This window comes from Colletotrichum abscissum (assembly GCF_030869225.1).
Source record: "Colletotrichum abscissum strain IMI 504890 chromosome Unknown Scaffold_49.1, whole genome shotgun sequence".
In the NCBI taxonomy this organism is placed as follows: Eukaryota; Fungi; Ascomycota; class Sordariomycetes; order Glomerellales; family Glomerellaceae; genus Colletotrichum; species Colletotrichum abscissum.
In genome coordinates, this window is record NW_026850420.1 from 271730 (window position 1) to 333773 (window position 62044).

The 62044-nt window shown below is 44.5% G+C and overlaps 17 protein-coding genes across 17 annotated transcripts; 7 read left to right on the forward strand and 10 right to left on the reverse strand.

The window, feature by feature from the left end:
• Positions 1-9483: 9483 nt before the first annotated feature.
• CABS01_13972 (uncharacterized protein) lies at positions 9484-9666 on the forward strand (the record flags this gene model as incomplete). Its single annotated transcript, XM_060547313.1, has 1 exon — positions 9484-9666. A coding segment is annotated over one exon (183 nt), but the record flags the coding sequence as incomplete, so codon positions are not given.
• A 6415-nt stretch (positions 9667-16081) lies between these two features.
• Positions 16082-17351, reverse strand: CABS01_13973 (VerA protein; the record flags this gene model as incomplete). The annotated part of the gene is made up of 3 exons (XM_060547314.1): positions 16082-16510; positions 16587-16719; positions 16825-17351. 3 exons carry the CDS (start codon positions 17349-17351, stop codon positions 16082-16084), a joined length of 1089 nt encoding a protein of 362 aa, XP_060394427.1.
• Positions 17352-18401: 1050 nt separating this feature from the next.
• Positions 18402-20022, reverse strand: CABS01_13974 (uncharacterized protein; the record flags this gene model as incomplete). The annotated part of the gene is made up of 6 exons (XM_060547315.1): positions 18402-18553; positions 18617-19148; positions 19203-19346; positions 19499-19517; positions 19637-19814; positions 20001-20022. 6 exons carry the CDS (start codon positions 20020-20022, stop codon positions 18402-18404), a joined length of 1047 nt encoding a protein of 348 aa, XP_060394428.1.
• A 656-nt stretch (positions 20023-20678) lies between these two features.
• Positions 20679-21644, forward strand: CABS01_13975 (methyltransferase domain-containing protein; the record flags this gene model as incomplete). The annotated part of the gene is made up of 1 exon (XM_060547316.1): positions 20679-21644. One exon carries the CDS (start codon positions 20679-20681, stop codon positions 21642-21644), a length of 966 nt encoding a protein of 321 aa, XP_060394429.1.
• Positions 21645-22144: 500 nt separating this feature from the next.
• On the forward strand, positions 22145-23322 carry CABS01_13976 (uncharacterized protein; the record flags this gene model as incomplete). The annotated part of the gene is made up of 2 exons (XM_060547317.1): positions 22145-22481; positions 22535-23322. The coding sequence occupies 2 exons, from the start codon at positions 22145-22147 to the stop codon at positions 23320-23322; spliced, it is 1125 nt and encodes a 374-aa protein (XP_060394430.1).
• A 352-nt stretch (positions 23323-23674) lies between these two features.
• CABS01_13977 (cytochrome P450) lies at positions 23675-25363 on the reverse strand (the record flags this gene model as incomplete). Its single annotated transcript, XM_060547318.1, has 4 exons — positions 23675-23837; positions 23893-24059; positions 24163-24477; positions 24533-25363. The coding sequence occupies 4 exons, from the start codon at positions 25361-25363 to the stop codon at positions 23675-23677; spliced, it is 1476 nt and encodes a 491-aa protein (XP_060394431.1).
• Positions 25364-27087: 1724 nt separating this feature from the next.
• On the reverse strand, positions 27088-28683 carry CABS01_13978 (uncharacterized protein; the record flags this gene model as incomplete). The annotated part of the gene is made up of 1 exon (XM_060547319.1): positions 27088-28683. One exon carries the CDS (start codon positions 28681-28683, stop codon positions 27088-27090), a length of 1596 nt encoding a protein of 531 aa, XP_060394432.1.
• A 969-nt stretch (positions 28684-29652) lies between these two features.
• CABS01_13979 (calcineurin-like phosphoesterase) lies at positions 29653-31829 on the reverse strand (the record flags this gene model as incomplete). Its single annotated transcript, XM_060547320.1, has 2 exons — positions 29653-31398; positions 31455-31829. 2 exons carry the CDS (start codon positions 31827-31829, stop codon positions 29653-29655), a joined length of 2121 nt encoding a protein of 706 aa, XP_060394433.1.
• Positions 31830-34390: 2561 nt separating this feature from the next.
• CABS01_13980 (glycosyl hydrolase family 3 N terminal domain-containing protein) lies at positions 34391-37349 on the reverse strand (the record flags this gene model as incomplete). The annotated part of the gene is made up of 7 exons (XM_060547321.1): positions 34391-34439; positions 34492-34982; positions 35032-36334; positions 36393-36612; positions 36662-36920; positions 36972-37097; positions 37152-37349. The coding sequence occupies 7 exons, from the start codon at positions 37347-37349 to the stop codon at positions 34391-34393; spliced, it is 2646 nt and encodes an 881-aa protein (XP_060394434.1).
• Positions 37350-41690: 4341 nt separating this feature from the next.
• CABS01_13981 (uncharacterized protein) lies at positions 41691-42281 on the forward strand (the record flags this gene model as incomplete). Its single annotated transcript, XM_060547322.1, has 2 exons — positions 41691-41970; positions 42037-42281. 2 exons carry the CDS (start codon positions 41691-41693, stop codon positions 42279-42281), a joined length of 525 nt encoding a protein of 174 aa, XP_060394435.1.
• Positions 42282-42634: 353 nt separating this feature from the next.
• CABS01_13982 (uncharacterized protein) lies at positions 42635-43098 on the forward strand (the record flags this gene model as incomplete). Its single annotated transcript, XM_060547323.1, has 2 exons — positions 42635-42958; positions 43036-43098. 2 exons carry the CDS (start codon positions 42635-42637, stop codon positions 43096-43098), a joined length of 387 nt encoding a protein of 128 aa, XP_060394436.1.
• Positions 43099-45853: 2755 nt separating this feature from the next.
• On the reverse strand, positions 45854-46978 carry CABS01_13984 (uncharacterized protein; the record flags this gene model as incomplete). The annotated part of the gene is made up of 4 exons (XM_060547324.1): positions 45854-45958; positions 46014-46045; positions 46122-46515; positions 46604-46978. The coding sequence occupies 4 exons, from the start codon at positions 46976-46978 to the stop codon at positions 45854-45856; spliced, it is 906 nt and encodes a 301-aa protein (XP_060394437.1).
• A 125-nt stretch (positions 46979-47103) lies between these two features.
• CABS01_13985 (uncharacterized protein) lies at positions 47104-47591 on the forward strand (the record flags this gene model as incomplete). Its single annotated transcript, XM_060547325.1, has 2 exons — positions 47104-47343; positions 47487-47591. 2 exons carry the CDS (start codon positions 47104-47106, stop codon positions 47589-47591), a joined length of 345 nt encoding a protein of 114 aa, XP_060394438.1.
• Positions 47592-49951: 2360 nt separating this feature from the next.
• Positions 49952-51808, forward strand: CABS01_13986 (cation diffusion facilitator; the record flags this gene model as incomplete). The annotated part of the gene is made up of 3 exons (XM_060547326.1): positions 49952-50077; positions 50138-50221; positions 50279-51808. 3 exons carry the CDS (start codon positions 49952-49954, stop codon positions 51806-51808), a joined length of 1740 nt encoding a protein of 579 aa, XP_060394439.1.
• Positions 51809-52381: 573 nt separating this feature from the next.
• Positions 52382-52696, reverse strand: CABS01_13987 (uncharacterized protein; the record flags this gene model as incomplete). Its single annotated transcript, XM_060547327.1, has 1 exon — positions 52382-52696. The coding sequence occupies one exon, from the start codon at positions 52694-52696 to the stop codon at positions 52382-52384; it is 315 nt and encodes a 104-aa protein (XP_060394440.1).
• Positions 52697-53224: 528 nt separating this feature from the next.
• CABS01_13988 (uncharacterized protein) lies at positions 53225-57959 on the reverse strand (the record flags this gene model as incomplete). The annotated part of the gene is made up of 2 exons (XM_060547328.1): positions 53225-54199; positions 54258-57959. The coding sequence occupies 2 exons, from the start codon at positions 57957-57959 to the stop codon at positions 53225-53227; spliced, it is 4677 nt and encodes a 1558-aa protein (XP_060394441.1).
• A 952-nt stretch (positions 57960-58911) lies between these two features.
• On the reverse strand, positions 58912-60740 carry CABS01_13989 (uncharacterized protein; the record flags this gene model as incomplete). Its single annotated transcript, XM_060547329.1, has 2 exons — positions 58912-59942; positions 60032-60740. The coding sequence occupies 2 exons, from the start codon at positions 60738-60740 to the stop codon at positions 58912-58914; spliced, it is 1740 nt and encodes a 579-aa protein (XP_060394442.1).
• Between the last annotated feature and the right edge of the window lie 1304 nt (positions 60741-62044).

Below are 62044 nucleotides of genomic sequence, written 5' to 3' on the forward strand. Positions count from 1 at the left end.
AAGAGCAGTTTTAAAATAATAAAATAAATAAAAAAAGCTTTACTTATATTACTTTTATTTTAAAGTATTCTATAAAGTAGAATTAAATTAGTAAATTTATAATAAAGAACTAATAGTAATTATTAAAGTATTTTAAAAATAAAAATTATAGTTATTTAAAACTAAGTTATAATAAATTCGGGATGCGGCCGGCGATAGGATATTAATAACTTAGTAACCGGTATATAGTTCGTATTATAAAAGAACTTTTTAAAAAATAGAGCTTTTATAAAAAACTTTATAAACTTTAGTTTTATAATATACTTATACTTATATTATAGCCTTATTAATTAAGTACTTATAGCCTAATTTTTTATAATTCTAAAGCTTTTATTTTTATAGAATAATTAGTATAAATAATAATAAATTATAAAAACGAACGGAACGTTAATAAAACGACGCCTAGTTATTAATAAAGAGCTATTAATATTAACGAGCTATAGCTATCCGGAGTCGACTATTTAATCTTATTTTATTTAAGGGAACGAGCTTATTATAAGACGAGTTTTATTTAAATATTAATATTTATAAAAGAGCTAAATAAAGAAGATAATCGGAATAAATTACTCTTATAAACTAGTTACCCCGTTAATACCCTAAGGACCCTATCCGTTATAAACGAAGCGTTTATTAATAACTAATTACTAAATATACGAAATTAAGGCGTATATAAAAGCGTAGATAGTACTAAAATAGCTAGTTTAATAAACCTTATAAGCTTAATAATAATTTATTTTTATAAAATAATAAAAATAATAATTAAAAATCGAAATTAAAAACGGCGTTAATATGAGGAGCTCGTTTAATAGCTTACCGAGCGGTTAGTAACGCGTCTAAGTTAATAAGAATATAAAAAGCCTCTTTTTTATAATTATAAACTAATTAGAAAAGAGTTTATAAGTACCTAAGTAATAAATTAGATTATTATTATAAAAGTAAGTAATAAGCTTTATATAAAAAGTATTATAAAATAGTATATTAAATAGGCCCTATTTAAAATATCCTTATTATTATAAACGTAATAGCGTAATTATAAAAAGAGCCTCTAGGATCCCCTCTCTTAGAGTAACTTCTTAGTATTTATTTATTAATAATACGTAAACCCCGAGATTTAGGAATAGGAATATTATAAAGAGCTAAGGATAAAGAGGTTAAAAAAAAGCTAGACCCCTACTTAGTTCCTCGCTAAGTAGTTAATAATTTATTATAACCTAAGTATAAAAAATATAGAGAATTTAAAAATAGAGGTATATTAGTTCTTTTTTAAATTATTATTATAATTATAAGACGATCTAATTTATTATAGGGTTTTAATTAAAAGAGTATGCGATATAGCTTACGAAGTTAATAAATTATAGTTATTAAATTAGTAAAAGGGTAGCGACTAGTTATAAAAGGACGGTAAGAAGAGGTTATATTTATTATTAAAATAATTACGTCGAATATCCCCTTTTTATAAAAAAAAGAATAAGGAGAGCTTTAAGGGGCTAGGCTTTAGGGACTTACTAAGAATAATATTATAAAAACTATATAATAAGAATACTCGTACCGAGCTATTATAAAAGCGTTATAGTAGTAATATTAAGTACTTTATATATAATAAAATAGGCTATATATTTAGTAAGTACTAAAAAAATAAGTCGGGAAATAGGGGTAATAATAAGCTAACGTACCCCTAATTAAAACTAACGTTAATAACTATTTAACGGGTTATTACTAAGCTAAGAGTTATAGAGGTTAACTTATTAAAAAATAAGTAAATATAGGTAATATACCTAATACGCTTATACTAAGTATTAAGAGGGTATTAATAAAAATAATTACGAAAAGTAGGGTAATAGTTTTATAAGGTATTATTAAAAAGCTAGTAAAAGTTAATATAAATATATACTCCGAGATAAATATTATTAGTACTAAGCTCGTAACTTATTTAGAGTTAACCCTAGCTATTATTATAGCTCCCTTATTAAGGGATTTTTAAAATAAAGCCGTAAGCTAAGGGAAAGCTTACTAATTAACGCTCTTTTTTATTAACTACTATAAGTAGTTAAAAAAGATTTAGTAACTATTCGCTATAGTTAATAAAAATAAAAAAATAGTAAACCTCTTATTATTACGACTATTAATAAACTAAGAGGGTATTTATATTAATATAGCGACGAATATATAATTATATAAGCCTATCTCGGTTATTAAACTAGAAATAATAGTTCGTAATATCGTTAAGAATTATAAGAGGGCGTACGTATTATATATTACTACTATAAGAAGTATTATAGGGGTAACGAAGACTAAACTATAAGGGGGTTTATTACTAGAACTTTAATTAAAAATAAAGACGTTTAACGAGTAGTTAGTAAAGGGACCGTAGCTATATAGCAAAGTAAAATACTTAATTAACTTAGTTCTAAGTACTAAACTACTATATAATCCTATTTATTTATTAAGTAAGAAATAACTTAATAAGCTTTGTATATATATTACTAAGAACTTAGCGAATAGTTATATTATACTTTTAGTTAGTAAGGCTAGGGTACTAATTTTTTTTATATTAAAAAAGGATAGTATACTATGCCTTTATATAAACTACTACGGGCTAAATAAAGTAATTATAAAGAATTAATACTTATTACTACTTATTAATAAGCTCTTAAATAGGCTTTATAGAGCAAAATAGATTTTAAAAATAAATATTAAAAATACTTACTACTATATCTAAATTAAAAAGGAAGACTAATAGAAAATAGCGTTTTAGAACTAATATAATTATTTTAAATATACTATTATACTTTTTAGACTAACGAACGTACTCGTAATATTCTAAGTATATATTTACTAAGCGCTCGCCGATTTTCTAAATATTTATTATATAATATATATAAACGATTTAATAATCTATTTAATAATAAAGGAGTAGTATATAGAGGATATTAAAAAGGTCCTTTAACGTTTATAGTTATACGGGCTTTTTATTAAACTATTAAAGTACTCGTTTTATTAAAAAAGGGTCGAGTTCCTAAGTTATATTATTATACTAAAAAGAATTAAGATTAACTTATTACGAGTACGAACGATTACTAATTAGAAAGTATTAAAGTTTATTAAGGATATTTAAATATTCCTAGGGTTCTATAACTTCTATTAGAAGTTTATTATTAAATACTCGGGTATTATTATATTAATAATAATATTACTAAAAATAGAAAAGGGGTAAATAAAGGATTTTTAGTAAACTAAGGAAGTAAACGAGGTATTTAATTAGCTAAAGGTTATTTTTACTTTAATAACCGTACTTACGTACTAAAACCTATAACGTATTATATAAATAAAAACCGACGCTTTAGTTAAAGCTATTATAATAATTTTATTATAATAGGCTAATAAAGAATAGTAACCCGTTACTTATTAGTTATAGAAGCTCTTAGATATAGAGTAGCGATAGGCTATAGGTTAATAAGAACTATTTATTATAATAAAAGGGCTAAAGTACTAGGCTTATTACTTTTAGGGCCTTTTATAAAAGTTTATAATTCTAACGGATTACTAAGTACTTAAGGGAGTAATTAGCGTACTAATATAGGACTTTTAAAAAAAGTTTGCGAAGTAAGTATATAAACTATTAGTATTTAATTTTAACTTAGAATATTAGCTAAGGAAAATAAACCTAACGGACGGTTTATTTAAAAAGCTAGATTATATAGAGGGGGAAGTACTTTATAAGGACGTCCTCTCTATACTAGCTTAAAAGTTACGTCTTATTAATAAACTACTACTTAACGTTTAATAAAAAATAATTAGCTTAAAAGGATAAAATAATACTATTAAAATATATATTTAAGTAATTAAGGCCTCTTTTTATAATCCTAGTTAGATATTAACTAGTTCTAAAAACGGGGAACCCTCTCCCTTATATTAGTAATATACTATAGGGTATATTAATAAAATAGTAATAGTTATTATTATAATAACTCGAAGTAAAAAAGTAAAAAAGTTATTAATAAACGCTTATTAACGGTCTTATAAAAATAAAGAAAAGTTAAATAGAGCTAGGGTTATTATACTAAAATAGTATATCCTATATCTTATTATAAAGGAGTTTATAAAGAGCGAAATAGTATTTACTTTTTATTTCTTATTAAAAACTAAAGAACTTATTAAAAGATTATAAGCTAAAAATAAGTTTTATATATTATAATTAGTAAAAGTTCGTATTATAACTAGCAAGTTAAGAGTATATTTACTTAACGAATAGGGTATATTATTTTTTAAAAAAAGACTTATTATTCTTTAAATAGAGTTTTTTTAGATAGAGATCTTTTACTAATATTATAACGATTATAAAGTAGGTTATATAGGAGCTACGAAAACTCTCGAGCTAATTTAGAGGAAGTTTTACTAAGAAAATATTTAATAAGATATTTAAAAATACGTTAAGAACTATAAGTATTATTTAGGAGTTATAACCCTAAGATATAAGCCGTACGGGTAGCTATAATTATTATTATTACCCTTATATTTATTTTAAGAAATATCTATAGATTTTATTATAGGGCTATTACTAAGCGCTCGTAATAACAGCGTAGAGTATAATAATATCTTAGTTATTATTTATTATATAATAAAGTTCGTAAAGTTCTTACTTATTATTAAAATACTTAACGTAATATAAATAATAAGTATCTTATATTAAGAAGTTAAATATAAATTTAGTACGCTAAAAAGTATTATTATAAATAAAAATAAGCTCTTTATAAGCGCATTTTAAGAAGAGTTTGCTAAGGAACGGGCAATACGTTACTAACTATTTACTATATATTACTTATAAACGGACGGCTAAATAGAGCGGACTTATTAAATATTAAAAAAGTATTTAAAAATTTATACTAAGGGCTCGCTAAATAAGTAAGTAGTATAATTAAAAAAGGCCGAGTTTATATATAATAATAGTTAATATTTTATTATAAAAATATCCCCGTATATAGTACTATATAGCTACTACTTTAAATATATTAAATATATACTTAATTATAAGGCTATAGTTTAGGGGGTTTAAAAAAGGGTTTAGAAAATTAAAAAGATTAGGGCCTAAGCTATATAAATATAAGTATAAGCCTCTAAGAGCTAAGTAGCTTATTATAATAGAAAATATATTTTAAAAAAGTTTAATTATAGAGAGGTCGTCGGCTTATTAATAAAGAATATACGATTTAAAAATAATAAACTAGTACTAAGATATATTAAAATAATAATAGTTAAAAGGGTAAGAAAATAGGCTTACTAAGTATATTTATTAGAATAATATCGGAGAATATATAATATTTTCTTAGTTTCCTAGCTTAAGTTATAGGAAAATCGCTAAACGATTAGTAACTAAATAATAAATCTCCTAGAGTTAGAGGACGAGTAAGACGTTTAGGAAATTAAAAAAATCGTTATAATATAAAATAAAAAAAGAAACTTATAATATTTTATTAAATAAGCTAGGTAGCTTACTAAGTATAATATATAAGAGCTTATTAAGTATTTTAAAAGGGTAGTAGAAGTAGTTAAAAGATTCGAATATTATAAAAAAAAGGTATATATAAAATAAGATAATAAACGTTAAGTTCGTAATAAAAAGTTACTAAAAATAAGTTAATTAATAATACTTTATAAAACCCTTTTTATTTAGCTTAGCGCAATTTTTAAAAACAAAATATAGTATTATAACCTTTAGTAATACGTTATTAAAAGATTAATAAGATTTAGTTATATAAGGGGAGTAATTTATATAATATTAATAGTAATAGTAATAGCTCTAATATATACTTTTAAAACTTAATAATTAGTAATAGTAGTCCGCTTAATAAGTAAAAAGCGAGGAGACTTCGTACGCGTACTTAGTTAACTACTTAGAATAAGGCTATTAACTTTATTAATATTATAATAAGTAAAAGGGAGGTAATTAAAGTCGTATAGAGTATTATATATATTAATAATAGCGGTTTATAAAGCGTTTATTACTTAGTTACTATTAAAGGCTATAATAAGAAGTATAACGGGAGCTATAATAAGAAGTATAATAAGAGCTATAATAAGAAATATAATGGGAGCTATAATAAGAGGTATAATAGGAGCTATAATAGGAGGTATAATGGGAGTAGGAAGTAAAATAGGGGGCATAACGCTATTATTATTAATAATAAGTTAAAAAAGGGGGACGTTATCCGAGGTAACGCTCTTATAATCCTAATTAAGCTAAGGGGCCTTAGTAATATTAATATTCATAAGGAATATATTAACGTTAAACTATTTATTACGATTTATAGCTTTAACTTTAGTATAAATAATAGCCTCGTTAAGCCGTTATAAAGCCTTTACTTAGAGTAAGAAGAGTATAATACTAGCCTTATTAAGATTTAAAATAATATAACTAAGGGCTAGGGTACTCTTATTTATATTAAAAAGAGCGTTATAAGTAAGTATTAATAAGTTATTAATATTAAAGTAGCGGCGCTTATTATAACGTTAAGAAAAAGAATTCTCTAAGTTATTATTAAGCTCTTTAGATTTAATATCCTCGCGCTAGGGCTTATTAAATTTAAATTTAAAATCGTCTTACTTATTATTATTATTAAAAATATAGTTAGTAATAAGAGTACGCTTCTTAATAAAAGTCCGAGTTTTAAGATTATAAAAAATAGAGGTAGTACTATATATAATAATAATATAAATAAGTACTTTATTTATTAAGAACTTAGTAACGCGTTTATAAAAAGTAAAGAAAGTAGGAAACTCCTAGATATATATAATAATAACGCCCTTAGGAGTCTTTTTATAGTATTAAGTTAGAGTATCGAGGTTACTTTATAAAGTAGTTATATAGCTATTATTATAAAAATAAGCTAGTTAAAAATAATTAAAGTAAAAAATAATCTTAGTCTTATTATTAATATTAAAAATATTAGCCTAAGAAAAGAAATCTAAGTTAATAAAAAAAAATTTACTAAATAATTACTAACGACTTATTATAATCGAGATTAATAAGTTTAAATACTCGTAGTTAGTAGCGAGCTTTTAAAGAGTAGCCTATTTAAAATAAACCTTTTTTATTTTATTACTTATTAATAGGTTAGTAATATAAGTAATGACTTTTTTTTATATATTAGTAATATAGCTAAAGGTATAGAGAACGTAGCTATGCTTATAGGAGTTAAGGCTACCCTACTCCTTAATATTATAGAACTCTATAAGGGTATTTTAAATAAACTAAGCGGCGCTATATAGTTCTTTAAGAACCTAAGAAATATTATTAACTAATATTTTAATAACGGATTAGCGAGGACTCGACGACTTATAATAAAATACTTTTTTTTATTAATTTAATAAATAATATACTTAGTAACGTAAGCGCTAGTAATATAAACGAGCTCGTTAATATTATAATATATACTAACTAAGTAGCGTATATAAAAAGTACTATTACGGAAACCGCAAAAGCCCTTTTTAAAATTATATTCTATATTAAGTATATTTTAAATATATAAAATAGTAAATATTTTAGTAAATACTTAGTAATAATATAATAAGAGAGTCGTAATTAAAAAACGATACAGAATTAAAATATCGTAAAAAGAAAAGTATAGTTATATAAAAAAGAATTCGCAAAACGGTTACTGAATAAAAGGGGGAAAGAAAAAGTAAATATACGACTAATAATAAGAAAAAAATCCTTTATTATACTTAATAGCTTAGTAATAATAATAACTACGAGGCTAGGTAGGCTCTTATATATTATAACGGTTAGAATACTTTATTATAAATATATATTACTAACTTAGTAACTAGTTAGTACGCTATTACTAAATAATAATAATAAAGCATCCGTTAAATAAGGAAATAGAAGTAATACTTTATTCTTAAGTAAAAAAGGATATTATTAATATTTTATAGAATTTATTATAAATAACGACGTTAATAACTTTATTATTAGTATTAAAAGAAGATATTATATAATGATTTTAGGGACTAAAGTTACGTAAGGGGGGAGTAATTATAATAGATTTAGGATATAGTTAGTAATAAGATGCTAATAATTTAGTAATTAGTATACGGTTCGTATTATAAAAGAACTTTTTAGGAAGTAGAGTCCTTACGAAGGACTCTATAAGCTTTAGTCTTATAATATACTTATACTTATATTATAGCCTCGCTAGTTAAGTACTTATAGCCTAATCTTTTATATAAGTACGAAGTTATAGTCTATATAAATTATAAGAACCTCGTAAACTTTATAATAAATAAGAACCTAAATAAATAATAAGTTAAATAGAGCGAATTCCTATCTAAATATAACTTTTAAATTATCTATTAAAAAAGTTTAGAAAATAATAAAGTAGACGCTCTTAATAAAAGACCTAACTACGAAATCGTAGTCTTTAAAAAAATATAAGTTATTTTTAAGTAAGAGAAGGATAGTAGCCTTATACTAATTATAAAGCTCTTTATAATAATTAAAAAGATTAATATTAACTTAATTAAAAAAATAATCCCTAAGCTTATTATAAAAATTTATAGTATACTAGTATATAGCTACTAAGGAATTATTAAAATATAAAAATAGATTCGTTAGTACTATAATAAATCCGCTATACGTATTAAAATTATAAAAATAATTAAGGACTGCGCGACTTATAAAAAAATAAGAATAGCCCGTATAAGCTTTATAGCGAGCTATAACTATTATAATTATTAATAAAAGTATAATAATTAATTATATAAGACTTTATTATTAAATTACTAAAGTCTAGAGAACTATTTACTAAAATATAATATAATAGTATTTTAGTTATAATTAATTAACTTACTAAGTTTATATATTTTATTCTTTATAAAGAATTAAGTACCGCAAAAAACCTAGTATATATATTTACTAAGGTTATACTTTTAAACTATAATTTATTAAAAAAAATCATCTCTAATAAAAATAAGCTATTTATTTTAAAGTTTTAAAAATCCCTAATTTCGTAACTTAGTACAGACTATAAACTATTAATATTATTTTATCTACAAACTAATAAATAAATAAAAAGGATTAATTAGATCCTCGAGATATATTTTCGTTATTATATAAATTATAATTAAAATAATTAAGTAGTACTTTTATTAATAGCCTAGTTTATATATAATAATATAATTAGTAAAAGTACGAGAAAATCCTTATTTTACCTTAACTACGGATTTTAGCTAATAGTATATAGAAAAGTATAATAAGGACTATAAACTATAAAAATTATAATAAACGTAAATAAACTTAAAAAGATCTATAAGTAAGCCTTACTAAACCTCGAGTTCGTATAATAATATATAAAAAAGAATATAAATAAATTAAAAATTAGAGGACTATTTTTAAAAAAAAAGGATAGCGCCTATCTCTTTTATTATAATATTAAAATAAAATAACTAAACGATAAATTAAATTATAAAAAACTTAGACCTTTCGAAATTATTAAAAAAGTCTTACTAATTAATTACGAATTAAAACTACTAAATACGATACGATACTATCCCGTTTTTTATATTTTATTACTCGAACCTATACTAAGAGGTTTATATATAAAAAATTATATTATTATTAAACTAAACTAACTAAAATACGAAGTTAAAAGAATTATTAACTATAAAATAAAAGATAATAAAAAGGAATACCTTATTAAATAAAAAGGCTATAAATATAAAAAAAATATATAAGAACCTATTATAAACCTCTAATACTCTTAAAAACTCCTACGGGACTATTATAATACCTAGGAACGTTAGTATTTAATACTAACGGCCCTAGGGAAGCGAACTCGTTACTAATTTTAAAAAAAGTCTAGTTAATATCGTTAAAAATACCCGCTACTTAAAGGTCGCTTATTACCTACTACTTATAAATATTTAATATAAAAAAAACGTAATCCTCTTCTTCTAACTCTTATATACCTCGAGTAAAAAACTTAATATACTACTTTTTTACCTTTTTTTAAATAATCTAAATACGGGTTAAATAACTAGCTACTTCTACGATCTTAAATTAAATCCGAGCGAGCTCTATATAAAAATTAAGTAAAGTATTACTAACCTCTTCCTCTTTTTATTTTAAATCTTAACGCTAATTACTTAGCCTCTTTATTATAAAAACATTAGTAACCACGAATAATAAGCCTATAATAATACTTATAACTTAATATAATAATAAAACCGTTATAAAGACGCTTTAAATTTTTATAATTTTAATAAGTCTTCGACCCCTCGACTATATAATATACGCGTTTTATATAAAAATATCGAGTATAAGGTATTATATTATTAAAACTAAAACGATTAAATATATTATTATAAACTAAACGAAGCTTAAAAGTAGAGTTATTTAATAAACGTTTTTTAATACGACCTAATATCGTATTAGTATATTTTAAAAAAGTATACTTAATAAATCCTTAACCTAAGAATAGATAACCTATTTATAAATCTATAGGACTAGACTTTTAAAAAAGAGACTTAATATTACGACTTAATATATATAACTAAGACTAGGGCCCGCTCCGTAAGCTTATAATAGTTATAATATACTATATATATAAAAATATAAGAATATAAAATAACTTTTATAAAATAAAAAAACTATAAAATAAGTTATATAATAATAAAAAATAAAAAAGTCCGTATATTAAAAATACGGACCCCGTTTTTTTAAAATACGGAGCCTATATAATTAGGATATAGGGCCCGTTAAGTAAATATATAAATAAAGGATATATTTAAAAACGAAACTTATATATAGTATAAACTTAAGCCGGGCTTAAAAATAAACTTCTTATAGCTTCTTTAGTAATTAACTTAGTATTAAATTTTATAATCGCTTTTAACTATTTTTATTAAAAACCCCTTTTAATAAGTTTATAATTAATTACTAAAGCCTTATTTATTTTATAATTTATAAATATAGCTTTAAAAAAGCTATTTATAACTACGATACTATTTACTTAGTACTTATAGCCTTAACTTCTATTAATATACTTACTATAACTAGCTAGCTATAATATCTAATTATAATAGCTATATAAAGCATATTCCTAACTTTTTTTTAATAGCTCTTTATTTCCTCTTTTATTACTTATTCCTTATTTAGTTTAAACTCTTTTTAAAAAAAAAGGGTAGTTAGATATAATAAATTTATAAAATCGAAACGCTTAGTAACTTACTTAATATATACGTTATAAATAAAGTAAATTTTATAAGTAATACGGTTTTATAAAATCTATACTCTAAGAAAGTAATTAATTAGTCTATTCTTTTTAAAGTTAATATATTTTTTTATATTATTAACGATCCCCTAAGCCGCTTTTTAGTTATTTTAATAGTATAAAATAATAAAATTATTAATATAAAATATTAATATTACTTTCTTATTTATAATTTAATAAATATAGATCTCCTCGTAGCTATATATTATATTTATATTACGAAGTATAGAAGTAAAAGTTTAGAACTAGAGAATTAGTAAGTCTTAGAGGCTATATAGAGCGTATTAGAGCTTATTTACTTTATTAATAACCTTATATCCCTCTAAAAGTTTAATAATTACTAGCTTCTCGCTCTTAAAAAGCATATTAAAGAATACGTTAATAATATTATATTAATCTATTTTAAGGTCGAATTAAGTAGCTATTATTATTATAAGCTTAAAGGCCTTTATAATAAGCGTTAAAATATACGTATTTTATAAGGGGTTAAGTAGTTATATATCCCCCCTTATATATATACGTACCTTTACCTCGCTAACCTCGTTATTAATATTATATTTATAAATATATACTTATTTTAATAAAAATAAGATCCCTTATTTAAAATTATAGTTAACCTCTTCTTATATACTAATATCCCTTAACTTTTTTATTTTTATATTTATAATATCCTTAAGTAGCTTTTATAATTATAATAAGAAATATTTAATATTACTAAACTTTTTTAATAAGCTCTAAAAATTAACTTTAATAAGTCGTAGTTTTTAAACTCCTTTAGAGCGCTCTAAATAGGTCTTATAAACTACTCCTTTTACTACTTAATAAAGTATTATATATCTTATATTACTTTTTTCTATAGCTTTTTACTAATTAAGTATAAAAATAAAAAAAAAGTAGTCTTAGAAATAGTTATAATAATTACCGTTTCCTATATTTAAATATAAAAACGTTATAAAAATACTATTATTAAAGCGTTATAAAGGTTTATAGGCCCGGTTTAAATATTTAGGACTTAATAAAGCTTTACTTAGTACTTAATAAAGTAGTTCTTATAAGCTCTATTCTTATATAATAATAGAGGTTTATTATAAAGGTTCCTTATTAACGTTAATTTTAATATTAGGAATTATTTTTTTATAATTAATACCTCGTTTATTACGTATTTTAATATTTTATTAAGAGCTATTAAAAATTAAAAGCTCGAGAACTTCCGTAATATATATAAGCGCTTATAAAAAGGATTATAAACTACGTAGAGCCGTTTATAACTTAGTTATTATATCCCCTTTTTTACCCCTATCCCTAAGCTTATATAAAGGGGTTATTTTAAGAATTAATAATAATAATAAGACTATATTAGCCTCTTTAACCTTATTAACCGCACCCTAAAATATATTTATTAATTACTTAGTATTTTAAATAGTTAAAAATCCAATAGTAATACTATTTTTAATTATAAAGTTATTTTAAATACTAATATTTTTAAAATCTAAATTTACTTCCCTAAGTACTTAAACTAACTTATTATTAATATTAAAAAGTTCTTATATCTCTTAAATTACTAAATTTACTTATTTATTTATAATAGCTTACTCCTCGTATATAGGATTATAAAAAACTTCTTTATTAAACTTAATATTTTTTATAATAAATACTTACTCGAGCGCGGGTACTTAGACCCTATATAAGTTATATATTTTTAGTATATATTTAATTAAGTATCCTATATACCCGCGGGGAAGTACTTTAAACTCTTTTTAACGTATACCCTTTTTACGATTTTTATAAAAAGGGTATATTTAATAACTATATATATAAAAACTACCGAAATACGGAGTAACTAGTTTAAAATCCCGTACTTAATAACCTATCTATTATTAATATTAATACTACTTTTATTAATTAATTTCTATTATAATAAATAAATCTCTTTTATTAACCTCCCGTAGGGTAATATTATAAATAAAAATTATTACTAATACTATTTTATTTTATAAATTCGTAAAGAGGTTTATAAAAAGGCATATTTTACGAATTTTAATAATTATAAATTAATCTACTCTTTTAGTATTATTTATAAGTTCCTTTATATATAAAAATAAAAGTTTTATTCCGATTCTTAGCTCGCTATACTACGTCTTATATACGTATTTAATATTTATAATTAAGAGAGTAGTCTTATTATTATTTTTAAAAAAGTAAATTAGGGTCCCTTTTTAATAACGAATTACTACCTCGAGGCTTTATAATATAAAAAGCACTTCTTTTTCTATTTTAGTCTTTAAAAAGAACCTCCTAAGCTACTTATTATATTTATTAAAAACTATAAGTATATATTATTGTTTATTAAAAAATAGTTTAAAATAAAAGAGATCTTAGTATATATAGTATTATAATTATAAAACTTTTTTCGAGGGTAGCCCTCTTAAAATTACTATTTTAGTTTTAAATAATATATATATTTTATACTTAATTTATAATAAAAGTTTAATACGCATACTTCGAGTCTTATATAATAATTAATAAAGAGTATTAAGTCTAAAATAACTTATTTTAAAGTACTAAAAGAGCGTACTATTAAACCTCTTATAAGTACGTTAATATAAATAATAGAATTTTTTATAGCTAACTAGTAGTATAATACTAGCTAAGCTTTATAAAATATACTTAAGGTTTATAAAAAAAAGATAGGATTAAAAGAGCTTATATTTAAAAAAAAACTAAATTATTTTTTTAAATAAGCTACTTTTTAATAATACTCTTATAAAGCGTTCCCTATTATAAAATATAATCTAAACCGTAGTACTAAAGTACGCTTCTATTTAATAAAATCTTTAAAACTATATTAATATAAAATCCCTTAATATAAATAATGTTTTAAAACTTTAGATTATAAGTTTTTTTTTTTTTAAGTCCGTTTAAAACGCCCTTTATAATATAAATACTACGTATAGTAATAAGTAATATAGTAGTTCTTAATTTAATATAGTTTTTATTACTTAATAATACGCAACTCTTAAGTTTAAATAAGCTCTTATTATTAACTAAATATATTATTTTATAGCTATTTATAACCGTACTCTAAGAAAAGGGGTAAATACTACTTATAGGGGTATTAAAAATTACGTTTATTTTTAAATCCTAACTTTTTATAAATATAGTAACTATATAGCCCTCGTCCTAATTTATTAATAAGCCCGCTATAAGTTAGTTAAAAAATCCTTTTAAAAATCTAAGTTTCTTAGGGGTTCTATCGTTCTTTAACTAATTAGCTTTCTTAAGCTTATTATAAAATAATTTCTATTTACTTAATTTAATAATAATAAAGACTTTTTTTATATAGCTCCTTAATATTCGTATTAATAACTTATTAGTATTTTAGTTTATAAATACTTATTCTAATTTTTAATATATTATAGGGCGCTATAAGTATACGTAATTATAAAGGTATATAATATTATTTTTATTATTTATATCGTTAACTAAGTTAGAGCGTTTAATAAAAATAAAATAAGCCCCTTTTTAACTTAAAAGTTATTTAGTATATATATCCTAAGTTACTAAGCTAAATATATATATAATCTCTTTAAAGGTCCTTATATACGTTCTAAAAGTTATTAATTTACTAAAGGTCTTATATATACGTTAGCCCTATATAGGGTTAAGTCTAAATTTAATTATAATTAAAAAGTTAAGTACGGTAATCTTTTTATTAATTTCTAAAATATTATATATTTTAGTTTAAAAATAAGTAGATTATTACTCTTTATACTAATATTAGGGGTTAATTCCGGTCCTTATTTTATTAAAAACTTATTAATATTCCTTTCGAACCGCATTTTTTATTACTAATTCGGGGGGCATAAATTCTTATTTTAAATATTTAATAATTTACTATATACTAAACTTAGCGCCGTTTTTAATAGCTTTTTAAAATACGTATTTATATAGTATAATATTAATTAATTTTACTAATTACTAAGCGAGGACTTTAATATACGTATTAATAATATTATGTTTATAAGCTATAAGTTATTTATATTTAGTATTAAGCTCCTATTATTTTTAAATATTCTTAAGTATATAAATCCTTTTTATAAGTATAATATAAAAATAAATTTATTTATATAAAATAAGTAATATAACTAGCTTTATAAAAAGAAACCTAGCTTAGTTTTATAAATTACTTATATTTAAAAAAGTTAAAAGGTTCGTACTAAGAGTTATATTTAGAAACTATTAATAGAGGATTTCTTAGTTTCTTTAGTTATTTTTAAACGCTTTATAATAAGCTTAGTAAGCTCGTAGTTCTTTTTTATTACGGGTTATAACTAATTATTTAAATTTAAAAAGCGAAATAAATACTATAAAGAGGTTAAAAAATACGTTAGAGTTTAGAGCGTTTAGGTTAACGTATTTTTAAACTCTAATACTCTTATTTATAATATAAAATATATTAAATTATTTAATTTAATTATCGTAACTAATTAATTTAACTTAGGCTAAAGTAAGTATAAATAAGTTAGTTATTTTAAAAAAATCGTAAGAATCGTATTAATAAGTACGTTATTATAATATAAGGTCTTAATTAAGAGCTAGGCTTATAATTATTATAAATTATAGTACGTAGTAATAAATATATAGAATATAATAAAAGTAACTTAATTATTAAAATAGAAATAAATAAAAATAAAAGGTCTATATATACGATATCTAAAATAGACACGTGATTTAGTACGTAACGGGCACTTCGTAAGGTACGATTACTATCCCTATTACGTAATATGCTGCATACCCGGGCCGCCATCCCACACAAGAAACCCTTCGGTGGGATACTGCAGACCAGTAGTAGCATCACTGAGATGAAATTCCGGCTCTCCTCCTCGCATGGTGGAGGCAAGTTGATACAGGCGGAGAGTCTCCTTGGTCACGGCGTGTGTATACCGAAGGGAGCCGAGGAGCTGAGGTGACTTGCTCAGAATGTCAGCAGCTTGGTCGGGATCCAGACCCAGTACCTCGTCGTGTTCGGTGCGGACCTTGGCCATGCAGTCTGGGTTGTCCTGGAGAACCTTGAACATGAAGCACAGTGCACTGGCAGTTGTCTCATGGCCCGCAACAAGAAAGGTCTTCAGATTGCCCAAGATGGTGTCCATCATAAGTTGGTCGGTACCTAGTTGGGTCAATCCGGCGCCCACCTGCCTCTTCTGCTAAATGCATCAAAGCGAGATTGAGCACCGTCTTCTTCTTGGATGGTTTGAGACCGGTTTCCAGAGATCGTACAATATTGGGTTGAAGCTGGTGTTGAACAATGCGATTGTTACGATCCACGGCTTTGTTCTGCCATGGGAACAAGTAGCCGAAACTGAAGGCCTGTCTTATGCCCATGAGCCTCAACTGGTCAGCAAGTGCCATTCTGAGAGGGCCAGCAGTCGTATTTGTCTGCTCGTGGAGACGCTCATCCCTGGTAAGTATCCATCAGTCCTGACGATCCTCAAACAAGACGAATTAGCTCACTTACAAGACTGCGCGGACAATGATGTCAAAAGTGAGAGCCGTCGTCATGTTGCGGAGCTGAAACATGCGACCCCACGATCCATTAGAGCCGGCCTTTTGTTGCAAGTTATCCGCAAAGTCCTTAATCTCTTCGATAAGATCAGGAACCATTGACGAAACATTTCTCGAACTGAAGCCGGGGTTGAACCAGCCTCGCCATTTCTTCCACTCATCGCCTTGAAGGGTAGCGATGTCTAAGCCCTTGGTCAGCGGGTACATGAAGTCGAGGGAGATTTGATGCTTGTCAAGATTCTTCGTCTGGGTGAACTGTGCCGCAATGGTGTTTTTGTACGCAGCCACGATGGGTGCCTTCAACACAGGCCAGAGATCCAGATAAATGACTGGAGGGCAGTGGTCCATTTCCGGAAAGTATCTCTGGTAGTTATTGATGATCCATGGGTGGAAGGTACCAATATTGATGTCTCCTGGATACTCTTTGCGAAACCCAAACATGATGGGAAGATGGCCCATGATCCAAGAGTGAGGCAGCATTGGCTATGTGCGACGGTCAGCTTGATTGATTGGATCCGTAAATGTGGTGCACGTACGATCCCCAACGCTTTTACTTCTTTGAACTTTTTTCTGATAGTATAAGCCTTCCAGCCAATTTTCATAAGTCCAATCGCTGATAAAACGAGGGCAAGCTTTAAGAGCAGCGACAAGAGCGCCGCCGACGACCACATCGTCGTGAATCCCATCGTTGATTTGAGTCGAAATGAACAAAGTGCTTTGTAGAAAGGCTTAAGTGGGTAGTTTAGTTCATCTGACAATGATCAGTAATAGTCTATCCCCCCTTCGTGCAGAACCGGAGCGTGGAGTATATGTATGCCTTCTTTCTTCGTACTTAATTACCGAGCGCCTCCTGCCTCACGGGGCGTCCCAAAAGGGCAACATGTTTATATGCCCATTTGGGATCACGCCGTAAATCCAGGCGTTTGGAGATTGGTTCGTTCGATGGAGGTATCGAGTCAGGTTCTCCCTGGGCCATCCTTTATAGTTTGTGCCCATGCTTCGAAGCCGCCAATTGTGGGGAGTATAGCTGGAGATCAACAGTCAATGCTTGCAGAATATCTTCTTCGACGTTCCGAATCAGATATCGAACAAACGGCATCTTCTTCTTGCAATTATTATGTAAGTATGGTAACGAAAATACACTTGGCCAGGTGAGCTAGGTTCTATGCCTTCCGGCGCTGACTGATATGTTGGCTTACCTCATCGTCCGCAACATCAACTGTCAGTATGATACGATGTTTCGTTTATCGATAAAGCTTCTGCAATCATGAACCTTATACCCTGCGGCAGTCTAGTTGCCGCACTTGAATCCTCAGACTTCTTTCAATGAGCTTTCAAAATGGTATACTGCATCATGTCCAAAATTCTTAGAATTGATCAAACTGATGACTCAATGTTGGAAGTTGCAACTTTGAACCATGGATAGGGCTATCATTTTAATTACATCTACCATCCAACATGATATTTATAGAATAAAAGGCAAACTTGTCTATCGCTGTGCGAAAGTGGGTGTCTCCAAAACTAGCATTTTCAGCCCATCGTGGTTGCCAGAACAGCAGCTTGCTTTATGCCCATCAACTTTCTGATACCTATTAGTTGCTCGACTGCCCAAGATCGTACATTTGGTACATTTAGTTCTTCTTGGGAGACGATGTGCAACGGCCAGATCATGGAAGGTGCTCCTAGGATAGTTGTTAGCTTCATTTCCATAGTGCAGGGATTTTCGATATGATGTTGGTACTGACGTGGGGTACCAGATAGACTAGGTGTAGATGTACATATATCAGCAGAAAGACTGTGGATAACCGAGGTGCTGTGGAACCGCATTATCTCTTTGAGTTCGTTGTTCTCGAAGCTCTGTTTGTCGACATGGTTGAGAATAATACGGTTTGTCACTATCGTCAACGACCGCCAGTTGTTCCAGACTTGTGCTCCCCAAACACTGTTATACACATGTTCTCTCCCGTTGAAGTTATTTTCTTTCTTGGATGCATCTGCTTCAATCTCGTGGAACTTCCGATCAGATTGCGAGGATTTTGACGCCCAGGCGTTGAGATCACTGTCAATGTCCACCGCTATCCGGTAGATTGCGTTGGCGTCTGTTATTTGTTGTGTGTTCATGGCTGCAGAAAGGTTGACGAGCCTAAAGCCTAGTACTGCTAAGGACCCTGGACGTAGACTATTGTACTGTGTTCCTCGGCGGCTGGCTTCGAATTGCATGGTTATCTCCACAAGGGCAGGGGGTACGGGAACACCTCGATGCATACAGGCTTGGAGCTGCGGGGAACCGGCTCAGTAGGGTCCGCTCAATGACTTTACGTTTGGACTTACAATTTGCTGTCTGAATTGTATGTAGAGCTGTATTCCAAGCTCTCTTGTGAATTGGCCCTTGCCGCGAAGGTGCAACAGGGCTGTTGCGCCCTCAATATGCGCCGTCCACGCATGGCTATCATTCCAGCTTTCGAACATTATCGTCTGCTCAAGTTAGTCGTGGCTATTGAAGGAGAAGGGGTTTCAACCGTACAACAAATAGCCCAAGGAGAAGAATTGCCATGAGAGTTGTATCTGCTGTGGCTTGATCAGGGTCATACAGAGCCACATTAGTAGCTTTTAGTGCTTGTCCATACCGCTCCTTGGCTCGCAGCACTATTTTGGGGGCATTAGAGATGTTTGAGATAGCAGCCATGCCGACTGCTTGGATGCTATGTCGGACTAGGTTGTTAGAAGATTCTTCGTGATATGTCTTGGCAAGCCATGATTGGTACGAGTCACAGAACGGTGGTCCAGTAGTGGTGTAGTGGGTGAAGAAAAAGGTGGCCGCCCTATCTTCAATGTTGAGGCACAACGCGTAGTTGATTGGCAGATTCCTCGGCTTCGACGAGCTGCCAGCTTCATTTCCAATCTTCTTCCTGATTCGTTGGCGCTCGTCCCGAAAGACAAGGTCTGTCAAGTTCCGATAGCCGGGACAAGGCTTCTGTCCTTTCTCGCACTTGAGACATCCCGGTTTGCGTTGATCGCACTTTTCCAAAGCATATTAGAAGTAAAACTTACAAGCACAGGGAGGAGGTCATCGGGTTTCAAACACACGTGCCTTGACTTTGCGTTGACGGCATCGCTGGCAACCCTTACTCAGCGCGCCATAGTAAACCATGCTGCGGTGAAGGACTTCGGCTCAAGAAGACAACTCCGGGTCCGGCTCCCGGGTCTAAGGTAAGGTAAGATGAGAGGGCCTCCAGGCATGCAAACACCCTTGTGTCAGCTTCGTCAACTACCAACGAAAAGAGCGTTCCAGCCGAGGGGGTTGACTGAACTAAATGTCAGAAATTCCGTCGGCGGTTGCTGTCAGGCTCGATTTTCAAGGGGGATCGGACACGGACACGGGATTCTGAAGGATTCGAGACGGCTTACAAGCCACCAAAAGGTCATCGACCGGCAGCGGGTCGGCGGGGACAGCATCAGCTTCGCAGTCGTCGCCCTGATCGGGATTAGTGTGAGGTCTTTTGGCGTCGTTGATTGGCTCTGCTGTACTTGGTTATCCCTCTTTGGAAAGATGTTGGTGGGCCGTTCTCGGTAGCCTTTCGCCAATCATGGCAGACTTTGGTGCTCGTTCGTCAAACGCCCTCCTCAGATGTTGAGTTCGGCTTGAGCGCATGTGAGTTATAAAGATCAGGCTGGCCACATCAAATTTCCGCTGTTTATTTTGTGGAAAACACTGTCATATTATGTAGAAGCATATATAAACGTCTGATTCTATTCCTTTATAATTAATACCAGCTTTGGAGAATTCGCCACCATAATTTAGAGACAATGGCCGACGTCGCAACCGTCCCAACTCCAGCCCTGGTTGAGAAAACCTTCCGTGCCTACACAAAGGAGCAAGGCGCTACTTACGCCAAAGGCAGGCTGGGCTACGACCAAAGGATCTACAACTACATTTACGACCACCACGTCTCAACAGGCGGCCAAACAGACTCCCTTCTCGACATCGGCTGCGGCCCCGGCACCGTTGCCCGTGAGCTCAGCCCGCGCTTTACACGGACCATCGCCCTGGACCCGAGCGTGGGCATGATCGACGCTGCCCGGGCCCTGGGCGGGGTCACATCGGCCCCGGAGCCGATCCGCTTCGAGGTCTCCACCGCGGAGGAGCTCGGGTCCAACCTCTCCCCGCCCGTCGCCGACGCCAGCGTCGACCTCATCACAGCCGCTACCGCGGCGCACTGGTTCGATATGCCCGGCTTCTGGGCTGCCGCTGCCCGCGTGCTCAAGCCGGGCGGTTCCGTCGCCATCTGGACGAGCAGCTCAAAGTACATTCACCCATCCATGCCCAACGCCGCGAGCATGCAGCAGATCCTACAAGATTTCCGTGACGAGTATATCCAGCCGTACATGACTCCGGGTAACCTCATAGCGGAGAAGATGTACGAGACGCTACCGATGCCATGGGACCTCGAAACGCCGGTGGCGGAATTCGAAGAGAGCGCTTTCCTGCGCAAAGACTGGAATAAGGACGGCACAGTCGGACCGGACGGGGAGTTCTTCTTGGGTCAGCAGAAGCTGGGTCTAGATCACGTCGAAAGGTTCCTAGAGACGGTCAGCCCGGTGACGCGGTGGCGTGAGGCGCACCCCGATGATGTCGGAACGGATCGTGATGTAGTCAAGATGGCCGTTGGGAAACTCGCGAGTTTGCTCCACGAAGCAGGGATGGAGCCAGGGAAAGAAATCATCACCACTGGCGTTGCAGGGGCTCTAATTATGGTCAAAAAGAAGGAATAAAGCGGATTTGAGGAGGCGCGTAGAGGGTCCAGTCTCATCCAAGTCCGAGGTTCTGGGCCCGTCTGCGGGGCATGTGAATCATTGGTCAAATCGCGATGCGGCAAGCAGGCCATTCAGCGTTTACGCGGGTTACCTAAACCCCTGGATCGGTGGAGCAAACGGGCTTGTTTTCTCAAATGGGGGGGGGGGGGGGCCAAACGTTTGGATGACATTCGGTGATGCCAAGTGTTTGCTTGATTGTTTGTTTGCCGAATGATAGACAGCCGGCTCTTTGTTAATTGGCTGATTTGGGACTTGTGCGAGAGTGGATCTCTTTGGCTGCCCGATTTGGACGCTTTCGTGTTGGTTCCAACAAGCAGCATTCCTTCGGACGCTGAACCCGCTTGTACCGCTTCTAGAACTATTTAATCCTTCGATAATCATCCCGGACTTAGTCGGCGAAAGAGGAGTGCTTATGCCCCTCCCATCAGGCTGGCGCGCCTCGCAAAAAAACAACAAAAATGTTCTCCAACTTCCTTCCTGCACAAGCGCGCACTTCTCGATCTCAAACTCCACTAGCAATCATGACCCAAAAGCCGAATGTGGGCTCCACCACATCCGCCGCCCGAAGAAGCGTCATGGCGATGGACACTGGCCGGATTGATTGGAAGGAGGCTTTTCTGTTCTTCTACTGGGATGCGAAGAAACTCCGCACTCGCCCCAAGGAGGGCCACATTATCGATAGGTTGATTGTCGAGTTCTTCCAGCAAACGAGGCCGTCCATGGCGGATGAGGGCCCTGTTCTCAATTGGGATATGACCCTATTCAGACTTATGAATGCGCTACGCAGACAGCTCGGTAGGCAGAATTCGGTGTTATTTTCGACATGTACTCCTGCTGACATACGGTAGGTTTTGACACAACATCCGAGGTCACTCCTTCAACATACCTTTTTCTCGGCCAAATCGATCCTCGGGACGCTTGGAACCGACCGCCGTTTGTAGACTGGGTGCGCCTGGAAACTGAAACCCAACTTCTTTTCACCTACGCGAACAACACCATTACCCGCTTCCTCGATCACCTAGTCGTTGAAGCGTACGGGCGACAACACGCGCCATGGACGTTGTACAACCCGTATCTCAAAACGTTCCAAGAGGCCCATGACATTGAAAATTGGAGCGTTCCACTACCATTCGGATATGCTGCTGAGATGCTCTCGCACATCTCATGGCCAGAGGGTCCCCAGATCGCGGAAAGCGCTGGGCTAGTGCATTCCCAGAGCCACGAGATCCGTTTCGGCATCTCCGTCGGACCGACCCACCGCTCAGCCATACTTGCCTTCCCCACTGAAGAGCTAACGAACACACGGATAATGAATTTGACAAAGCGCTACTATACGGCTATGCTCCTCTGGGTGGGTGAGATGATCACGGGAGGGGCTATTGAATCACTCCCCGGCCTGCTGAACGACCAGTTCAAGGGCTGGTTGAAGGCGAATGACGACGAAGACAACGATGAGTCTCTGGCTGTGTCCAAGAGCCTTTGGGAAGCATACAGGAAGGTCGGCTTGCAACCATTGCATGGCGATGTGATCAGTGCCTCTAGCGGTTCATCGGGCCGCCCGTGGACTGATGGAACCTCTGAAAGTTTTGTCGAGGCGAAGAAGCCGGCTAGGAGTAGTTACTTTCAAGCTAATTAGCTGGGACGGTCCGTAATGTACATAATGCAGGCTCTTGTATATAGCTTCAAGCGGTGGCATGAAGAAAGCAACAGAGGGAGTACAAAGAAGGCAAGCACTGGAAACAACAACTACAAAGTAAGCCCTAAAGTACGCCCGTAATTACTCTCAAGGAAACTATTGAATTTTATGCAGATGCCATCGAATTGTGAGACTCGCTCTCTGCTGTGATTGAACTGAAGCGCAAAACATAGCCTAATTAGTGTTACTGAGGTCATTTGTACAGATCAATCGATTAGTCGAGACTAGAAAGGAGTTAGTGTGTCATCTAAGATCTTAATGTATTGTGCTAGGAAGTCTCTCCTCCCAAATCTCAGTCACGTATGACAGGCTTCAAGTAAACATTTAATGGCCCCTTTTCCCACAGAGTATAAATCTTTTGAGTCTCCATCCAAGCCTTGCTCTCCTCCGCCAGAACCATGTCAAAGTTCCAAAGCAGTCTCGCTAGCATGATCCGCATCTCTACGTACGCGAGGCTATAATGTCATATTAGCAGGTAGACAAAGTTGAGGAAAGTCAGGAGGCACTCACTTCCGTCCCAAGCAACTTCGAGGTCCAAGGTGGAACGGCTGTAACGCCTCTCTGCGATCAGAAGCATACTCCGGATCACCTAGGAACCTCTCCGGGTGGAAGAGGAAGGGGTTCTTGAAGTTTGCCTCGTTATGGTACATGGCCCACTGATGGACGGCAACAGTCGTCTACGAAGGTGAGGGATCTCGCATTAGCTGGGATACTCCTACAAGAGGACGGAACGGACCTCCGGCCCCCTCGGCAGAGGACAGCATATAACGAAAAACCCACCTTCTCTGGAAGAAACTCCCCGCGGATCATAGCTCCGCCTTCGGGCACCGTCCTAGGAAGACCAGTCGGCACAGGCGGATACAACCGCAGCGCTTCATCCAGGCACGCGAGCATGTACGTCAGTTTATTCACAGACTTGAGATCGACGTCCGACTCCCTGTCAAACGTCGTTCTGACTTCGTTCACTAGCTTCTGCATCTTTTCGGGGTTCTTCAAGAGGAGATACGTCACCCCCGAAAGCAGCGTCGCCGTAGTCTCGGAGCCCGCAATGATAATGATGCTCGCGTTGCCCTCGAGCTGTTGCAACGAAAGGTTCTGCGTCCATGTTATCATCTGATACAAAATATGATGGGAAAGGAACTAGACTCACCCACTCCTCCCTCTTCTTCAACAGCCCCTCCATCAAGTCCGCCCTCGGCCCTTCCCTCTCCGCCAACGCAATCCTCCTCTTCAACTTATCCATCGTCATAGCCTGATGCTCAAGGCGCCTGTTCCTCATTGCCTTGGTCGACATCACCGCCGTGATGAACCGGCTCAGTACCGAAAAGTGGTTCGCCGTCTGCAGTGCGACGCCCAACCGGATCATTTGGAAGATCGTCCTCACCCAGGGGTGTAGGTCCCCTCCCTCCAAACACCCAAACGGTTCCCCAAAGGCCAGGTCTCCGATGATGTCAAAGGTGCAGTAGTTGTACCATAGCGTCAGTTTCACCGGCTCCCCGACATCTGCCGTTCCCTTTTCACCAAGGTCCATCGCGGAAGAATCCCCGTCGCCCTCTTCATCTCGGTACGCCTTCTGAGCCGGAACATCTGCCAAATCTCGCAGCTTAGCGATAAAGATGTCAACATACTTCATGATCACGGGCTGCTGATCCCTCAAACTCCGATCGCTGAACCCGTGACTCAAAGTCCTCCTTAGCATAGCGTGTTCCGGGCCAGGTGCCGTGATGATATCCCTCGGCAGGTCCGCAATCGGCCTGTAAAACGTCTCCGACTTCTCAAACTCGAGCGGCGCCTGGCCGCCGCTTGCAACGCTCCCGGCACGGTGACCCATGATCTCCTTCCACGCTGCGGGGTCCGCATACGCCAGCTCATCCGGGGCGATACGCACCACGTCGCCATACTTTCTGTGGAGGTCAAGCATGTCGAAAGAGAGAGTGCCGCACCAGAGTCGGTAGCAGAATGTTGCGCGGGTTGCGCGCATGAGGATTGGGCCGGGAAAGCGGCGGAGGGGGTGGAAGAAGAGGTTATAGATGATGTACGAGACGATGTAAAGTATGGTCTATCCGGCGTCAGGAAAAGGAACTTGGAGAAAGCTCTTATTCTCGATAGAGTTACAAAGCTTGTCAATAAAAGAGCACAATACTTACGAAGGCGAAGCCAAGGCACGAAGCCTAGATCATGATGTTGATGATGGCCATGCTCCTAAAGCGGCACTTCGAATCAAGTCGGTTCAGGGCGGAAGATAGACACTTAAATTGAGAGCAAATGATCCGGATACTTACGAGACAACCTCAGATATTAAAGCTTCCGGACGAGCAAAACTTCATATAGACTTTCCCATTCGCCGCGCACCACGCATCCATGAACCCAACCAGCTCAGCCTGGATAAGTTCGTCATGCCGAGTACGAATCCCTGAACCGAAGCCATCGTGCAACGTTTCAATGGCCGAGAATATCTTGGTCATAGCTTGAGAAATTATCGTGGTCCTGAAGAGCAAATCAGACGGAAAAAGGGGGCACGAACCTTCCCGCAATTAACGTCGTGAGGGGTTCGGCAAGCGACCACACCTTTGGGACCGGGGAGAGCTGTCTATTCCTGCCGGTTCGTTTCAGACGGTAATCCCGGGTTGACGTTGCCATCGGCTTGTCTCTCCATTCCGAGATACGAGGGCTGGCGAATCGGTTGCCGTGCCGAACGAATGCGAACACGCAGAGAATCATGTCGTTGACGATGGCCGTTCAGATGCCAAGTACCCTCTCCGCGTCGCCAGCTTCTGGAGCCCAGTCACTTTGCAGTTACGGCGAAAATTATAGAAGCGCAACTCACAATCATGGTGGAAGATGAAGGTTAAAGGACTATGGCACAGACCTGAATGGGCCAAAGCCGCTGTGGCGAGGCAGATCACGCAACCTGGAAGGCTCCATGGTCTGCCTTTCCCTCAAATACGTTTGTAATGGGGTACACATATCCCAATAATTCAGCAGATTTTATCTTCGGACAGGCAATCAAGAGAAGCTATGTGACCTGCTCCAAGACCGGCGTACTTTTTGAAAGTCTTTCCAAAGGCTCTGGGTTCGATTCGCATATTTCCCCCTCTTCATGTTTCTCCCACCTACCAGCAAAAGCAAACCTCCTACGTCCTTGGGCCCCTAGCTCCTTTAATCCTTCTCCATCACATGAACTCATTTAATTAAGCGGTTTGTTCTTGAATATATGGATGCTCCTTATCTCCCTGATTCTCTTCACCTCGAGCCTTATTGAACCCAAGGTGTCGTTTTAACGAGACCGATGTGCTACGTGGACCGTCTTTAGAGTCTCTCTCAAGCACTCTGATCTGATGTACTTTCTCATCTCAAGATCACGATTGCAATTCACAGCCTATTTTGAAGCATGCAGAACCTTTCGCCTATGGCAATCTGGGGAGATTAACGACATGGCTGGTGGACGGCACAGAAGAGTGCAAGTGATCGAGAATGCAATCATCAAAACTCCATGAAGAAAAGCGCAACAAGTACGATATCCTCTAGCTAAGTCACAAGCATAAAGCAACTTATGGCTAGGTCGATAATCCTCAAGCGAACTATGGCGCAATTTATCGCCTCCCCATTCTCACAATGAGCAACTTCCCTCCATGAGCTAGAACATAATACAATGAGGAGATAACATGTCAAAGCGACCGACCGCAAGTGACGACGGTCCAAACGTTAATCGATGGCTTCTTGCTTGATGTTGACGATTGTGGGGCTGGTGAAGACCGGTTTTGCTGGCAAAGCTGGAAGAGACTTCTGAACAATGGTGCAATTTGCCCCTGTTGCAAAGCGGCTGCCATCTCCTTGAACCAGTGTCGTTTTGGTATGATCTCGCTTGACTTGATCCCGCTTAGCTTGCTTCTTCATCTTCCTCGAAAAAGCTGCCGGGTTTGGGGCATTTGGTAAAAGATTGATGCCCAACCTCTGCATCTTGGCCCTGACCGCGTTGTAGCCCTGACCTATGGAAATGCCTTGCGTCCCTGGGAACAGACCAGATGGTCTTCCGTATTCATACTCGGTACTTGGATCCCGAAGTAAGGCGACATTGGTCGAGTCTCGCGGCGACAAAGGTGCGGAGTAGTCATAAGTTCGCCAGTCGGGGTAACCTGGGATCAGCCCGTGGCCAATCATGCGGGCGAACTCCTTCGTATGAGGTAGCTGTATTCTAGGGCAGCCTTGTGCGGCCCAAACAGCTATCCAGCAAGTGGTCGCTAGAATGGGGGCCCTGTTCTGTCGACGCTGAACGAGATATAAGAATTGCAGGGCTCTCTTGGCCTTCTTCTTCGTCTCAAGCAGTTTGCTACAACTGGAAAAGATGTGGTCGCGTACATTGCATATTGGGCAAGCGGCTATGAAACCGTCAACATCCACCGGTCCGATACAGTCCTTAGCCTCGTGGCCTCCTCTGCAACAATTTGCGCACATCAAGCGTGGGGAGCTTGGATCAGAAATACCATCGTGCTGAATTGCTGGGCTCTTGTCTGCCTGCTGAGTGTACAAGCTTGGTACTTGAAGCATTCCTTGTTCTGCGGTGGCAGTCGTTTGGCCAGAGATAACACGCAAGGTCGAGTCGTCCACGCTGCATCTCAATTTCTTCTCCTCCTGTTCGGCTTTTCGAAATCCTGGAGCTTCATGGCGGTCTATGAAGCTCGTCTTGACGGTATGACTGGTGCCGGAAGTACTGTTCTGGATGGGGGGTGGTAGCCCTTTTGTGGGCAAGCTGGATGGCCTTACAGGAGCGAATGTCATCGAGGCCCAGGCAGAGCTAGCCCTTTGAAGGCCACCGCCGTATGATAGATGGGATTCGAGTAGGCGGCATCCATAAACGTAGTTGGTTGCGACACTGGGAGGCTGCGTTTGCCCGAAACCACCAGAAGTGGTGAGGTCAGCAACGGTGACCAAATTGCCAGCAATGGTGCCGATCGAGCAGCACGTGGGGAGTCGTCCATCGACAACACACACGATGTCATCGTATACTGTGTCAATAGAGATGTTGCCTTCAAACCAACCTTCGAAAGGAAGCCCGAGTCCTTTGACGAGATTACCAAAAATACGGTTGCTTTCCCAGTAACTGCATAGCGAAGCGTCGATGAGATAGACGTTTCCCATGACAAACTCTACGGTGAGACTCGAGGTTGATCGGTCGGCCTTCTTTGCATCGAAGTCATACACAACGAAGATGTTCGCTGCAGCGTTGGTGATCTTCAAGTTTCCATTGTGTGCGAAGGTGTCGCCGGCAGCTGGAGTCGGGAGATTGACGGGCGGAGGCATGATTTGACAGCTTCTAGGCAACGACGCAGCAGTAGACTCTGAATCTTGTCAGCAAGTGAAGAATCAGAGATGAAGAGGTTGGATGACGTACCTAGGAGAATACCAGACGTTGAATTAGAGGTCGGGATGATTGGAATTTGGGTGACTTGATGTCAGGTGCGAAGATTGCGTGCAGCGCTCGAACAGTTCGGTCGAGGAGGAGGGAGAAGGGAAAGAAATCAGTCGACTGGTTTGGAAGGCTTGGTGAATTGTGGAAAGGGTAAGAAGGGCCCTGAACCATGTGCTACCTCCTTCCTTATGCCGACATCGTGCCTTCCGCCCCTGACCGACACAGAAGCACCGGAGGCACACAGGCGCTGGGTTGCTTGAGTGGTGTTTTGAGTGAGGATCGAAACCCAACCGATTCGATGGCAGTTCTGTGATCTTTGCCAGGCAATCGTATTTCCCAGTCTGGCGTTACCTCCCGTAATCATCAGCAAATATGTTGTAGTCGAGAAGCAAAGAGGCTCGATAGAGTAAAGCTTTTCACAGCCAGCCGAACCATGCCCACTCCAAGTTTGCCGGGAAACCCAAGACGGAGGAGGAATCAGCCTACTATGGGATCGAGACTTGTATAGCCCCAGCTACTAGAATGTCAGAGACACAGAATCGAAGACGCAGGAATTGAAGCGACCGGCACAAGGCATTGAGCATCTGATTCCTCAAAGCCTATTCGTTTCAAAAATACCCATCAAAAGCTGGATCATCAATACAGTACTCTCTGGCCCGTCGTCCCGGGCTATGATACACAAATGAACAAAGACGACGGACCTTCTTTTTATGTAACCCAAAGAACTCTCCAGCATCCTCCAGTCAAATAGCTAAAACAATGCAAACCCGCTGAATGCTGATGGGATCCCTTCTTTTCGAATGCCGCCCCATGTTCCGGTAATTGTACACGCTTAAGAGGCGGAGCACACCGCAGCCCTTCTACCCCTTATATGCAAGATAGGCCCAAAACAAGACAACCATCCACACAACCCTCCATGTCGAGGCACCGATCTCGCGAGCGACACGCCCGATTGTCGTCCTCGACCGCTGAGACGCCGCTTTCCACGTCAAACGCGGCATGCCAGTTCCATACTCATCTGCAAAAATTTCGATCCGCGGCGCCCGGTGTGGCGCTCCCCATTGCTTCTTCAACTTGGTTCTTGGCGGCGGTGCTGGAGTAGCCCCGTTGGAGCGGATGGATCCGCTCCTAGTCCGGGATGACTGGCCGGTAAGGAATCGAGATCCGGAAGAGGCTGATGTCGAGTGCATGCTGTAAGTGCCATCATCTTCGACCTTGTCCTTGATGGTCGGCAATATGGCGCCCTGCGGCTGTTCGTCATGCAAAGCAAAGGGTGTCAAGTTCAGGACCGGCACGAGGAACGATCTTATGCTAATCGCAACGATGGTGACAAAGGCAAGCCCGGCATACTTCGCGTATGTCGCCAGCTGGTTCGGAAGCAGGCAAAGGTGTGTTTGCAACGTCTTTTTGGGTGCGCCAGGAAGGGGTTTGCCGTTGGCGTCAATCGGGTTGTACAAACTGACCATGAGGAAGCCAGGTGTAGGCACTCCCATGGCCATACTCATACTCTTCACGGTGATTTCGCGAACGTTGTCCTTTTCTGCCGAGTGGACAACTTCGCAGTAGTCGTGGTCATCGCCGGAGAACACTCCAACGATGTTGCCAACGCTCTTCACGAGCTTGACAGACTCGTCCTCGTTCAGCACGTTTTGGTATTGGTAACCGCCCGAGACAGAAATTGCATTTCGGTGGTCCATCATAGGCGCTTGCTCCCCCTTTGGAGGTTTCGTAGGAGGCCAGTGCTCTCGCAGCGGTCCGCAAGGCGTGCCCGGGTCTCGGTATAGAGGAACGTGGGTGAGAAGAATCGTAGGAAAATCGGGTCCTTCTTCTCCCGGCGCAATAGTCGGCACCTTGGCGTCTGCTGTTTCCAGCTCCTCCACGATATGATCTAGGGGCTCAACTTCCACTTCGCCCCTCCAGAAGCGCAACTCTCGCTCCACGGCCTTTCTCTTGGTAAACTTGACGTCCTTCAGGAATACGTCCGCAGGTGTATGGATCGCCTTCAAATCGACCTCGGCTTGCTTTGACGAAACGGCGCTCAGCGACAAGCTATCGACGGAGACGATGGAGTGGTTGCCAATGACATCGACACGATTCACGTCCCCAAAGTACGTGTTGAAGCGATCTCTCACAGAGCCCTTCACCTGGTCTCCAAAGCCAAGATCGTGGTTCCCTGGCAAGCTCGCCACCAACTTGCGTCCCCTTTGCCAGTCGCCGGCCCTGGAGCCGCCTAGCCCCCAGCTTCCAAAAAAGATGTCGCCAAAGCGCTCATATTCCTTCAACCAGTATTTCTGGCCATAATTATCGTTCCATCCCTTAACGTGATCTTTCTCGTTCTTCGGTCGTCGGTTGACAGCCCATTGAGGGTCCTTGAAGTCGCTGTGCGCAGTCTTCCACTCTCGGCCACCGTCGAAGAGGTCGCCCAGAAAGAAGAGGGAGTCAGGTCGTAGCTGCGATTGGAGCTGCCTGTAGCCTCTGCGGATGTAGTTGTCGGTGATGAGGACCGTCAGGTCTTCCAAGGGCCACGGACGGCCGGGGTAGGATTTCGGATCGGTGATTTGGGGGTCAGCAACGAAGACGAGGTGGTGTGGGCTCGATCCGGCCGGCTATCAAAGAATCAGCATTGTCGGTTCACAGCAACAGCGCGCAGCAATTGACCTACCCAGTTCTCCCAGTTGCTCCATTTGCATTCTGCGACTCGGCTCTGAAAGACCCAGCCCTCGCCCCAAAGGAGCACGATGCCCCAGAGGCACACCAGCAGGTGCGGGAAGCTCAGGAGGCGGCGCGCAGTGAGGTTCTGTCTCAACCGCCTGCCAGCCTGCCACATGATGCCGGTCGCCAATCGTCGGCCGCGGGTTTGCCAAAAGGCCCAAAGTGTTCTCAGTAGTCGTTGTAGGGCCGCGAGCAACGGTCTCAAACGGGCGCGGAAGCTGTCGTCATTGTAGTAATGTTGGAACGGGAGAGATGCAGACGCGGATGCAGGCTTCTTGGACCCCTTGTAGGCGTAGCCATTGCCGTTGCTGTAAGGCGGAGCCATGCTGCTGGTGCTTGGCTAGCCCGGGCTGCTGCCATTCCCCTGCAGCCCCGTGTCTGTATCCCTTACCTGATTTCCCACTTCCCCTGGGGCCCCCTCTGGAATGGATCAGTGCCGCAATCCCGACCAAACGTGCAAAGGTGGGCGAGCTTGCGTATGCCAGTGTCTGGTATGTGGGCGTGTGAGTGGCTCTTCGGGAGCTCGCGCGCGATCGTCGTCGGTAGCTTCGTTTGGAGATGGATTAATAGGTTATAATAGAGCCTCGCCTATGTATTCGTACGGAAATACACCGTTAGAGACGAGATGGTATTGCAGAACCCTTCAAAAAAAGAACCCGAATTAAGATAGTTAGAAAGAAAGCCGATGGTCTACCAGTGCACACAAGCTATTAGACGCCTGCAACGAAATGCCACGAAACGAAATAGTGATGTCTTGTCGCAACTGGGAAAAGGAGAAAGTCGACGCGTGGCGACAATCGAATCAATTCACGAATCGCGACGGGATTCATACAGGATGGCCCCGGCAATCCCCCCAGAAAGGAAGAAAAGCACCCCGCTAGACTGCTATTCGTAGAAGCCCCGAAGACCTTGATGCACTGGAAACGTCGCTGAACACGGCCCCACTTTGACAGCTTGAGGAAGCCCCACCCCCTTTTCCATAGGTACATAGGTACTCCATACTGCGTGCTGGCCAGCTTAACGTCCTTTGTCTTGTCCCGACTTAGTCAGCCGAGGAAACTTGCCCACACAAACAAAGCCTGGGCGGGCCGCTTCTTGGAGGGGCACGAGGGGTTCCCTGCCGTAGGAAAGAAACATCAGTCCAAGACGGAAAGCTTCTCGAACAGAGGATTCCTTGAGGGCCCCTTTCCCTCTGCACTTCCAGTGACACCAAGCTTCGAGGACGGATCGCATTGCCGCAGCGCCCCGGAATGCAGTGCCGACAACCTTGAAAATTGAGACATCTCGAGTGAGATCGTCAAGCAGGTTCTCAACACCACCAGTTCTGAAGGCTTCACATCAGTCCAGTCATCTCCCATCAACTAATCCTCGTCTAATCGTACAAGGATTCTGCTACTGTTCGGCAATATGAGGAAGTCGACGTTACCCTTCAAGATAGTTCCAGTCTTCGATCAGGAAGTGCAGCCAGACGTGTAAACGAAGCCATCACCACCACCCATCACGCACTTGCACCAGTCTCACCCCCTACACCCATCCATACAGCTCCCGATGGCGGATAATCAAGCCCAAAGCACACCAAAGCCACATACCGTGTCCCGACCATAACTTAGCCGGACCGAGACATCACCCGTCTCTCCCTTGCAAGTCTCCGAACCCTCCACCTTTCATCCACGCCCTCGGAGACAAGCGAGGAGGGGGGCACCTACTACAATACCATCCCCATGACCACCTAGAACGTCAACGGCTTATTCGTCCGGTTATCGAAGCGTTACCTACTGTTACGACGCCATCACCGGCTACATAGTGACCCGCTCCCAAAGTCATTCTGCCCTCCAAGTCAGGTTCCTGAACACGACCTTACCATCAAGAAGAGATCCATGGTTACGACGCATCACACGCAACCACATGCAATCATTGATATACACCGCCAGTTCGTAATAAAGGGAGACGAATGGGTGTGACAGCAAAAAGACACCCCCAACTTCTCTGGCACTAACCTCTTTCCCTAATGCTCAAGGTCCTGATGACTTCTCGGTCGACAGGCTCGTATCTTTCCACCAATGCTCCAGCTCAAAGACGATGGAGTTCTTTATGTGTGGTGTCGACATACACGTGGTAGTATCTAGGACGGTCTCCAGAGCTGGAAAGGCGGCAGTCACGCGTGGGCATGACACAGAAGGGTGTACCTGATGACGACTTCTGCGAGCGATATGGTATGGCATCACGCATACGTGGGGGGAGGAACGAGATTAGTAGAGCACGCGAGGCGGGTGAAACCAAGGTTCTCCCATTTCCCCGCCTGGCGATGCAAGATAAGGTGAGGCAGAGGCTCGGAGAGTCCGCGCCCACGAAGCCATTCTAGGAAATATGGAAGAAGCCTCCCGAGATTCTGGACTCCACCGTCTAACAATAGCCCATATTTAACGGTGCCATGAGAGTGGTGTACCGTCCATTGGGAAATGTCCTCCAGCCGACTGGTTTGGCGACAACCTCCCTGGCGTCTCTTTGACAAAACAGCCGAGGTCAAGGGTAGACAGAAGTACGGCCTTATATTGCACCCAAGGCTCAGCAGCCACTTTCCGCGCAGCTGACGAAAGCTTGCAGTCAAGTCTCGTGCTAGCTCTCCCGAAGCTATCTCGATGTCTACAAGCCGTTCTTTGTGTCAACCAGCTTTTAGCCTCTCTTACTTGAGGTGGGCGAGCCAGTAATGTGAAGATAGATTCGTTGAGAATAGGTCTTATCCGTATGCTTCGATGGATTGGCATGGCTCCTATCTACATAAATTTCTCCAGCAGATCACGAAGAAACATTGATATCAAGCAGATAGACAGGAAAAAAATGGATGATATGGTGTAATGAGTATCAAATAGCACCAGGAAGCACAGACTAAAAGACCCAGTTGAATGAGTCCTTGACTTCGAACTGAACGGAGTGTCTTGAAAACCGGGTTAGTCTGTTTTCATCATGCTTAATCTTGGACGACTCACTTGATATCAGCAGATGATGCGCCGATAAGGATCTTGAAGGTGCCCTCCTCGGCGACCCAGCCCGGGACCGAGGTGTCATAGTAGCCCACGGCATACTTGTCGAGGTGAATGGTGAGGTGCTTCGTTTCCCCAGCTTCTAGGAACACCTTCTCAAAAGCGACAAGCTCTTTCTCCGGGCGGGGTAGCCTGGACTTGTCATCCCGCACATAGATCTGCACAGCCTCGGAACCAGGTACCGAGCCAACATTGCTAATTGCAAAAATGACCTCGATTGTGCCCCGAGATGTGAGGGTCTTTGTGCTGATTGATGGACGGCCGTACTCGAAAGTGGTGTAGGAAAGACCGTGACCAAAGGGGAACAGCGGCTCGATTCTTGCTCGCTCGTAGTGGCGGTACCCAATGTATAGGCCTTCGCCGTAGTTGACCTTCAGGTTCTCGCCAGGCCAATTATTGTAAGCCGGAGTGTCCTGAATGCGCTTAGGGAAGGTTGACTCCCACGGTTGTCAGCACATATGCATATATGAGGAGCAAATGACTTACCGGAAGCTTTCCACTTGGGGATTTAATGCCGAACAAGACGTCGGCCAAGGCATTGCCGGCCTCTTGTCCCTGGTACCATCCCTGAATAATGGCCGGAACCTGGTCGACCCAAGGCATAGTCACAGGTGTACCGGACTGGTTGACGACAACAGTACGAGGGTTCGCTTTGACCACTGCTTCGATGAGCCGATCCTGACTACCGTCGGAAGGTAGATCCATAGTCTGCCTGTCGTAGCCCTCGGACTCCCACTCTGCATCCAAACCAACAATGACAACTGCTACGTCAGCCCCCTTAGCCGCATCCACGGCCTCCTGGAGGAAATCAACTTGGTCTTCTTCCTTGAAACCAATACGGCACCCTCCATACTTGTGCGTTATGCCAAACTGTTTCTGCTTCGCCACAGGGCGAAGCTCGTTGGTCATCTCGACTTTCAGCTCCACAGGCTTACCAGCCTCCATGTCGACGTCGACGAGATAGTCCACAGACCCATCAAACATGGCTTCCCCTTCCTCGGTCCAGTCCCAGAGATCCAGAGCAAGCTTTCCGTCCACATACAACTTGCCAGGACCAACGCTCATGAAGCTGACTGTATGCTTTCCAGTACTTTTTGGCGTAAGGTAAGTCGTCGCGACTGCTGACCACTCGGGACCAATCTCTGCTAGGGGTGCGGAATCCCATAGAAACAAATCCGTATTCACTCGTCGCTGCACAACAACCACTTCGCCTTTAAACTTGTCCCCAGAGTACCAATCGATGTTGACGCCGGGCTTGCCTGACTTTTCGGTACAGTACGGCGACGCTACTGGGAGCCATTTGTAAATGTGGCAGCCTTGAGCGAAAGTAACCTCTTGCTCAGAAGTTGCGCGGATACTGTCCAGTGGAAGTGTTCTGTAGTAAGGATTCAAGCTTGCACTTCCTCCTCCACCGGCAATAGCTCGGTTTGCGTTTGGCCCTATAACGGCAACTTTGGTTGTCTTGCGGTTCAAGGGAAGGACTGCGCCATCGTTCTTGAGAAGCGTCAGGCCCTCAGCCCCAGCAGTGCGGATCAGAAAGCGCGTCGACTCGCGATTGTCTTCTCTCTCTGGCAGTTCTGCTGACATATCATCGCCTTTAAGTCGCTCGACAAGCGTGAGGACGTTCTCCGCGGCGCGGTTGATGTCTTCTAGGGTCACTTTACCCTCATTCAAGGCCTCAATCACCTTGTCAAAACGCCAGTTTGGGGAGTAGGGGAACTCGACATCGCACCCTGCGATAATGGACTCTGCGGTCGAGTTTGTGCCGCCCCAGTCAGACACGACGGTTCTTAAAGAAAGTCAGCAAGCAGGAAGCATAAGGAAGGGAATGATCGAGTTTCTCTTACCCATCGTAACCCCACTCGCCTCTAAGAATATCCCTCAGTACGAGGTTGTGCATGTCTGCATGTACGCCGTTGACGAGATTGTATGAGGACATAAGAGCCCATGGATTCGCCTCTCGTACAGCAATCTCAAATGGTCGTAGATAAATCTCGCGCAAGGGACGTTCTTGGATTATAGAATCTATCGTCAGTCTGTGCGTCTCTTGCTCATTGCCAACGAAGTCTGTTAGATGTTAGAAAGATTGATTTCCTTAGGAAACCAATGCACAAACGCTTGATGGTTGCGGCCACGCCCTTATCCTGCAAGCCACGAACATACTGGGCAGCCAATTTGCCAGTCAGAAGAGGGTCCTCCGAGAAAGACTCGAAGTTACGCCCGCCCAAGGGATGCCGATGCATACAGACTGTCGGTGCCAGCAGAATGTTCGCAGATCTTGCTTTCGCCTCATCGGCAAGGTGTTGGCCAACCTCGTAGAGTAGGTCCTTGTTCCAGGTTGCCGCTAGGGAGACTCCGCAGGGGAAAAGAGCAGCCTACCAGAATTAGTTACTCAGTTGAGGACATGGTTGATAAGTGCGACAAACCTTGGTCCCGCCGACAAAGATACCACCACGGGCACCGTTTGGCCCATCTGATGTCTTCACTGACGGTATGCTCTTGGATGGTATAGCCTTTGTCCTCCAGAAATCTGCGGCGGTAAGCAGCGAGACCTATGTACTGTTAATGGAAGCACTCTGTTCCAAGGATGACTGTTTTGGCCATACCTTCTCTTCCAGGGTCAGCTGATCTAACTTCTTTCTTGCTGCAACTCTTGTGTCTCTCAAAAGTTGCTGGATCTTCTGTGGGGGACTGTATGGCGGAGAAAACACCGTGTTCGGCGTCGAGTTGCTCGTCTCGGTTTCGGGCGAAGAGATGGGTGCCTCAACATCGCGCCCCGCTTGACTGTCTGTCACGGTGCTCATCTCGATGAACGTTCCCAGCGCAATAGCTATGTGATTCTTTCTTGCCGGAGTCACTCTCAGCAGAGGCTAGTCTTTGAAGGGTATGGTAGAACAGGCGGCTGTGGGATAGAGCATACGCCAAATAGAAAATGGTGATGGACGTATGTAAGACTTATATGAGACCCGAAGTGCAGGCAAACCTCAAGCACGAAAGCTCACATGAGCCCGACATTTATCCGTCTTAATGAAAGATGGTCAATGAAGATGAGGCAATATGGGTCTAGTTGCAGAAGGAAGTAAAGAAACGGGGCTGATAACGAGAGCCACGGAAGGGGTGAGAAACGAAGTACAACCTAGCAGGATCTCGAAAGGTTGGGCAGACGTATGGGGACTAGTACATTCAAACGGAGGGGGACTTTCCCACGTACGTCTTTTAAACGGAAGCTTCAATGGCGACTTGTCAGCTGCTTGTGGACAATCCTCCGCCCAGCATCGATAGGAAACGGAGAGCCCGGTGGTGCATGGCAACATTGGCTGCCGGGATGGGGAGATTTCTCACCACCCAGGACAAGCGGGTTGGTGTCCAAATGTCTGCAAGTAAGGGTTACCACAACGCCGCCGATAACAAGCAAGGCCAATGTAGGATTTGAGCGCTTCAAGTCGAGTCACTTGACTTTATGACCAGCAGATGCTTTTCAATTCCCTGTCGAGCTGCTGTGCCATGCCAAACCATGCGCAAGCATTGCTGGTGAAAGGCAACGCCGTACTTTCTTTTCGCTGCCTTTTCTGGGCGATATGGGCTCTTTCGGTAAGAACGGACCGTTCGAGCGGTGGACGCAAGGCAGGTCGACGGGGAAGCAGTTGGAGTTCATGAGGGAGTGCGTTAAGTTAGCGGACAAATGACCGCAAGCAAATGACCAAGTGGGGTTACGCTACGGATACCTAGGTATTCTGCTTCACGTCAGCTTCCCCAAGGGGTGTGAGAATAGGGGGCTTGTTCTGGTAAGGTCCCCTGGTCAAGGACTCAAGACCGTTTCTTCCGAACCATTGTCCAGGCTACCATGCCTGCAACATCGCGAAGCATCCGCGAGAAAGTTGAGCCAAATGAGGCAAAGCGGTAGCCGGCAAATAGAACATTGCTTAATCAACAGGCACCCGAGTCTTGTAGTGCCATCGTGCTATCGATCTCGTTAGCATTCGGTGCATCGCTGCTGAGAGCTGCGTTCCGCCTGGTTGCATACGCAGGTCAAGGTTGTCAATCACAAATCCATGGCATGGAACGCAAGATTCAAGGAGGAACCAGGAGCTGCGCAACGTTTGGAACCCAAGATTGCAGTTCTTGATCTCAGCCAGTATCGAATCCATCTCACATAGAGCTGCACATGGGCGCTAAAAGAGTCTCCCGGCAGGCCGGAAGTTGTCGCCGCGTGGTCAAGGAATCCAGGGACGACGGACAGACTGGCCTTCGTTGCACTTGTCCGGGGAACCTGCGACCTAACGTCCCATGGCACTTGAAAGAAACCCGCCGTGGTGCAGACGGAGTATCGGAACCGACAGCGTTCCCAATTGGCCATTCCGTGCACCCGTTAGACGAAACCCCAACTGTCCGATTGGGAGCACGGGGCTAGGCTGACGGCCCCTGCTTCGCCGGAGAAGCACGAGGGGCTTACCATCATCGGTTGTGGATGATGGGCAAGTTCAATGCCCAGTGAACTTGTTCATACCGTAAAGGATCGGCGACTTGAACGCGTTGACGGTAAGAAATATAAAAGGTCGCATGTGTCCGCGTCAAATTTTTCCCAGTGGCAATAAAGTTCGGGGAAGGGGCGTCCAGTAGGATAGGGCGGACGTGAGCCTGAATAGCTGACAATAAGTTATCGAGATCCAGGGCGACCTGAGGCTAGGGATCATGATGAAGGAATCGAACGACGGCTCGGCGGCCCGTCCTACCTTTTAGTGAGCCGGATTGGCTGGCCGGAAAGACAAACTTGCATGGCGAGACTGGGGGAGGTGGGGTCCGGATTCCGAGTCCCAACAGGACGGCGTCTGGGTCGCTGCTGTTCCACTGACAGATCCCTGATCGCCGAGTTGCTTGCGGCTACTCTTGAGAAGCTTCCCCATCCGAATTAGGTAACTCGTCCTTTTCATAGAGAGGTAGGTTCCGACAGGCTCGGAGTCAAACGGATTCACGCTAACATACGATCTCTTCGTCGTTGATGCGAGAGGGGGATAGTCCAACGAAGTCAATCCCAAGGTGACGGCTGCAATGATACCTCGCAAGGTGTAGACTATTACCAGAAGCCAGGATTCTGTCGTTGCCTCCCGATATTCTAGCTATCGATGCGGATCGTTATTCCCAGGGAAGGCGGGGAATCATCTTTCCATGAACCGGATATCGAGCCAGATGGTTTTGTCTTTTGGTCTGAAGATCCCGGCTCGTAAGACGCCCGTCGAACTTTTCGATAATCGGGGAGGGTTGCGTCGGTGTAAGAACTGCAGTATAGTCGGATGCAGACCAGCCGTGCCTTGCCGACAACCATGGCGTTCCTGGACCAGCCGTATTAAAGCCATGGGATGCCCTGTTCCTGATGTGTAGTACTGACCCTGGCGCTAGATCGGGAATGGCTTCAATCAAGGGCCCCAGCAAAGGGCTATTCGGACAGTGCTTGCGTGTGGTGCATGACTGCGTTGCATCCGCACCTTGCAGAGGCCCGCCGTTAAGCAGCCTGTCACCTTAAGTAGGTAAAACAACAACGACCCGAAGAATCAGGCCATAAAGTTTGCGCAGTGTCCTTTCATTCCAGTACTTGATCGGCTGTCCATCTCAAAAAGGTCGTCGTTCGTCTCATGTGGTGCGACTCTGGACGGAAAGCGATGTACCCTGTCAAGACTCCATTCTCATTGGGACTTCACATGCGAATGGAAAGTGCCTGACTGTTGCGGAAGTCTCTCCGGGAAACTTTGCGGTTGCATATCGAGTGAGAGTCCCGCGGCGGTGCTGTAAACTATTTTGGTTTGTCTTGGCCAAGGTAGGGAAGCGGCGATGATTCTCGACAGGACGGTGTTGAACGAACGAGCAGTTTCGTCGACCCCAACCGTGATACGTCATGCTTTCCCATGTTAATTCGCAGCCATTTTTATGAAGCGGGTTGCGAAAGGCACGTCAGCTCGGGTACCTTACCTGAGGATAGATGGCTTTGGCACGGGAGTCACGGAGAAAATGCACCTGCATGGAGAGATGCGACCCTGAGTTCGGTTCGGAAGCACATGTGATCCGTGGAGTAGACGTACCGCCGACGTGAACAGAAAGTGCAGGAACACCCGTCGGAGGTTTTCTTATTGCGGCCGTACCTGAGCCTCGTCCCGTCCTCAACTCCTTGGTACGTCCCGTTCCATCACAAGATCTTAGGTCACCTCAACCCAAACAACAACCGTCAAACCCGCCGTAGCGGAACCGCCTGCCTCCACCGTCTTGGTTAACCATTTCTGTGTGGATGCTCCTGCCACTAGGTTGCAGATCTAGAAGTTGGAGAACAGTGGAGTGCGGGGAGGAGCTGCATTGTCCCCATCTCACTCCCTTGCTCAGTTCTAAGCTAGGTACGATGACCTTTCCAGAACATCCAAGGACAACGGCGAAATCTACGCGGGTCACATCTTTCAACTTCCTGTTCTCCGGAGGAATCAAGTAGACCGAGATGGGAGCAAGTTACCGCACGGCAGATAGTGCCGGTCGTTGGCTTCTACACACTGATTCAAGCATATTCTGGCTCAAACATCGAATCGTCTACCAAGCCACCGACCACTTAGCCATCCCTGTCTATCTAGTGGATCATTCGTTTTCATCGGCGACCATTTGCCCTATCTCTGTCGGCAAGTCAACGTCTGCCCCAATTCTCGTCCCTATCGCCGGCAGCCGCATTTAGTCGATATGTCGAGTGAGTTTGCCGCTCCCGACTGCCGTCTGCCCGGTGTCATCGCCGAGCTCAAACTGCTGGCCAGTTGAGCGTCAGGATGGGCACATTCATCTCTTGGTTCCTCCATGATGTTTAACAATTGTTCGTTATCTTTCGCGTCGATTATGACACCACAGGCCTCTTCTTATGGTACCTGAATTTGTTCGATCGCCTGCAATCCAACACATCCCACGACGACACTAGACAATACTTACACAACAAGGCTGCAATATAACCGGAGACTTATCAACATTGAACCCACGCAGCCAAGTCGGTGTTCCTGCATCTATTCAATAGTCTTCTTGTTGCTGCTCCGTTGGTCTTGGCAAGGTCTGGGCCGTTTTCAGCATCTGGTAGGACGAATACGTGACGCAAACCGCCGCCCCGTTTCTAGCAGAAGACATACACTATGCCGTCACAGGAGCCTCGCTCATCGGAGAACATCTCCGCTATCACATCGCAAGGGCCAACACGATATCACGAGAGGCGAAATGACGATGAACCAAACCAACATCGGCTAGAGACAGCTCTGAATGTTACTGGAAAAGACAAGGGCAGCACCGAGGCTTCAAGTGCGGAATCATCGGTCCAGAGCCCGCCGTCCTCTAGCAAAGAATGTGTCATTAAGCGGTTTTGGAGCAAACAAGTCAGCGTAGTAGTGGAGTTTGAGACTTGCCGCGACCACCTAGGTACGTTCTGTGCGTGTCCAGCTGCTCTTTACGCACGGTTTCGCATTAAGAGCACTTCAAGATTGAGTTCGGAAAACCCCTTCCGCATCTTCATAGCTCTGCTACTCCGTCCCGATCATACGGGAAGATGGTGGGATGTTACTGTTCCAGATCTTTTTGCACCGGATGATCAGTCAAGCAGCAGTCTGCACGGTTTAGTGACCCCCGACACCTCTCTACTATGCGTCCAGAATTCCCTTGAGATTGTCATTCCTGATCGTCCCATTCATCCCGAAAGTTTCTTTCCTCGATACCAGGACAGCAGACCCTGATCCTTGATACCTATCTCGCGGCCGTGGTCATCTGCCTTCCTCCGTTCCCTGCATGGCAATCTTTGCGTGGCCAGAAATTGCATATAGGCATCATCATGTCCAAAAAATTGTATAATGTCACATCCCCCCTCATCAACACTAAAACGGGTGTCTTCTCCCTGGGGTACAGACAAGGTCGCATTCCATACATGATGTTGCACTTGATGGGCCACTGATCATTTCGGATGGACCTACGGCAGCCAGTGTTACGCGAACTCTTACAGTCTCGTAATGTCGTGAACCAGACAGCCGTCTGGGCCGGAAGCTGTCCCGTCATCCCTATTTCACCAGTCTTACCTCCGTATTCGTTGGTCATGATCAATGGATTGCCAATAGCTAACAGAAATATCACCTGTCTCAAAGCGATCGAGCGAACGTTTCTAGGATACCTTCGCACATCACTAGCTACGGCTGTCCTAGGGACTATAGTAGCGCAGCTCTTCGCCTTGCAGGCGTCAGATACAGGCTTCGGATATACGGCCGTGGGTAAACCGCTCGCTACCTTGTGCTACAGCTTCTCGATCTGTATCGTTTTGCTGGGAGCGTTCCGAGCCTGGAGGCTCCAGCACGCCATGTTTGCTGGTAAGGCGTTAGCCGGAGGGTTCGAACTAACAACGCTCGCGTTGGGGTTCTTGATTGTATGTTACTCTGATACTATCACGCAATGTTTGCAATCTGCTAGTTGAAGTTCACCACTTTGCTAACGCTATCATAGCTGTCGTTAGTCTTCTTTGGCTTTCTAATTGCTCTCGATGTAGTCAAAGAGTCTTCGAGCTAGATGACGCCTCGGGATTACCTGCGAGCGTCAGGAAGTTGCAGTTATAGAAAACGACTGAGCGGAAATGGGGCTGATGCCAGTCGATTTTTCGTAGGGTTTTCAATAGGAAGGAAACTTCCACAGCCGGACGATTTAATGTTCCTTTTAGTACATTCAAGCTGGACAAGTATCCAGGGGCACCCATCCTCGATCCTCACGGCTTATTATCAAGTTGCTAATCGTCGTAGATGCAGGAACTAGCGAGACCAGCAGGTCCTCTTTGACCGTTTAGATATACATGGCTTCTCTTCTAAGTGACTTAGTGGCAGGTGTTCCAAAGTTTGATGGTTCGAAGCGTAAAGGAAGGGCAGGCAAGTCGAGATTGGCCGCCGTGCCGTGTCTTGGCGAGGATCAAGTGCCGTTCGTCATAGATGATCCACCAATTGAAGCCTCACTATTGCCCTTAGATAACGAAATGATCAATTCGTTGAGAGGCTATGTTATATACTTGAAGCATACAATCCATGGCCATTGACCAGTAATCGAGGTTGAACCAAACGCGCAGATGCATGTTGATCTGGAGGAGAAGGGCACAATTCCTGAGAGCCCAAGGTACCTAGGTCACTGGTGTATAGCAACTAGTGGAAGCTACCTTACTCTTGAAAAAGCATGACCTAATTACTATGTGTGCAAAGCCCACAGCTGGGAGAGACTCCCTGAAGTCGGGACGTGTCGGCCCCTCGGGTGGGTCACCGCCGACGTCTCCCGGGACCGAGTCGGACTTAAGTGGATACCACACCGTTGGTACCTAGCCCGAGCTGCCGCGATCCAGGCAGAAGCTCACGTGCCGATCAAGCGACCTCAAACTTTCCCGACTTTAAGTGACTACACTCTTCATCCTACCTTGCCTGCATATTAATGAAGATCTTTCATCCGGAAATTTCAAAGCCCCCCTCCCTCATCCGCCGTCCAGCTTCAATTCACGCAGCATCCAGAACTTTGTTTTCTTGGATACCCGAAGAAATCTGTCCTTTGGTTCGGCCTCTCGACGCCACTTTCTGGGATTATTTCTGCGACAGTGGGTAGCTACTATATACGTACTTAGGCTCAATGATAGAACCGCCCCATCTTGCAGAGGCTAATATCGGAATCTTCAGTATCTCGTCGTTATTCAGCTCAGTCGAGATCGACTGTAACACCGCACCAGTCCACCCATCCAATCTCATCTAACCATGAACCCCGCTCGTTCAAGCGGAGTCTTGAATGCAGGTGATCAAGCACCACCATCCCCTCCAGTCCACGAACACGCGGGCTCCACTCCGACGCCTCAGACTTTCGAGAGGCGTCAGGCAACAGAAAGTATGTGGATTTGAAACTCTAATCCATCCACGATGCATAATGAGAGTGTATTTGTCTGCTCGTGTGCAGTGGCTGATGGCAAGGGCTCCCCACTTCTAGGTTCCATTGACGTCGAACGCCAGTGCGGCGTCCTGCTGCCCGAGGGCCGTCGGTGTGGTGGCTCTCTGACGTGTAAGAAGCATTCTATGAGCTCGAAACGCGCGGTGGCGGGGAGGTCTGCGCCGTATGATCAGCTGCTTGTTACTTTCATGGAAAGGAGGAGAGCTGAGAGGGCTTTGGAAGAGGCGGTTTGAGGCCTTTGAGTGATGGTCTACTGTCAGTACGAGATGTCAGTTATGCGGGTGGTAGAGTGAGGTCTCTTCGAGCCGGTAGCAGATGAACATAGGGTTGATAAGTAAGGGAGTCTCACAGTTTTGTCGCTGCTCCTTGGGAGGTAGTAGGTTTCCCGACCAAAGGAGCAACGTCCGCCTTACCTTCCGGGCCGAACGCTGTTCTCAAAGTCTCGAGATGGCAGCTAAATAAAGACCATGGCTGATGATGGCGCCAGGACTGCATGCGAGGCTTGCCTGAACATTATCTATGCACTTTGGGAAACCATCGTGCAGCAAGACGGGGCACGTGAGGGGTTCCATGGTGGCGGTGTGCCACAATTTCGTACCAGAACCTTCGTTCTTTACTACGTTGAACTGCTGCAAAATCGGCCAGCTAAATTCACACCCAGTATACACGTTGAGGAGGTAGCCAGAGTAGGCATCGCACCGGCAGATGTCGAAAAGCTTAAGGGGGTTACGAGACGCCACTTCCACATTGTGTGCGACGCTACTAGGCGGAGGGCGGCATGGCTCGTGATCCACCGTGTTCGCGCGTGAGTACGTATCGGGACCCAGACTACGATATCGACCATAGCTGCTCTTATTCCGCGGAAACTGGCGTTTGGAGGATCCAGGAAGCGGATGGATGAGAACGTAGATCTGAGGAGGATGTCGAGCAGACCGAACCGCGAACAACATTCATCACTTTGCCTGCAGAAAGAGCAAGTCGAAGGTTTAGATCTATGCCGTTTGGAGTGAGTTCACAGTCTTCGGAATTGAGAAGTCGTATGGCATTGGAAAAACGAGAGTAGGGGCAAGGTCATTACAGAAGGAAGGAGTCAGGCGAGTAACTCAATGACCAAGAACGCATTAGCTAGACGGCCACTCCTAAAAGGGTACAGATACAGTTCACAAACTTCGCCCGCTACGCCAGAACGTCATGCTTCAAAGGACTTTTCACACAGCCAGCCTGCGCTGCCAATTCCTATCCCCCTTTCCTCGAGGCCCTCAACGAAGGTATGCGAAACCTGAGGGCCCACCTTCTGCGTTTACTCGTCGCTGTGTGTGCGTCTTGGGTTGGCGCAGTCATTGGCGACGTGCTTTATTCAATTGGGCAGCAAACTGTAGTTGTTGATGCCTCTGTAGAAGCTCCTCCCATACCCTGCGTCTCTCAAATTCTGTCCTTCTAGCAGTTTCTTGGTCGCCAGGGTCTAGCGCATGAATTAGGTTGTCCACTTCGTCGCGATGATATAGCTCTGCAAGTACTCGCTGGCGACTAAAAGCATCCGCAGAGGTCACTACGAGAGCGATTTGTAAGTAAATGATCATATCAACGTGCTAGAATATGAGCGAAGGAGGGCTACTTGAACTCACGATCGATGTTGGCCAGATCTTCGTGCGGCGGCAACTCAGCTGGACAATTCCCCTTGAGGCTTATGAGCAATAGCTCTGAATAGTCTTCGCTATAAGAAAGCTTGGACAGGAACTCTGATTCTGTGGAAAAAACGTCTAATCCAAACAAGAAGTCGTTGGTAAGCACAACATTCGTACACAAGTCTTCAAGAACGTAGAAGTCGCATTTCACGCTTTGTCGTGATGCAGCAAATGTCCAGTCTACCCCGCGGACTAGGCCACATGTGAAGGCTTCAGAACCATCAGCAAGCTCAAGATCAAGAAATTTCTGAAGATTCCTGTCGATGTTGAAGCCGCGGGAAATAGCATATGCTTTGGACATAACCATGACGTCTGATCCTGTATCAGGAAGGGCCTACAGGCTGTCCATCAATGAGACCATGGAGGCACCGCCTCTCATTCCCAACAAGGCGCAGGCCGAGCCGTTTGCCACCTTGACGAACAGCAGCGGTGATCCTGCTTTTATACTTCTTTAACGTCTCCGGTGCACGAAGGAAGGCGCCTGAGAGGACCAGATCATGAGAGATGTGCGGGAGAATGAAGCATGCCAGATTCGTCACTTTCTTGAAACTGAAGGGAACCTCTAGGCAGCCTGGAGACAAGACATCACCCCCGGTTGGCAACTGGATCAGTCGTTCTGTATGAGGTTTGGGCTCAAGACGCAATTTTTGAGCCAAGTGGGCTGAGATAATGTTGAACTGGGCCCCTGTATCGGGCAAGGCTTCTATGAACTCTGTCCCAGCCTTTGCTGCAATGCTGTATGTGCATCTGCCAGAAGACTTGGGAAGGTTGAGTGAGGAACTGGCTCGAGCAGCCATTGCCAGTGCTTGGTGGAAGGTCAAGACACTTCTTGGAAGACGAGACGGATTTAGTTTCCCTGAAAGTGCCAGCAGAGGCCGACTTTCTCTCGAAACGGCCCCGAGCCTGTTGGCCGGGACAGGCAATGTGTTCTCCAGCATCTCATTTAAGTCATTCTGACATTGTCAAGGATGAACTGTCCCGCGATGGGCTCCATCGAATCCGTCGCTATAACGAAAAGTCAATCACAGTGGCAGTCGGCCTAATCTGTATTGCACTCGCTGCAACTCTGCTCATCGGAACCATCGTCGGCTTTTCGTACGTGTCTAGCTGGTCAGCGAAAGTGGGCATGATATGTGCCTTTACCATCGCCTTTGCTTTGTGTGTAGGTCTGACAACGAATGCAAAACGAGGGGAGATTTTCGCGGGAACTGCAGCGTAAGAGACGCTCGTAACCTTCTAGCTTATGAACATCTTATTGACAATCGTACTCAGATACGCCGCTGTGCTGGTCGTTTTTGTTAGTAGCGGAGATCTATCAGGGAACCAGTGCTGTCAACCGCAGTGAGCCATGCCGCTGTCCGCGGTCTTTCATGCTCTCGTGTTCACAGCAGCGGTGTTTTCGGAGGATAGGTGAGAAGGTCTTCCGCGTTTCGATACAAATCGTGGAAAGACAGCACCGCTGACGAAAAACAAAAGTGTCTAAGCCCCAGAGAGAGTCGCGAAAAGGTTTAGTCGACGGGAACGAGCGGTAGAGTCCACAACGGCTCCCGGCTTGGCCGACCGGACGCGATGGGGGGATATCGCAGCCGGGGGTGACAAGGATGGGAAGCAGATGCTTGGGAGACTCGCAGGGCGAACAGGGTCGGCAACGAGAACGACTGACAGCTTCAGTCGTGGGGGCGAGATGTCGATTTTCTTGGGAATGGCGCCGAAATCGGGGCTGGCTGGGGTCATTGAGAAGATGCGTCAGTGATTCCCGAAAAGGAGGGATCAACGCATGACGAATTGACCTCAGACCCTGGGGATTGAGTCACTGGCAGACTGGGTGTTGGGGAATGGTCGGGTGTAACAGTGGTAAAGTGCCAGCCGATGATAAAAAAGCTCCGAGCCGATATTTCCCACCGTAACGGTACGGTGGTGCCCCGAACCGAATGGCGAGCTGGGCTGCGGTTGCACTTGAACGTCTCTGAAGAGCTGTAGGCGGTGGTGGTGGTGTTGCAGAAAATTGTCGGGACTCGGAAGGGAAGGCAAGACAAGTGCTGGAGTAAGACAGGCTGACTGGTGGCTGGCTGGCTGGCGAGAAGGAGCAAAAGGGAAGAGATACGTATTGTTCGCACTTGCCTCCGTTTAACAGTAGGTACCTTTACTTCGTCCGGGTACTTGGATACATCATACCTTACGAAGAAGCTGCGATGTGGGCAGGTGTGGTGGGGGAGTTCTTGACCTCATTCGGCCAATGAGAGGCTGATCGCAAGCCGCCCCCGTCAGCCCATCGCCCAAGAATGCGTGTAGAGAGACGGGACGTTGCTACTATACTGTTAGATAAAAACCCAGAAGCTTTGATAGTGCTGCATCATCACGGTCTAATCTGCAGCGTGGCTTTTCACTCTGCAAGCTTTCACAGATTTGGAGTATCGTTCCTATCCCTCGTCTAATCTCAGGCTGATCTCAGGCTGTAAGGCTTACGGGCATATGTGTGCATGTCCGAAGCTCGGTCTTTTTGTCACTGAGTTACGGTGGCGGTAGCGGCGATGGGGCCGGTGCTGAAGCGGAGGACCGATGCATTTCCGATGCACTCGGGGCTTCTTAGCCTGGCCTTGATTCAGAACTTGTCGCCCAGCTCGGGTACCTTGCGTTTGATGCTTCTGGTGCAGTCTACCTACCTCACCTTACATTAAGGCAGTCGCGAGCATGGAAAGCACCCTTCTCTTTGCTTCCATCACTCCTAAAATCTCTAGACCTCCCTGGGAAATGCCCCTTTTACCTCACTAAGGCAGAGCTGATGTTTCTGTCTGAGTTGACGGTGCCCTGAGATGCCATTTGCCCCCCCTTGCCCCATGCTCTTTGAGTCTTTCCCCTTCCCGTTCAGTTGGAGTCGCCCCCTGGTCCCTTTGCATCCATCTCATTTGTTTGGGTTTTGCGTGCTGCGAGCAGCCAACAGCAAGCACGTGTTATTCGTCTGTTGGGGAGAGAAATGGGTTCCATCCAAATTCGTATTGATACTTCGTACACCACCTAATAAGGCGAGGTAGAGAGAGACAATTACAACGAGTGGGTGGAAAAAAGGAAGGAAATCCCCATTCCGTCATGATACCCACCTACCTGACTTGGGAATACACCTAACTACCTCTACAAACCGTTCGCTGTTGGATTGCGCATTGTGCCATCGCCGCGTCCGACCGCGTCCCGGCTTTTTTCTCTATCTTTAACCCCCCTCCGACTATGACCCATCCCAATTAATTATCGGCATCCCGTACATCATCTGGAAAAGAAGAAACAAGACAGAGAGTGGCAGCAGTAGCTAGAGCAGTGGGCACTGAGCATCGACAAGCAAAGCAGCAAAGGAAGGAAGCAAGCAGGCAATTAATCAATGCAGAGCGAGATCGATATTATTCCCACCCCGTCAGGTCAAGATACAGCGTAGCGCCAAACTCAACTCGCGTCCTCACTCTGCCACTCTCCACTACTACACCCTCCCCAAAAACTCAATCTTTTTAACCCTCCCACTTCTGCGCAGCAGCACTCAAATATCATTCCGGCAACGCCCCTCCACCTTCCCTCTCTTCCTTCTTTTCCCCCTCCCCCCTTGTCCCCCGATCCGCCCATCTTCAACCAACAACGGGCAACGGCGACAAAAAGCGACCACAGCGACAACGACGTAACCTTCTATCACAACCTGCCCACTGGGCCAACCCGATACAGTCCGGGGCTCACAGAGCTCTTTTCTTCCTCTCCCTTCATCCTCCGCGACCAAACGACATTTGCCCATCATGGCGTGGTCCAAGTCGACGCGGATCAGCATCATGCTGGCCATCGATGTCGTCTTCTTTCTCGTCGAGTTGATTGTTGGCTTGGTCGTCAAGTCGCTGGCCCTGACTGCCGATGCCTTCCACATGGTGCGTTTGCTCCGATACTACCCTGCCGCGCCGCGTGCGACACATCGCTAATTCAAGTAGCTCAACGACATCATTTCTCTCTGTGTCGGACTCTGGGCCGTCGCCGTCGCAAGAAAGGCTACTACCGACAAGTACTCCTACGGTGTATGTCATCCCCCTCCCACTGATTGAAGACAACGTGGAGCTGACTTGAGTGTGCAGTGGTTGCGAGCCGAGATTCTCGGCGCCTTCTTCAATGCCGTCTTCCTCATCGCTCTCTGCGTCTCTATTATTCTCGAGGCCATTACCCGATTCTTTGACCCTCCCGAAATCGAAAACCCCGTCCTTATTCTCGTTGTTGGTGCATTCGGCCTTGCCTCCAACCTCGTCGGCTTCTTTGTCCTCGGCGGCCATGGCCACTCCCACGGCGGCGGCCACGATCACGATCACGGCGACGGCGAGCACGACCACGGACACGATCACCCCCACTCTGCAGAACACGCTGCCGAGGAAGGCCGCGCCCATGTCTCGCACGCTACGGACAACGATGGTGGCAACGTTGGCGATGTTCTTCCTGAAGCCATCGTCGCTAGAGCCTCCGCCGGTGCCAACCCTGAGACGCCCCGTCGCATTCGCTTCGATGGGGAGTCCGACCCGTCGGGCCGAGCCCAAAGCCGCACATCGGCCACCTCCAAGAGCCAGAACCGAAGAAACAGCTCGCGAAACCACTCGCGTCTCACTAGCATTGAAGACATTAGCATCTATCCTTCAAGCTTCCGCCAGGAAATCATTGACGCCAGCCGTTCTCAGCGTGACGGACAGGAATCGACCACGAGCGAGAGCGAGGTCGAGGAGACCGTCATCGAGGATGGCGAGCCTGATGAGCAGTCGCCTCTGCTCAAGTCTAAGGGCAACGACCACTCCTACATGATCGAGAACTCCCGTGGCCGATCCTCCCACAAGCATTCGAGACGCGAGTCCAGCCTTCACATCGACCACAACCACAACAAGGAGCGCAAGAAGGCCTCTGGCGGCCACGGCCACGACCACGGCGATATGGGAATGAACGCCATGGTTCTTCATGTCATTGGTGATGCTCTTGGTAACGTCGGTGTCATTGTCACCGCTCTTATCATCTGGCTGACCGATTGGCCTGGCCGTTTCTATGCCGATCCCGCTGTCTCTCTGTTCATTACTCTCATTATCCTCAAGTCCGCCATCCCCCTCACGAAGGCGACCTCCAAGGTCCTTCTCCAGGCTACCCCCGACAACATCGACCTTCAAGAGATCCGCGAGGACATTGAGAAGTTGGAAGGTGTCATCAGCTGCCACCACGTTCACGTCTGGCAACTCTCCGATACCAAGATTGTTGCCTCTCTTCACGTCCATGTCAACTTCCCAATCTCCGCCGAGAACGGCGAGAAGTACATGAAGCTTGCAAAGTCGGCCCGCAGATGTCTCCACGGCTTCGGCATTCACGCGGCCACCATCCAACCCGAATTTTGCGGTGATGACGAGCACCACAATGTCACTGAGCCTGAGCGCATTACTCAATACGATGGCACTGCCATTGCTGGCTCGCCAAAGCAGACTTGTCTGTTACAGTGCGTAGACAATTGCGAAGCAGGTGGCTGTTGTACCGAGTCTACAGCTGCTGGAAGTGTGCGCAGCCAGTCTACCCATAGCCATGACGGCCACGACCATGACCACGGCAACGGTCACAGCCACGACGACCATGGACACTCTCATTAATTCGGTTCGCGGCACAGCTCTCTCTAATACCACCTTTTCTCAATAGAGCGCGGCACATCTTGAATAGGGTCCATGGGGGTTTTCATTTTTCTTCATCGCAAGGGCGAGGCTTTGTGCTTTCTTATCCTGCTACTTGGAACTACCAAAAAGACTGGCGTTTATGGGACTGGGGCAAGACAGAGGTAAGGGTGAAAGTACTATCACGCACGTGAACCTAAGAAGGAAGGGGACAGCGACTCCCAATCCTGTTTTGGCAGAAGCAACTTGGTTACGGCTTACATCGGTGGGCCGCCCACGTTGCCTCCCCTTTCCATCCTTCGTTTCCTTTTTCAGTTATTTTCGGAGCGGTTGTGTCTTCCTTTTGTAGAATATCCCACTAGCTCTAATATCATCAAAGACGGCGCGATCCAGTCAGGATGTAGGGCGTGTACAACCAGCGAAGTCAAACAAGAAATACAAATTTCACAGTAAACCTTTTTACCCAGTTTGCATTCATAAAGTACGGGAACTTAACTCGTGTGGATTCGTTGTGAGCTTTTGGTCGATAATGCACCGGTTTTGCCGGGTGGCTTTCTACTTACCCACCTGCGAAAAAACCTTCGCAGGGCTTTCCGCGTCGGGAGACTCTCGGTATCCTCCCTTAGATATCACAGTATGACGGCGACATTCTGACGATACACGACTGTCAGAATTTGGCTCTGATTTATGCTCTGTCGCTAGGATACCTACAATTTCAACTGGCCATCTCGGAACTAGCCCACCACTCGCGGCGCAACCCCCACTATGCCCGTTTTCTGTCATGATTGCAGACGTTGAAACATTCTGCATTGTCGCATGGGGAAGTATGACGAGCGGGAAGAGAATACCATGCCTAGCGGAGCGGTTCATCCGCTCAGAAATTGTCCGCAGTCACACATGCAGTCTCGAGCATAAATACGTCAAGAGGACCGATGGGCAAATGAAGAGGCATACTAGACTGAGGGAGGTATCATTACGACTTTGAGGTTGGCTATTTCCTCCTCCTCGTCCCTCTCTCTTCCCTTCCGAAAGTGTTTCTTGTTTTATTAATACACAAAAAGCACGGCACGCTGGGGACGCTCGTCGCGATCCTTTTCTCGTGCCCCTATTCTTTTTTTAACCCCTCGCTGTGGTTTGCCACGTTTCACTTCCCCTAAAACCTAGTTGTAATGATAATGTATAATCCCGCCTAACCTCCGCTGTCTCAAGCCCTGGAAGAACGCCTAAAATGTAATGTGAATTCACGCAACCCCATTTCGGAAGCATGATAAGATGACTGTGAGGATGGGAGAAAGGAGCTGATTTGTGAGTTGAGGGCATGATAAGAGACGCATTGGCATTTCCTGCCGGCGACTCATATCTCTGGCTTCATCCCATGAGCAAGCGGCTTAAGACCGTTTATTTGGGCAGCGAACTGGAAGGCTTCTTGATGACAAGCTTTACCTTCTTTGGGGCAGGCTGACCTTCAACGGGAGGTGGTGATGCTTGCGGCGGAGGCTTCGGCGGTAGGGATGCCGGAACTGGTGGAGGAGGACTGGCCGCGGACGGTGCGCCAGGGAGAGGTTTGCGAGCCGGCTTCGCATTGATGCTCTCAGATGGGGGAGGGGCTGGTGATCCGGCGGGAGAAGCACGAACACTCAACGGTGTGCCAGGTCTGCGAATCTTTGACGGATCTCTGTAGGGCATCTGGTTTTTGACACCAAGTTTCTTCAGGATCTTCCTGAGGTTGGGATGCCGGAACTTGAACATCCTGCGCTTCTTAACCACAGTGCCGTCAGGTCGGACAGTAAGCTTCGCCTTCTTGAGAGCTGGCGATGCCTCATCAACCCCCGGGATCTTGTCGGGCCGAGGCCGCTTCTGCGATTTGCTGCTGCCGGGCTCGGGTGTTGGTTGAGGAGTAGAACGGCCATTTTGCTGCATGGACGACGACGATGACGCCGAAGACACCACAGATTTGGCGATGCCTGCCTTGACGATACCTGGCTTCACACTCGGCGGCCTTGACCCGGGGAGCTTTGAGAATGACGGCTTTGGGGTAGATGCCTTGGCATTCGAGTGCGCGACAATGGAGTCTGCCTCCCGAGGGATAGGGGACGGTGCGGCGCTTGGAACGGGAGACTGTGCAGCAGAGGCCGGCGATGGGCGAGAGGCCGTGGGAGCGGGGCGTGGAAGGGAGACCGTAGGCTTGCTGGGTTTGGCAACACCACTCTTCATATTGACGATGAGTCGTTTGGGTTCGGGCGGCCGAGATGGTACAACTACAGGAGCAGGCGCAGGTGCAGATACCGGTGCTGGTACTGGCGCCGGTGGTTCGGGCTCTTTGATCTTTTGCGGTATGCCCGTCTTGAAGAACGCCTTGAAGTTGATGATGTTCTGCGCGTTTGTTAGCAAAATAAACGACGAAATAGCCAACTCCAAATGAAAAACTGACTCTGCCAGGTTGACGCTGGACAGGACGATTAACTCTCCATCGTTTAGGATACTTCAAAGTAATCGTCCATCGGTCAGCAGCATCCACAATGGTGCCGCAAAGCTCCAGCAGCGTGATCTTCTCGGAACGCCCGATCAGGTTAGAATTGATAGCCTTCCAGAAAGCTCGCTCCAGTGCCGCTTCTTGCTCTGAAAACTGTTCTTCCATCTCTGTCCTCAAAGCCTCTAGTGCGACGTTGATATCCTGCTTTCGAGCAAATTCTTTTCGCCTCTTCTGCGTCTCTGCTTCCGTATTGTCCACAATCATGAGCCCGCCATCAGGAACAGCAGGTGCCACCTTGGCCTTCGACTGCTCTCCAAAGGCGAGGCTAGCCAGACCTGTACAGAAGATCTTGACGAGTTTATCCCGCACGAATGGAGACCGATCAGTGCTCATGACGGAAAGAATCAGGCGGAAGATAGGCAGATCCATCAAATAACCCAGATCCACCAGAGCCTCGAAAGCCTTGAGTCGAACCAAGTCGCACGTGTCATCCTGCAAGTACTGGACAAAGGCCACAGCACTTTTGGGAACCACTCCGGCTTTCATGAGTTTGCGTCTGCATTCGAGCGCGGTGGTCGTCCAGATGTTCTGGTAAGAGTTGGCCCATTCGTCCATCCTACGGAAGCGATCAATCTCGACGATAGCCTCCTTAAGGAAACCTCTCTCTTCGGCTGACATGTCCACCTCCATGGCATCGTCTGACTCCCGTCGCTTCTCTGGAATCAAGCTATGGGCGAGAGCCTCCAAAAGCTTGGCAACGTAGAAATGGTCCGAGTATGGGTTATTGGCATTGTTGTTGAACTGAACCTGATTCAGAAGGAACCGTCGTGCGGCTTCGGGACATCTACCGTTGGCATCGCGAATCTTTGCAATGGCCATAGGCAGTGCGCTCTGCACGGTGTACTGCTTCTTGTCGGAAAAGTCGTTTGGCCGAGGCATGGAGGTATCGGCATAGCAAAACATCTCGGTGAAGGCTTTCAGTAGATGGGTCATACCAGCCATTGAGACCTTATCCGCGGCGTGGTGATATAGCATCTCCGCAGCCATTGTCCTAATACCATGGAAGTATCGCCGGTCGACAAGGGTTCTGGTAAGAAACGTCGAAACCAGTGGATGAGGCGGACTCTTCTTGAGATAAAGCATCGAATCCTGCTGCGCCACGACATCCCTATCTTGCTGGAGCTGGGACACGTACATGTAGCTCTGGAGATTTGTCTTCATCTCGCAAGCCCATTCAAAGTCAGCGTCCATCCGAATCCACTCGTAAGACTCTTGGTCCATGGCCTTTTCGATCTCGGGCTCCCATTCGGAAAAATCCCACTTCCTCATATCTTCGGGGTTGGTCAGAACGTCGCCCAGGCAATATAAGAGTGCGTCTTCGTTATTGTCAGGGTCGGCAGCAGACTGTGCGCTGAGCTTTTCCGTTGCTCTCCTCTTCCTCTTCAATCGCTTGTACTTGGTGTTGTAAGGAATCTCGAACTTAGCGGCCTTAGCAGCATCCTCGCGAATCTCCACTATGTGCTCGTAAGGCGTTCCATCAGCTTCGTGAATTCTGATGGTCATGGGACCTGTAAAAAGACCGGCCTTTTCGTCCGTCTTGACACCATGCGCCTTTTCCTTGATGGCGCGAAGAAATTCTGATTTCTTCAGGAGCTCAGCTTCAGTCAGGGCTTTGTCCTGAACTTGTCTTATAGTCATCTCGACGCAGAGTCGCTTTTTGTTGAAACGTTGAAAAACGTCGAACCTGGGGCAGCCCGAGCCGTAAACCCATTGGTTCCAGAACGCCTCCAGTTTGTTCCTGGCATTCTTTTCGCAAACCCGCTGAAACGACTCCGTGTTGATAATCCATTCGCTCTGTCTGTCTCCGATGTTGGCCTTGTAAAGAATTCGGGAAATGATGCGTGTGAGGTTGGTCTGAGCAGGTGCTTTCATCAACCGCTTGTCGAGAATGAAGAGCACCAAGGGCGCCTTGAGTGCCATGAATTCCATCTCGAAATCTCCAATGTGCAGGAAATGGCCAAGTTCGTGCAGTGACGGTCGCTTGATATCAACTGTCACCAGCTTGTCTGACATTGTCTTCATCCGGAACCTGTAGTCGTTGTTGCCGCATAGTTTCTTCAGGAAAAGATCGGTCATGTAATAGGCGATGCCGATGACGACCCAAAGGTCTCTGCGAGTATTGGGGAAAAGGTTGATCCCACTCCACTGCGAGGCCAGGCTATACACCAATTGCCTTGTGACGTCTACCTCTAGGTCGATGATGTCCTCGGGGAACAGTAGGCGGGTGCTAACGAAGGAGAGTGATTGGAGGGCTACCGTATCTTCCACCATGTCATCGAGAAAGCACATCTTGTAGTTGTCGAATGGATATCGAGCAAACGTGAGGGTGAAGAAGTCAGCAGCCGCGGCGAGCGCTGCACACGTGTTCTGGACCTCTGCAGCTCTTCCCGGGAGGCAGTAGCCGTGAATCTTGAGCGCGCTAGCTCCGAGTTTCTCGTCGTTCTCTTCCGTGCGAAAATCTGAGAATAAGTCGACGTGCTCGAACGGACCGACCGCGAAGCCGATTTTCTGCACGGCAACTCGCTTCTCCATCTCGAAAGTCATAATCTTCTTCTGCTCGTCTTCAGGGTCGACGATCTCGTCTGACAAAATGCCAGAGCAAACGACTGTCATCTCTAGAAGCTTGTCTTCCTCGGTAAGGGCGAAGTCTCTGTCAGCCTTGGACTGGTTTGCCCCGCGATCGCGGTTGCCATTGGCATTACCATTCCTGTGTTGGGTAGCCAGTGGTTGCCAAAGTGCATCGCCCAGCGTCCTCGGACATTTGACAGCCATCGTCCACGTCGGAAGCGTGCCGGGATCGTCGATGCAGGGGAAGATACAAGAGGCAGTGCCTGGCTCGATGGAATGTCGAGTATAGGCATGCGGATATCGAAGATCTCCAGCATCAACGCCAACAAACTGAACGCCATCCCGCACGAGCTTGGTCTTGAAAGGTATCGTGACACGGTACTCCCTTGAACTAGTCAGTTCGCTCTCGGGGAGCTCCGCAGAATTTGGCGTCACGCTCGAAACGCGAATTTTGAGCGTCGGCCGTTTGGCAATTCCCGCTCCAGGTACCGGTTCCTCCTTAGCAGCTCCCTTGGTCTTCTTAAGATCCCTCAAACTGACTCGCAAGGCACCATCAGCGGGCGTACAGCCTACCAGCTCTCTATTCTCGGCAGGCACGTCGCTCCTTCGGGTGTGCATAAGGGGTCGCATCCGGATCTTCCTAAGGTCGTGATGCGAGGCGTTCCAGTCATAGTATTTCGGATAATCCAGTAACTTATACGGATCCGTGTACGTCGCTGACACCTTTTTAGGTGGCCCCAGGGGGTTCTGGTCCTTGAGGGCGGTGACCGTAATATTCTTAACGTCGATCTCGGACTGTCGCGCATCGATGGCGAACTCGTCAAGCTGGGCATTTCCGACCATGCCAAACGTGATGTGGGATTTTCCTTCGATTCGCTTAGCCCGAAAGTTGATCTCGAGCTCGACATCTTGTTTCAGGACGAAATACGGATAGGGTGGCTCGTCTTTCATAGGAGGGAGATCGTCTTCGGAATCGCTGCCGATGACCTCGTCAACGGCGGGGGCGGCCGCAGTGGCCTCGATGGCGCTCATGGTGGGCTCAGTTTGCGCTCCAGAGTATGACGTCGCAGTTTGGCATCAAGCAAAAAGCTCGAGTCGCTCGGTCGAACGCCCAGTCGTTTGTTTGATGAATTTGAGGTCCGGCGGATACGATCCAAAGAAGGTGCGCCGGCGCGAGATTCTCAGGTGCAGGATTGAACGAGGGCCACGATCATCCTGTCGCTGCGGTCGGCGTCGCAAAGGTAGGAAATCGGTCGTTAGAGGTCGTCGGAGGAAATTAAATGGAATAGGCGAAGGGCCGGCGGCAGCTGAGAATATTAACAATGCCGTTCTCCAACGGTACGACGGTACGACCAGCTGAGAGGTAAGAGGTTGAGAGAGGTTCTGCTGCGACCAAACACAAAATCTGAGGTCGGCAGCAGCTGGTGCAGTTCAGGCCTTCCAAGGTCAGCGCGTCCCACGGTTCGCCGCGACTGAGATGGAGCTGCCGGAGCCACCTTGGCTCCTGCGCCTGAGGTGCCTGCCCGTTGGGCGGGTCACGACTCCCGTCTACCTCGAGCTCGGTTATGTAAGCAGACCACTCCCCGAGGTGCCGCTCCACCTGTTGCTTGAGCCACCAAGCTCCTTCCCGAATCCGACCAGGTCCTTGAAAACAGAGCCGCCATATCATCGCCATTTCTTCCCTCTTTCTGGAAGGAAACCACAACTTATTACGCGACTTATAAGCGCCTACTTCCTGAGGCTAGCTACCTTAAGTAGCTGACGGAGGCATTTCACAATCACAAAGGGAGGGTGATATTGTTCATTTCGGCATCGACAATATGGGACAATTCGAACGCTTATTCTTGAGCCATGCTAACCCAACAGTCTACATATGATAATGTTACAACTAGACATTGCGCTACCCCGATGCAAGATAAGAAGCAGCCACAGCACACCAGGTATCGCACAGTCACAGCCCAACCTTGCAGCCGACTACCTCTCGTCAGGTTCGGCCACGGCGATCACGACGTCTTTTCCTCGCATGTACCCTCAGTGTCTCCTCATCACGCAACTCTTCAGGGAGATCGAAGTCGATCTCGGGTATCTCTGGTAACGGATGTCCCCATGCCACCACCTTACGGCCCGCACGCCTGTGCCGGTGCAAAGCGCTCTCACGCTCGTATCTCTTCTTGAAGAAGGATTTGAATTCTCGAGGGGGTTCAGGCTTTGGAGGGGGCCGTGGCTGTGGTGTCGCCCGTGGACGTTTCTTGCTATTCTTCGATCCTCTTGACCTTTCTGTGGCCTCTTCACGAATCTGTTTGGTAACAGAATCATTATCATCATCAGAACCTGGGGGGTCACCGTCGCTGATATCGCCAGTCTCGTCATCCCCTTCGACATCGTCCTCACTGCTTTCGGAGTCTGCGGATGAATCCTCGTCCCCGCTTGATGACTCTTCTGCTTCAGCTTTCTCGGCGAGAGCGCGGTCCTTCTCCGCCTTGCGGCGCTTCTCTTCTAAGCTCCACTGGCGGAACTTGTCGAGGATGGCTTGGCAGCCCTTGACAAAGTGCTGCCGTGCTGGCTCGAATTGCTTTTTTCGCGTCTCTGTTATACCACTCACGCCCATGACTCGGAGCCAGTCGTGACCCTGGAGACCATCTAGGAGGCGCGCAATCTGGTCTTTCTCATGCTGAGCTCGTCCCCGTTCGGTATTGCGAATGGACTTTTCCAGCCTTTCCGCTCTCTTGTGGGAAGATATAAAGGATGCATCAGGAAGAGGATCTTCAACAGGTTCTCGCTTTTGCGAGATGCCCAAGAAATCAAAGTCTATCCGCTGGGCATCGACAAGCTCGTCAAATAGAGCATCGCCGTATCCACGCACAGGAACATTGTGCCCAGCAGTCGAGTTTGCTAAGCCATCAAGTCCTGCACTAGGGTCTGGCGTCGCGCCTAGATTTCGGTGCCACAGGACTGGATGAGGGCGTGTGGGGTACGAGTCAAAAATGACTATCGGGGTATCGAAGGTGAAAAGCTCTGAAGGGGAAATCGTCAGTAAGTGTACAAGGATGTGTTTGCTCGGTCTCTGGGAGCAGAAGACAACTTCAAGGGAACTGGGGGCGTACGCTGTTCTTTAGGTTCATTGCCGATAACCTCGTCATACTCGGGGAAATACGCAGACAGCTCGCTCTTGAAGCGAGTGGCTTCTTGAGAGCGCAGTTTGCGGCCCCCCTCCTTTGTGTGGGTATCGACCTCGCGGGGCTGCAGGCGATCCAGCTCGTGTTTAATCCCATTAATGACCTTTTCCTGATGCTTGGTCAACTGGGCAGCATTTTTGTTCGCAGCAGCAGCGGCTGGATTCGGAGGATGCACCGTCGCGACGTTTTGCGGTGCGGGTTTCGGCGTGGGTTTTGCTAGGGGTGCAACCACCTGAGGCTTCGTGGCCGCGGTCGTGGTCGTGGTCGGATGCGGAGTCGGGGTGACGTTTGCCGTGGGCGTCGCGTTGGCGACAGCAGGCTTGCTCGATAACAAAGCAGGGCGAATGAGGATTTCGATGCTCGTTCGTGGTCGCTTGGGTTTCTGGTGTTCAAAATCGACGATATGATCGGTCTGGTCGAGCTGTCGCTTGGTGCGACCGGACAGCGTGTGCTGGTAGCTGGAGATGTTTTGGGGGGTGGCAGCGGCGCGCGTCACAGTGTTCGTGTTGGCAGCGGCGAAGGCCTGGACGGGATGGTGAAGGGGATGGGGGTGAAGCTGCTGCTGGACGAGGCCTTCAGTGTTGGTCCTCCGGGTGGAGCGCGTAACGGAGGCCATTGGCGACGATTGAATAGCCATTCATTGTTCTCTGGTTGATTCTTCGCGATGGCGATTGATGGTGACGATTGATGAATTTTTTTTCCCTCCCGCTTGGTCTCCCTCGGTCGCAGAGTCACGGTCGGGTGTCGTCGTCGTCGATTGCGATGCGGGAAGGGCAGGCAGGCAGCGAGTGGTCTTCTGGCCCAGATTTGGGGGGTGTGGCACGGGTGGTTTGCTCCAAAGGTGCTTTCCTCGGGCTGTCTGGTCGCCTCCTTCTGCACTGTCTTTTACTGGGCGTACCTATCTCACGCTGGCAAGTGCCTGCCCAGTGTTTGCGTCCACCACGGGAATGCCTGCCTCTGCTGAATGCAGCGGGCAGCCGCTGAGGCCGCTGTGGGTGGGTTCCCTATCGGCGGTTCCGAAGGAGGGGGAGAAGGGAGTCTTTGGTCGAGGTACATCTCATTTCTGCTGAACCTTGGGCGAAACCTATGTACCGTCACTTGCCCTCCCTCCCGCTTTTAGAGGTGACAGAAATCCTGACATCAGCAAGCTCCTTGACTCTTTTCCCACTTTCCTGCCAGAAGTCACCCCTGATTCCCCTTGCCATACTCCGTAAGCAGATGTCAATGCATTGGGTTGAACGAAAACCAATAATTAGAAAGCCAGGTGCCACTAGTCTATCTGCCAGAACATCGGCAGCAGCATGTTGTTCAGTGTACGGATACAGATTGCTCCTTGTGGTTTAAGCAAACGCGTCGCAATTACATCATAGTGCAGAGTCGCGTTCTTTGCCGTTCGTAAACAGAAAATACATTGAAACGATTTCTGGCACCGATACAATTTGTAGTAGCCCATATTGCTATTCCGCAAAAAGAAGATTTACGAACCTACAACTGCGGTAGACACTCCGGTCCCCTGTTGTCAAAATATAGGAAATGTTGTAGAGTAAACAGACGGCAAATATAGGACGTGAAAGGGGTTTAAACCTAACATAGGATTTATCCATTCATCAATAGCTTCGGTTGAGTCTCTTTGCCTGTTTACTCACCATGAGGTGTCTGCATGCATTCCAGCGAGTAGACTTGTCAGGGAAAACTGTTGTCTAAACGAACCAGTTGACAAAAAGGCTTCATCTCGCGAAGGTCGTGTAACACGTCAATATCTGTCACGTAACAGGGATAGTAACCGCATCTCACGAAGTGCCCGTCACGTGCTGAATCACGTGTCTATCTCAGACATCGTGTATATAGACCTTTTCCTTTTGTCTATTTCTACTTTAATATGTTAAGCCACTTTTACCACACTCCGTATGCCCATTGCTGCGTGCCATAACTCGTGACAGT